We start from the raw sequence: 72,089 nt of genomic DNA, 5'->3' as shown, positions 1-72,089 counted from the left end.
GAAATACAGTAGTCTGCCTTTATTATCACAGCTCGTCATGCCTGCCTGTTCAACCTCTCAGCTGTTTTTGAAATCTCTCTTGTGGATGTCATCTCAGTTATCAAAGGGGGTGATTATTCTTTCTGAGGTTCAGTCAGGCTTCAGAGCTGGCTATGAGCATACCTCAACACCGAAGTTTCCTAAATTCCATCCTATTTGCAATAAATAACAAGCAGTTTTGTGCAGCTGCATTTATTAACCAGATTAAAGGCTTTGAATTTGTCAATATTTTTTCAGAGAATGGCCTAGCCTGGTTAAAAAATTGTTTCTCTGACAATGTACATCATGCAGAAGCTGAGGTTCTGCTACCTAAACCACTGGCCGTGTCAATTGGAGTTCCTCAGGGTTCATTTCTAATACATAATATTGCAATTGGTGATTCCTTTACACACCTTTATGCAGACAACACTATATTGTATGCATCTGCCTCATTGTTAATCTCTCCTTCAATAACATAGCTTCAATAACACACCATTTGTCTTCCTTGATCTCTAACTACTCCTTAATTCCAGTAAAACAAGATGCACTCCCTTCATTCAGAAACTACCCCCTACCTGGATGACCCACAAACCTTCTCACTTTAAATTGATCTGAGTTAGATTATACTGAAATCTACAAGTATCTTGGTATGTGGTTGCATCAATTACTCTTTTTCAGATCCATATAAGCCATCTTATGTCCTTATAGTCAAAACAGTCTTTTATAAAAATGCTACCAGTCCTGGACTTTGGTGACATAATGTATTGGCTTGCCAGTAATAGTCACTTAATGAAAATAGGCAGTTTACCACAGCGCCAACCCTTTGTCCCCAGTTCCCCCGTCAATACAGTACATCACTGTGATCTTTACTCACTGCTAAATTAGTCCTTGCACACGCAATGCTAGACACACTGGAACCACCCTATCTACGAGTCCCTCTTAGGCAAATCCCCTCTTTACCTCAGGTCATTTCTCAATATCTGTCTGCCTTAAAATAACAGCATTCAAGTACCTCACACTTACCATTCCTAAAGTCACCACTTTAGCCGCCATGCTTTTCAGTTCTCTGCTGCCAATGACTGGAATGAATTGCGAAACATCTTTTGTTGCTCCTCACTCCTTAAAGAAACAAATTGTATTAACTGCTACTAGATTAATTTGTTAAAACGTACAACATAAGATGTGATCATGTACCTGGTAAACCTCAAACCTCATCATGTGTTGTTGACAATAATATGAGTGACTTACAGTAGGTGGGGAGTAGTGACCGTGCCATGACTTCACTGATGGTGCCTGCATCGCTACACACTCACTAAAAGGGTCAACATGAAGGTCTAATTAACCCATACACTGTCAATTTCATTCCCTCTGCTTTGGGACACTTAAAAATGGCAGAGGCATGCTGGAATATGCTGATGGAGGGCCAAGGGCAGCTGGGAAAAGGGTACATTTTGGATCTATCAAATATATTGGAAAGAACTGCAAGATGAATGTTCATTTCCTTAATCACATGTTGCTAAGGAGTGTGTATTCCGTGAGAATGTGTAACAGTGTACTGTGTAGAGACTTGTCATCATCCCGATACAAACTGGATTTATTGGCCATGTTACTAGGTATGGAACATTCGTTCCTATTGACATATCACATACCTAATATTCATTCTTATTGACACAGTGACCATGTCAATATGACTTCCTTTTAGAGCACATCTAACTGTCTATGTGGACTAACCTTTCAACTTCTCCCCTCAGCGTCACCTGCCATAAAAACCCGTTTGGACAGCATTCTCAGCCTGGGCCATTGGCCCCTGCGAGGCCTCTGGTGTTAATCAGCTAGGAGGCAAACAGCGGCTAAGAGGAATGGTTGGAGCCGGACCCCTCCGACTTTATAGCATTGATTTAAGACTGGAGCCACTGAGTGCTTTGCTGGAATCTGACTGGGCTTAGCAGCAGGGGCACCATCTCAGTTACTCCTCCTAGCTAACTAGAAAGAGACGGGAAGTGATAAGGGAGAAGATAAATAACGGGCAAAAAACAGGGCAGTATTTAAAAAAATACAACTGCGTTACTACAAAAAACATATCAAAATATGTAGTCATTTTGAAAAGTAAGGTCCAGCATTCCAAATGTCTTCTTTTTCAAGATGGTGGCAAAAGTGAACAAGTGTGAGTCAGATATGTGTGGGTTGTAGATATGTGTGGGTTGTAGATATGCGTGGGTTGTAGATATGTGTGGGTTGTAGATATGTGTGGGTTGTAGATATGTGTGGGTTGTAGATATGTGTGGGTTGTAGATATGTGTGGGTTGTAGATATGTGTGAGTTGTAGATATGTGTGGGTTGTAGATATGTGTGGGTTGTAGATATGCGTGGGTTGTAGATATGCGTGGGTTGTAGATATGTGTGGGTTGTAGATATGTGTGGGTTGTAGATATGCGTGGGTTGTAGATATGTGTGGGTTGTAGATATGGGTGGGTTGTAGATATGTGTGGGTTGTAGATATGCGTGGGTTGTAGATATGCGTGGGTTGTAGATATGCGTGGGTTGTAGATATGGGTGGGTTGTAGATATGTGTGGGTTGTAGATATGCGTGGGTTGTAGATATGCGTGGGTTGTAGATATGCGTGGGTTGTAGATATGGGTGGGTTGTAGCTTTTGATCTATTATTAAGGAGTGAAAGTGACCAAATTAGTTATGACCGGAAATACAAATGCTCAGAATGAACAAAAGAGTGCAAACACTTCTTCCTTCAAGTGCATAAAAATAAACAATAACCGTACTGGGCCAACAATTACAGCTTTTTTGTAACTTGTTTGAGTGAACAGCCTGAGTAATAGTGAACACTTGCTTGGATTACCGTTGTTCTAGTACATTAATAGCTGCATTAAGAAAATCGAATAGTTTGATGATGACTTGACTTGATCTCATAGGAAACGTTTCCTGGCCGCAGCACCTTTGTGGGTTTTTGACATGTTACTCGTATTGGTGCTCTCCCTGTTGTGACATTTAGACACCTGTATTATAGGGAAGAGGGAGACAAGTAATTTATCCCCCGGGTGTTCTTTATTATGACTAATTTCCCGGTACTCGCATGCCAAGTATGGCTGCTGTTGGGTCATACAGCATTGTGCAAGGCACCTGAAAATCAAACTACGGGAGCAGATCAGTGATTCCGTAGCGTTAATTTTACCGTGGCGTCTCACTGTACGAGAAGCATAGACGTCTTCACCGCTTTTGAAAAAACTGTAGTTTTCCCTGTGAGCACCATGAGAAACAGCTGTTGTTCTCCTGGTGCTGAAACAAATGATTTTAGAGTGTACACCACTGTAGAAGGAAGTAGATCATAGTAGGAACACATGTTGAAGGTATCAGTCGTTTGTGTGTTTTACCACATTATTAGCAAACTTTTCAGTTAAAACAAATGATTCTCACCTCATTTAGATGTAGTAATCAATATTGCTGCCACAATTCTATTTCCAGTTATACTGAGAAACACGTAACGCAAAGCAAGTTTTGCTAGTTAACAGTACTATTTTGCCATGCGAGCTAGTTGTTCATCCAAAATTAATTGCAACGGAAATGGATCAGTTTTTTATATGATCTTTCTTTGTTGTGTTTGTTGAAATATTTTCATACGTTGCAGCAAAAGAGCAAGGGGGAACAGGGACAACAGTGTTAGTTAACTTCAGTAAATCTGAATTACATTTTTCTGAACCTAAATTAATTTGGAGAAACTGATTAGTTGCCTACCAGGGCAGAAAGGTGAGGAAAAATATATGGAGATAATGGAAGAGGAATGGAGGAGAGAGGAAGAAAGTAAAGAATAGATGGAGTGGAGGGAACAGGAAGAGGAGTGAATAGAAGGAGGTGGGAATAGGAAGAGGAGAGAATAGAAGGAGGTGGGAATAGTGAGAATAGATGGAGAGGAGGGAATAGGAAGAGGAGCGAATAGAAGGAGGTGGGAATAGTGAGAATAGATGGAGAGGAGGGAATAGGAAGAGGAGCGAATAGAAGGAGGTGGGAATAGGAAAGGAAAGAAGAGGATGGCATCTAGCTACCTGCATGTGCCTCTCCCTCAGTGCCACCCCATCAATGAGCTGAACTATAGGAATATTTTCAAAAAGCCCCCCCACGCTCAACAACATTGCCCCCACTGTAAGAACATTTTCCAGAGGTAACACTGGTGCGCATACATCTACGAGTCACAAAGCCAGCTCCCATTCAATTGAAATGGAAATGCAGCAGGCATTGCAGCAGGCAGCAAAGCAGCACGATTCAGGATCTGGTGCAGTTAATTAGTCTGACAACAACATTTTTACCCTTGCCTATAACCAATCACTGTGGTTTCTGTTGGGTTTCGCTGGAATCTTTTCCCTGTAGGACAACCAAAGTTCGATCCCAAATCATCCTCTGTTGGACAACCAAAGTTGATCCCAATTCACCCTTCACCATTTGCAGGCAAATTAATCTCAATGAATAGATGCCCTAGAAATATATTCACAACAAATTACTATGGAGGGCATTCAACTTGCATAGGGCAGTTGGGATTCACAAAAGCACACTTTAGTTCCATTAATAAACGTTTTGTTTCCCACATTATTTCAGCAAAAATTGAATGGCTGGGGTAAAGATTGCATTTGAAAACTGTACAGAGTTGGCCTGAGTATCAGCAGGTCCTGTAGTTTTGTGGGAACATTCCTGACATTGATGCATTTAATTAACACTTTGACCTCGGTTCAATTTCCCTCTCTGACTTTCCAATTTATGTCTCTCAGAAATATTTATTCACTTGATACTTTTATAGCCAGTGTAAGGAGGTGGACAGAAAGTCTGTAACTATAACTGGACAAATAAAAAGTATAAAAGCATATAAAAAGAACAATTACACATAATGGATAGTGAAAAGGCAACCAAATGAACTGATAAACAAAAGATCCACAAGATGAAAACAGCCGGTAACACGTCAAACCGCAAACCCCGCCCTAACTCCTAAAGTCTGGGGCTTGGCACCAAGTGGCTACTCGGTCACGGCCTAGTGGACGACTGGCACTGGCCCGTCTCAATGGAAACAGAAACATTTCTGGACTTTAGGTAAAACACCAGTGTTTGGCACCAGTGGAAACGAGGCATAAGACTTTTGCATAGTACTGTATGATCCACCCTGCTGCGCATCTGTCACCAAATACATCAGACTGTTGTTCAGGCTGGTGTGAAGGAAAGATGAAATACTCAAAAGTAATTTGGATACAGGGGCAGGTGTGATTCCTGTCTTGGCATCTTTTGCTGCTGAACTACTCAAAGGTCAAGACACCAAAGTTATTCTGTGTACTTCCCTGCTAACGCAAAAAGATTATGTGTTGTGAGAAGATATAATGTAACAATGTGATAACGCCAACATGTTTGTACATTTCTATATGTTTGTTGAGCCTCTCTTGGTGAAAAACCCTCCTCATTATCTGGACCTGGAGAACACAACTTATTGTATCATGTAACACTAGCTAATTTAAAAAGAGCTTCTGTCTATTAATCACATTTCATTACACCCCAATTATGTTATACGTTAAACCGGACTAAATGGTAATTTCCAGTCCATAACTCCTGCCTAATAGGTTTGTGTGACTGTGTGTCACATGCTTCGCAGAGGTGTATAAAGAATCAAAATCAGTGGAAGTAATTGGGGACATGAAGTTCAGCTAGGGTTAACAGAGTTGTCAGGAAGCGATGGTTCTTGTTTACAATGTGTGTGCCTATGGCTGTGATACATTGTGTGCTCCCTTAGGAAGCTTCAGAACCAAAACATATAGTTTCCCATGGGTTGGTATTGTAGACACTGGCACAGGTTTGAGGTCTTCATGCAGAACAATGCAGAACATTTCTTCTAATTAGCCTGTCTGAAATATCTCAAAAGGCCCAGAAGTTTTTCTCTTTCATCCCTTTCCCTGACTCTCTCCCTCTCTCTCACACACACCCCTCCCCCACTGACTTGGCTCGTTGAGTGTGCAGACTTGGAAAGTAGTCGTCGTGATTGGTCGGCTAGTTCTGGCAGAGGGAAGGGGTGGCAGAGTGCTGACTCAGGCACTACTCTATTGTTCTCAGAGTTGTAATCCGACACAGCCCAGGCTCCAGGACGGCAAAACTGCTGCGGCCAAGGGACAGCGGTGCACAACAGTCTTTGTTGAACACAACCCCCATCTCCCTTATTTTCTTGATAATCGTTCAAAGTATAAATCTGAGAATATATTTTAGCTCAAATGTTTACAAGAAACATGTACGTTTCTAAGAAATGTTAGAAGCTTCCAAATAAACCTTTCGGATTTCAAATGTTTACATACTGGTTAAAATGACTCCACATAATCTCTTGGTTAAATGTGTGTTCTCTGGGGGCAGGACAGACTTTTGTTTTGTTATTGGAAAACATTCATGCTTCAGCATGTTGCATGTTCCATGTTTATAGTGCAGTGTTAAATGTGTTTTCATTAAAACTGATATTATAAGTCAAATGACAACTTGAAAAGGATGGGAAAGTGAGTCATGGCAATTGTAACAGGGGTTCTCAAATCTCTTTTTGGGAATCAGCAGCCATTCCATGTTTTGAATGTTTCAAGAGCTAGCACAACTGATTTAATTTGTGATCCAATTATCACTCCCTTATAGGGTGAATCAGATGAGCAAGTTCAGAGCTACACCAAAAACATGTAACGTCTACCCGTCCCTGAGGATAGGTTTAAGAACTGCTGCTTTCTGTCCACTATACGCCATGAATACCCATGTCAGAATATGCATTTATAAACCTGTATTAAATAATCGTCCAAAAAAAATCTTTTACTGTATGCCAAACTTAAAATGTAGTATCTTATTAATGTCAGAATATCATACTTATTTGGACTTTCCATCTTGTAGCAATCACTGTACACTTAAGGGTGAGCACATACAGTATAGGAGCTTGATTTGCTCTCCTTGGTATCCTTTGAACTGTGTCAATGCATTTCCCTCTTCAAATCAAACTACAGGTTTTCAAAGGCATTCAAGCCCAGAGGCTAAATATTTATTTTGAGGTCTTTAAACATTTCTTTGTAGATTTTTTATACTACCATTGGGGTCACTTGGAAGTGTCTTCATTTTTGAAAGAAAAGCACTTATTTTCATTAAAATAAATTGACTGATCAGAACTACAGTGTAGACAATATTAATGTTGTAAATGACAATTATAGCTGGACACGGCAGATTTTTTATAGAATATCTAAATAGGGGTACAAAGGTCCATCAGCAACCATCAGTCCTGTGTCCCTATGGGACATTGTATTTGGTAATCCAAGTATATCATTTTTAAAGACGAATTGATCATTAGAAAACCCTTTTATGTTAGCACCTGAAAGCTATTGTGCTGATTAAAGAAGCAATACAACATGCCTTCTTCAGACTTCAGTGTTTGTGGGTTAGATTACAGGCTCAAAATGGCCAGAAACAAATAACTTTCTTCTGAGATTCATCAGTCTATTCTTGTTCTGAGAAATGAAGACTATTCCATGTGAGAAATTACCATGAAACTGTAGATCTCACACAAAGATATGTAGTACTCCCTTTACAGAACTGGCTCTAACCAGAATAGAAAGAGGCCCCAGTGCACAACTATGCAAGAGGGCAAATACATTAGAGTGTCTAGTTTGAAAAACAAATGCCTCACAGGTCCTCAACTGGCAGCTTCATTAAATAGTACCCGCAAAAAACACCAGTGAACAGCTTCAACAGTGAAGAGGCCACTCCGGGATGCTGGCCTTCTAGGCAGAGTTGCAAAGAAAAAGCAATATCTCAGACTGGGCAATAAAAAGTAAAGAATAAGATGGGCCAAAGAACAAAGACACTGGACAGAGGAAGGCCAGCATCCCAGAGTCACCACTTCACTGTAGACAATGAGACTGGTGTGGCCTAGAAGAAAGTATTTGCAACAAAGCCATAACATTCAATTGCACATCCTTTGGAAAATACAGTAGTTAACAGATTCTTGAAACCATCAGTAAGCCTTCTATTCTCTACTGGCACTCAGCTCTCCAGTGTTTGGTGGGGGGCCTTTGCCAAACAGTTGATTTCAGTTCTCACCATCGGTTGTCTATGGGATTTAAACCTAGACCCAATACTTGCCACTTCAGAACTGTCCATCATCTGTTCTTTAGCCATTCATGAGTGCTTTTTGATGTGTTTGTTTAAGGAGTTCCACAAGTCATTCCACAGAGTGCTGGAAAAGTCAAAATGGTGCAAAATGGTACCTTCAGGTTGATCATGGCTAAAATGTCTTGATAAAATATTAATTGTCTTTCGAATGTTCAAGTGCCTGTAACCAAATTATTTGAATTCTCCAAAAGGGTGCCAATTTTGTCCAGGAAATGTTTGCTTTTAATGCAAAAATTCACAATATAATTTCTGAGACTTTTTGTTTTGTCCTGAATAAATGAATACATCTTTTCTTCCTGGCAACCATTCCAAAGGGCCTATTGACATGGCCTCTAATTGTACATATTGAGAGTTGGTGACCAAACAATATAATCTTTTAGTTAAGCATTTCCAACCCTAGCAAGTTTCTCACATTTGAGATTTTGCATTGTTGAGCCATGAGAACCCTGCCAATATACAATTAATTACTGATGTTCCTGTGTGACGCCATTCCTAGCCTACGTTACAAAATTCCTCCCCAGTCATATGAATATGGAGTAGGGTCTAGTGGTGTGGGGGGGTGGGACAAAGCCTCAGTCCTGTTCCCGTCAGGAAACTGGAGGCTGAGAGACTAGCTCAGGTCTGGTCATTAGTCAGATCCACTGCCCACGGTCTAAACACAAGAGGCCTATTTCACTGTGTGTGTCTGGCCCTTGGGCATAGTCTCTCATGTACCTCCACTTGCACAATAGTGAGGGAGTAACAGTGGATTGTTGTTTTGCATTGTGACCTACCTAAAGGCTACTGAATGTCATATTGAAGTACCAAGTTAATAATTAAAATGTTCTCTCCATCTCTAATGAGCTAGTCTGGCTGCTCAGCAAACAGGAAGTGAAGGGGCCCGTGGTACAACCTTTCAAAATTGTAGTGACGTCCTAACGACTAATTTTTGTTTGTGAGGTGCAATAATTCCTCTGTCTTACTTCAGCATATCACTTGCACATACAAATAGCCAACAAATATACATTGGTCATGAGCATACATTATTCTATAACATAACCTTCAGTTTGTATCAAACTTAAGCAGACACACTTGGTATCTTTTCAGTTCAGGCCCACATTCAGACAACACTACCAAATGGAGAGTTGCGTGACAGCTCCATGAGCACATTTGCCTTACTCGGGTCACAATCAGCTACAGGGCCCCTTTTGCATCCTGTTTCTTCAAAGGTGAAGCTGGGGTACTTTGTTTAAGGCATTAAATATCTTTATTAAAGTGTTGCTCTGCCCCTTTACCCCCACCCCCGTCGGCCCATAACCCCCCTTAACGTGGTTCCTGCTGACTCCTCTCCATAGGGCCATGCAGTGCGACTTCTGTCGGCTGCAATGCTGCATACCCTCACACAAAGTCCCCCGCCAGTACCCACTGTGAACCAGTCGGCTCCACACTCCGCTGCCCCACATCTGACGCCAGCGGCCCAGGCAGGGGGGACAATAAGTGGGGCAAAATGGGTGGAGGTGGTGAGGGAAGTGGAGGTGAGGGCTGATCAGATGCCAGCTGGGACATGCTTTGGTGATGTTCTAAGGCCCGACAAGGATCAGTTGGCTAATTCATGACCCTTGGATTGCCGCACATGCAAAAGCACGTAGCTTTGTGCTTAAACATGGGCAAAGCTAAACATCTGAGAGAGTGAGCAGAGTAGAACAGAGGGGAACCCCAGGGGATTCCCCCAGCCAAGATCAAGGCCCCACCCCATTTCTTCTAAATACTTTTTCTCTTCCTGTTTCTTTCTGTGAAAATAGAGGGCTGGAGAGAAGAGAAATAGTGTAAATGAGGATGCGCCACACTGATCTCTTGACTTTTGCAGTTTGAATAGTAGCAACACCAATAATGATAAAAATAAGTTACTGAATACAGTTTTAGAGCAATGTTATTGTAATAGTTGGTGAACCCCTAACTTAACACCTCTAAATAACAGATAACTATAGCTAGCAATATAACTGAGAAACATAATTAATCACCCTAATCCCATATTGCCAGTGCCAGCATATCAACCATTTGTTAGTTAGCAAGCTAACACCTGCTGTCTACCCCGTAATTTGCTAGCATAACGTATCTAAATTTACAGTGCTTACTCAGCATCTACCAAAGACTGATTTTTAATGAAACTAATTAATTGTGGTTAATTTATTTTGGCAAAACTAACCAGGGCAAAGTGTCTTTTTTGCCTACACACCTTCACCTATAGGGCCAACCTATTTTACATTTATTTCAAATGGCAAAAATCTTCAGTATGCATTGGCAAGTCATCCGTACTGGTACATTACACAATCACTGAGCAATTAAGCAGTAGATGAACAGCTAACAGACATTCCGACCTGGCCATTTCTAACTTTAGTGTGCCAATTTGTGGCTTCAATTTGAGCGGTCTATGCTGTTTCCTCCAACACATACTATAAACATTGCAGAGGGGGTCCAGCCCACTGCTCTTTCAGCAAAAATTCTACCTTCTACCTTTCCCCACTTTCATGTCAAATCAAAGAATAATTTTAATTGTACCTAGAATTTAAGGTTAGAAATGCAGATTCAGTACGAACATGCAAGTGTCTACTAAAGACTCATCTCTACAGCATGGTTTATGATTAAGTGCAGTCTTGCCCAGGGGTGTGAAGGAGACCAGAAAGGCTTGATACTGTCTACTCTTTCCACAGTGTCACTGGACCCCCCTGTCTCAGCCCCAAGGTCTTACGCTGCTATATTATTGTGCCGGGGGAGTAGGGTCAGTACTCCTTCTCCACAATAAATCCTTGAAGATCTAAGGAATGCATTTTCAAAATGTTCCCAGTCTCCTGCCCTGTTTTAAACTTAGGAGGACATGAAGTCTTGGCCCACACCTGTGGAGGCTTGAAAGATTCTTTGCAATCCCTATCTCCTGGTTGTGTTGCAGATCAAGATGATACCCCCGCTTGTTGTCCCTGTACTTGTCCATCTGCTCATGCTTCCGACCTGGACTAGGTTTAAATAGACTCTGGACTCCTTTATTCATTTATTAATTATTACAATTTGTACTCTTAATATGTTCACCCGGCACAACCAGAAGAGGACTGGTCACCACTCTGACCCTGATTTCTCTCTGTTTCTTCCAAAAGTTCGGCCTTCTTAGGGAGTTTTTCCTAGCCACTGAAATTCAAGACTACTGTTGTTTGCTCCTTGGGGATTAAGTCTGGGTGTTTTGTAAAATAACTTTGTGACAACTGCTGATGTAAAAAGGGCTTTATAAATAAATACATTTGATTGATTAATTGAATAAATAAAAATGCCTGGAAAAAATGCACAAAAAGGGTGCCAAACTAATGCATCAAAGTATCTTTTTTTTTTTTTGCATGACAGACAGAGAAAGAATGAAATTGATATGGTATGGTATCATTTGTATTCAAAATATACTATGCTCTTCTGACACTGTATCCTTCCAGTGACTCCTAGTTAATCTGGGTCCCCTTGATAAGCGTTTCTCATAAATTAATTGACTGTAGTCTTTATATTGTAAACACATTCTGTTGTTGAATTACATTGGACATTACTGTTATGACAATTGAAACTTTGTTATTACGCCGCTAGCTAGCAGCGTGTGACAACCCAGAAACACAAAAAAGATTAAAGAAAAGATTAACAGAAAGTACAGGAGGCTGAGTGATAGCAAAGTGAAGGAAACAGCCATGGAATAGGGAAAGTACAAGCGAGTGATATGAAGGTGTGCAAATGTTTGTTTTGAAGCTCCCAGGTTCAAACCACCCCCTAGCCCTATCGACACAGAAAGACAGAGCAGATTACCAGGGCCATTGTCTCCCACAGTAAAAGCCCTTTTAACCCTTTTAAAGATGGTCCAAGATTTTCAGAGTCGCATGTCACTCAATCCATTGTTGACGTGTGCAGAACCCCGGGGACAACAGCCCTTTATCTGGTTCGAGCAAAATGGCAAGCTAGAAGGCACTAAAGATGTGCCCCCCCCCTTTTCTCCTCTCTCCCTCTCATTCTCTTTCTTTCTCTTTCTATCTCCCTTGTATTATGTAGTTTTTCCTTCAGGCCCCTTGAGGCATCTGACAAACACCCATAATGCAACAGGATACTACAGTAGGTACATACAGTAAGAATGCAGCTGTAGGCTTTGGCTGAGCAGACTCAAGGCCCAGCCCCTGAATTTGTCTTGTGTGTTTTTTTCTTTTCTTCATTATCGTAGTTTGCCAAAGCTATAGCAATTCACAGTGAATAAAGGCTTGTTTTACCCTGACAGTTGCTTTGATTGTCCGGCGCAGAGGGCATCATAGTTCTAAACTGTGTGGCTTATGACATCATGTGACGAGCCTGCATGCGTCTTTAGGCCACCTCGGTGTCAAGATTATTCAGTTGAATTTTAAACAAGTGAAGAATGTGTAAGGGATGGAAGAGATATGTATGTGTTTTCTCTGAGAGGCATTGTCCAGTGTATGTGCCCTATCTATCGTAAATGGCAATGGCCTCTGGCCTTTAGAAAATTGAAAAAGCTTGTCTGCTTGCTGTCAGCACACCAGTGTTATCTTTACCCTGGCTGGCGCCGTGAGTGCCATCTATATCTCTGCGTTAACTGCTACACTACCATCCTTATTGCTGCCAACAAACACACTCCCTGGTAAGGAAAAAAAAAAAAAGGACCAGGGGGTAAAGGGGTACTTCTGCCACTTTTCCACTGTATGGGACCACCTTGACTCTACTCGCCTCTACTCGCTTTGGGAGCTTTTTCACTAAATGGTACCAGCTCGACTCGGCTCTACACACCTCGCCTTTTTTCCTTTTCCACTGGCCAAAAGTTAGGATAGTACCTGGTACCAGATATTTTTTAGTACCTGCTCCGTCAAGGTCCCAGCAAGCTGAGGAAATATCAAAAGGTGATGTGAAAACACAGAAGACTTCTGATTGGACAAGATGGACTCAATGCGGGCAGAAAAGCAAAACAAGCAGTTCTGCTGTTAGTAGTCCATTGTCAGAGAATGGTTTTATGAGACAAGAACGGCGTGTCTTTGCAGGTCTGTCCCAGGAGTCCTTGCATTGAAATGGCTTAATTTCAGTGCTAGTGCATAGGACCAGACTCATAATTTAAGCCATCGTATTTTCCCAAAACTCCTCTCGGACCTATGCACTGGCGTTGAAATCCACTCGTTATCCCTGTGAGAGACCCACAAAGACACATTGTTTTTGGAGCCTACAAAAAGACCTCATCTTTTTCCTCCTCTGGGTTTTTCTATAGGCTATCTGGCATATACTGCACCAGTCAAAGTAGTAATGTCAAGCCAAACAGAAGCAGTCTACCAAGCTTTGTAACTATTTTTGCAGTCTGCAATGTATTAAGACAAAAGTTACTGCTGTTGCATGCTTCCTCGCTAGTATAAATGCTGCCTTGTGTACAGTAGGCTACTCTTGAGTCTGTTGGCATGGTATTATAGCTGGCAATTAATAAGGAAATTATTTATAGAACATTGCACTTATGTCATCTATTAAACTGCAGGGCGATAATTCTATTCTACTTTTTCACAGTTTTTTTCACTGACCTTGTTATCCAGATTTGGGTTTATTTTTGATTTGCCACTTTACGTTCAAAGCTTGTCAATTTAAAAGAAAATTTTTGGACTTCATTCAATAGATTTTTCTGTTCACTGCATGGTTTATGTCAGTTGGCAGATGCCGGCTTTTTTTGTTATCAGGTGTACAATATCCTCCATTGTTGTTCGCGTATGTGTCACGTTGGAGGTGGAGTCACCGCAGTTTTCCTGTTTTGTCACTATGGGCAGGTACAGAGTAATATCTTCGGTGGAAAACGAATTGTGGCGAGGCTTGTAGAGCAGTGGAGAAGCTCCCAAAGCGAGTAGAGTCGAGGCAAGTAGAGTTGAGCTGGTACTATGCAGTGGAAAAGCTCTCAAAGCGAGTAGAGTCGAGGCGAGTAGATTTGAGCTGGTACCATGCAGTGGAAAAGCTCCCAAAGCAAGTAGAGTCGAGGCGAGTAGAGTTGAGCTGGTACCATGCAGTGGAAAAGCTCCCAAAGCGAGTAAAGTCGAGGCGAGAAGAGTTGAGCTGGTACCATGCAGTGGAAAAACGCCATAAATATATTGGGCCCTAATGTGGAGAGGGGCCTTCAAAAGTTTTTGAATCTTGAATAAAGAGGGGAGTGGCTATGTACAGGGCCCACAATTTTGTGTTACACACCAGGCCACAGATGCATTTCAACAGGATTTATCATTTGGACCCCTTGTGTTGTCTTCATTGGCCTCTGACTGTAGATCTATTTCTCCGTCCTTCTCTACTGAATTGCTTTGTTTGAGAAAGTTGTAAAACAAAATAGCTTCATGTGGATTTAAAGAGGAGAAAATATTCAGAGCACTTCCTATTTTTGGGCGCTTGACTTTGTTTTAAAAAATAAGTTTAATGACCATTCCACACTTTTTGGACATGGACAAAACCATGCTGTTTCTAAATAGTAATAATCTAGTTCACCCAAGTTATTGTATGTGTTTAGTCAATAATATTACACTCGCACACATAATTATCTTTCTTATATTTCAGTTGGCTTGGACTCCTTGACCTTTAAAAGGGAACACCATTGCTTGATGTTTTCTTAACTGGTGGATGACAATTTCTGTGTGATGTAATTTCTTTTTGTATTATTTATGACACAGACACCAGACATCTCATCCAAATCTCATCCTTTAAATGAGCTGATAACATTGGAAACAGGTTTTCATAAGGTACCCATTCACTGCACTCCCAACTCCACTAAAAGACATTTGCATAGATATGATACCCTAAACACCAGCACCAACATAACTTTGTTAAAAAGATGCACTAGGTAGGATTTATTCTGTAAAAAAACACAAAAGTTAAGTGCCAATGGAATGTAATTTTATCATTTCTGGAGCACGCCGCTACTTCCCAGCCAATCCCCATTCCAGCCAATCGCCTTCTGTGAGGTAGGCTTTCCTCCTTGGCTTATTTTGTGAACTCGCATTTTACCTGGATGATAAGTATACCGTAAGGAGCAAAGATTGCTTACTGTAAGAAACTGTAGTGCCAGCTAGAGACCAGAATGACGAAGAGTCAGTTCCTCCCTTGTCTACTAAAGCATACACAACAAAAACGGTAAAGCAAAAGAAGACCAAGACCAACTCTCTGTAACTAGCTACCAGAAACCCTAAGCTAACGTTAGCATGGCTAAGAAGAACGTCATCGAACACAGAGTTAGCTATTTTTTTGGAACAGGTCATTCCATTTTTCAAATGTTTATTCAGAATGTGATTCTCTATTGGGCATTGGTGCGGAAACGCTTGCTGATGGGTGAGTACTTGCAAAATGCTGTAATAGTTTTTTTTACTGAAAAAACCTACATAGTGCAGCTTTAACCCCCTGAGGACGGACTAGGCGGTATCGCCCACGCCTGGGCCGTATTTGCATAACAATTACACAGTATTACATTTTTTCAAAATGGTTTGTGATAGAGAGATTATGTTTTCTTTGCTGTTTCCATGAGTTTCCGCTTTAAACGCAGATGCTTTGTGTTTACGTGGCACATTTCCTTGTTGTCGTCATCCTGTCGAAATGCAACCAAACCCTTGTACACCTGACCAATGGATGGGCTGTTGGGTGACAGCATCCAATGGAAGGCTGTTGCTATGCAGAATAGTTTATTTTACCCAATCAGCGGAAGGTAACTGTTATGTATTTGATCAAATCATAAGGTTGCTGGGTGGGACATAAGTTTCGTTCTCTTCATTTGCTCAGTCTGACTGTAGAAGAGGTTGTAGCAGTATGTCAGCTTAGCTAGCATGTTAACTTAGCATTAGCGAACGTTTTAGCATTGTGTCCTTGCGTAACGCTAACTTGTCGAAAAGAAAAAGAAAGGATATGTGTTTTCAACAGTTTTATAAGTATTATTATTAGTATAAAATGGCAAAACGTAAAAACACTTTTCCTAAATGTAGCTATAGTCCGTTACTGTTATCAAACACTGGATAGCTGAGTTACCGGACAACAAAGGATGAATGCTAACAACAGGCTAATGCTAACGCAAGAACAGTCTGGTAAGTAACATCTACTATCCTATTTATCATTAAATAATGTAATACAAATGTGATCATTATAGATATTGACTGCGTTGCGTATTTGGAATTCAGACCACATGGCTGTGTGTGGTCTGAATTCAATCATAAATAGAAAAATATTTATGGGTGTCATAATCATATTGTGTATGCACATAAGTGAATTATTTGATTGTTCTGTTCACTTTTATTGTTATAGAATGCATATTTGTGTAAGAAAAAGGGTTTGAAAAGTGTTTTTGGAACGGCAGAACAGTTCCACAAGGCTGTTTGTGGTCTGATTTCAAGGATAAATAGTGACAAAATTATGGCTGTCATAAACATATTGGACTGCTTGCACAAAAGGTGACTAATTTCATTGTTCTGTTCACATTATTGTGATGCAATGCATTTTGTGCAAGAAAAAGGGTTTGAAAAGTGTTGGTGTAATGGCAGAACAGTTCCACAAGGGTTTTTGGGCTGATTTCGATGACATTTTTTGTCAAAAACCTGTTGGACAAAAGGCAAATTATTTCATTTTTTTGTTCACATTCATTGTGAAGCCTTTTCTTACACTAATGTGCACTGTCTTTGCACAGAACATTTGTATTGGGAGTATCACCCTGTATGGGTGTGTTATGGTCAGAATTCAATGATATATAGAAAAAATCTGATTTCGCTATTTAATTTATTGTGCATTTTTCCCTAAAACACTATCTTATAAGAACATTAACATGCATGCTTGTATTAGCTGAGGTACTTTGGAATAATTTGATGCCAAATACACAATGATCAATTTACATTATATATTGTTTATTAGCCCAAATATAAAAGTAGTGAAACACAAAAATGTAAAGCTAATTTAACCAATAAATCTGTCTAACTACAGTACTGTAGCTAACTTGCTAAAACATTTCCAACATGCAACCAAAACTAGGAGCACAGAAATGGAAGGACAAATCAAAAAGAAAAAATATTTTCATGTGTAGCAGTTAAGTAATGGCTGATTGGGACTGAGTAGGTTATGAATTGAAAAGATGTGACATAGTTAGTTCAAAACCCCTTAATGATGAGAAAACATTTTGAGGTCCGTGACGTCGCCCGGTATGGCGCAGCCGGGGCCCCACCCTGGAGCCAGGCCCGGGGTTGGGGCTCGTACGCGAGCGCATGGTGGCTGGGCCTTTCTCCGTGGGGCCCGGCCGGGCTCAGCCCAAAGGAGCGACGTGGGGCGCCTTCCCGTGGGCTCACCACCCACAGGAGGGACCATAAGGGGCCGGTGCGGAGAGGATCGGGCGGCAGTCGAAGGCGGGGGCCTAGACAACCCGATCCCTGGACACGGAAACTAGCTCTAGGGACTTGGAATGTCACCTCACTGGTGGGGAAGGAGCCTGAGATCGTGCGTGAGGTTAAGAGGTTCCGACTAGAGGTAGTCGGGATCACCTCTACGCACGGCTTGGGCTCTGGAACCACACTCCTTGAGAGAGGATGGACTCTTCACCACTCTGGAGTTGCCCATGGTGAGAAGCGGCGGGCTGGTGTAGGTTTGCTTATAGCTCCCCAGCTCTGCCGCCATGTGTTGGAGTTTACCCCGGTTAACAAGATGGTCGTTTCCCTGCGCCTACGGGTCGGGATAGGTCTCTCACTGTTGTTTATGCCTACGGGCCGAACGGCAGTGCAGAGTACCCGACCTTCTTGGAGTCTCTGGGAGGGGTGCTGGAAAGTGCTCCGACTGGGGCCTCTATCGTTCTACTGGGGGACTTCAACGCCCACGTGGGCAATGACAGTGACATGGGGTGTGATGGGGAGGAACGGCCCACCTGATCTTAACCCGAGCGGTGTTCAGTTATTGGACTTCTGTGCTAGTCACAGTTTGTCCATAACGAACACCATGTTCAAGCATAAGGGTGTCCATCAGTGCACGTGGCACCAGGACACCCTAGGCCGCAGGTCGATGAACGACTTTGTTGTCGTTTCATCTGACCCGCGGCCGTATGTCTTGGACACTCGGGTGAAGAGAGGGGCGGAGCTGTCAACTGATAACCACCTGGTGGTGAGTTGGATCCGATGGCGGGGGAGGAAGCTGGACAGACTCAGCAGGCCCAAGCGTACTGTAAGGGTCTGCTGGGAACGTCTGGTCGAGTCTCCTGTCAGAGAGATCTTTAACTCCCACCTCCGGCAGAGCTTCGACTGGATCCCGAGGGAGGCTGGAGATATTGAGTCCGAGTGGACCATGTTCTCCACCGCCATTGTCGAAACGGCCGCTCGGAGCTGTGGCCGTAAGGTCTCCGGTGCCTGTCGAGGCGGCAATCCCCGAACCCGGTGGTGGACACCGGAAGTAAGGGATGCCGTCAAGCTAAAGAAGGAGTCCTATCAGGCTTGGTTGGCTTGTGGGACTCCTGAGGCAGCTGACGTGTACCGGCAGGCCAAGCGGACTGCAGCCCGGGTGGTTGTGGAGGCAAAAACTTGGGCTTGGGAGGAGTTCGGTGAGGCCATGGAGAAGGACTATCAGCTGGCCCCGAAGAGATTCTGGCAAACTGTCCAGCGCCTCAGGAGAGGGAAACAGTGCCCTACCAACGCTGTTTACAGTAGAGGTTGGCAGCTGTTGACCTCAACTGGGGATGTAGTTGGGCGGTGGAAGGAGTACTTTGAGGATCTCCTCAATCCCGCCGTCACGTCTTCCATTGAGGAAGCAGAGGATGAGGGCTCAGAGGTGGACTCGTCCATCACCGGGCTGAAGTCACAGATGTAGTCAAGAAATTCCTCTGTGGCAAGGCACCAGGGGTGGATGAGATCCGCCCTGAGTACCTCAAGTCTCTGGATGTTGTGGGGCTGTCTTGGTTGACACGCCTGTGCAACATTGCGTGGTGGTCAGGGACAGTGCCTCTGGGATGGCAGACCGGGGTGGTGGTCCCTCTTTTTAAGAAGGGGGACCGGAGGGTGTGTTCCAACTATAGGGGGATCACACTTCTCAGCCTCCCCAGGAAAGTCTATGCCAGGGTTCTGGAGAGGAGAATACAGCCGATAGTAGAACCTCGGATTCAGGAGGAACAGTGTGGTTTTCGTCCGGGCCGTGGAACACTGGACCAGCTCTATACCCTCTACAGGTTGTTGGAGGGGTTCATGGGAGTTTGCCCAACCAATCCACATGTGTTTTGTGGATTTGGAAAATGGCATTCGACTGTGTACCTCGTGGCCTTCGTGCTTCGGGAATGTGGGGTCCTGGGTCCTTTGCTAAGGGCTGTCAGGTCCCTGTACGACCGAAGCAGGAGCTTGGTCCGCATTGCCGGCAGTTAGTCAGACTTGTTCCCAGTGCATGTTGGACTCCGGCAGGGCTGCCCTTTGTCACCGGTTCTGTTCGTAATTTTTATGGACAGAATTTCTAGGCGCAGCCAGGGGCCGGAGGGTGTCAGGTTTGGGGACCACACGATTTCATCTCTGCTCTTTGCGGATGATGTTGTCGTGTTGGCCCCTTCAAACCAGGACCTTCAGCATGCACTGGGACGGTTTGCAGCATAGTGTGAAGCAGTGGGGATGAGAATCAGTACCTCCAAATCCGAGGCCATGGTCCTCAGTCGCAAAAGGTTGGCTTGCCCACTTCAGGTTTGTGGAGAGTGCCTGCCTCAAGTGGAGGAGTTTAAGTATCTTGACAGACGGATCGGTGCAGCTTCTGCAGTAAAGCGGTCAATGTATCGGTCTGTCGTGGTGAAGAAAGAGCTGAGCCGCAAGGCGAAGCTCTCGATTCACCGGTCAATCTATGTTCCTACTCTCACCTATGGTCATGAGCTTTGGGTCATGACCGAAAGGACAAGATCCCGTATACAGGCGGCCGAAATGAGCTTTCTCCACAGGGTGGCTGGGCGATCCCTTAGAGATAGGGTGAGAAGCTCGGTCACCCGGAAGGAGCTCAGAGTAGAGCCGCTGCTCCTCCACATCGAGAGGGGTCAGCTGAGGTGGCTTGGGCATCTGTTTCAGATGCCTCCGGAACGCCTTACTGGGAATGTGTTCCGGTCTCGTCCCACCTGGAGGAGACCCCGGGGAAAACCTAGGACACGCTGGAGGGACTATGTCTCTCGGTGTCCCCCCGGAAGAGCTGGAGGAAGTGTCTATGGAGAGGGAAGTCTGGGCATCTCTGCTTAGACTGCTGCCCCCGCGACCCGGCCCCGGATAAGCGGAAGATGATGATGATGATGATAGTTAGTTACCTGTGTTGAAAACAAAGGGATTTGAATGTGGCATAGTTATGAATTAAAACATTAAACAATAAAACGTTTATGAGCTGTTTTTTGGCCCGTGGTTTGGGTCCTAAACGTTAAATTCTGTCCCGGGCCCTGTCACTCCTGTCGGCGTCCCGGTACACAATTGCCATACCCAACTGATGCCTATGCATACATTGTACATTTAATATTAAACATCTGTCACAGGGCGCTACCAAAATGAATTTGTTGAAGAATAAAATATGGTTTTGAAAACCCTGTAATGCCAATTGTATCATATTTGCTACATGAGTTTCTGACACCTCTACGTCAGCAAGCAATCATCTGTAGAAATGTTTCCTGGTGGAAACCAGCGAACTGTGGAATGTTTGCTTGGTTTTAAAAATTTAAACCTGTGTATTAGCACTCATTTATTTACCAAAATTACAGCATCACTGATAATCTTAAATCTGATCATAAAGTCTGATTTACTGCCTGGTCCTGCTCACAATGTTCTAAAGAGTTTAAAGGGGAAAAAGGAACAGATCTTCCTAAGGGTATTCCTGATATTTTTAGGAATAAAACAAAAGTCTGTTCAGTACAATTGCCTTTTGCAGTTAACGAAGGTAACTCCCGTAACCCTGGTTCTATTTACCAAGCATTACTTGAGGTCCCATTTTCAAATCAGACAGCTCCACATCGGGTCACCACCTCTCGTTTTTTTAAACCCTGGCATAGGTGAAGGATTTTATGTGGGATCGTGATTATTTATATGGATTCAGTTTCCCGATCCGTCACTTTTAAGATATAAGCCTACAGAAAGTGCTCCCAATTAAATCGCAACTGTCTAAAAACGTTGGGCCAATCAGAATGTGGATGAGATCAGGACAAACAGCTCCTGTTTGAACCAGGTATAATCAGTGCTAAAATCACACTATTTTGTTATGTCCTCTTAGCCAGCACCTCCCCCCTACTCCCCTGCCCCCCTTGCAGGTTGTAAAGCTATTCAGACTGGGGGCATGAGCAGCACTTTGTGGCTTCTTTAGCCTCTTGAATCAATAGGGTAATGTCAGAGGTCAGGGACAGATAGAAAGAACCGAAGTGACACAGTCAGGAAAAAAAGTGTGGTTGGATGTTAGGATGGGGGAGGGGAAACAGAAAGCCAGTTTTGGCGGGAAAAGAGAGCTGCAAACTTACCTCCTGCACAGAGGTTGTTACTGCTATAGACTCTGGTCCCCCAGTTGAGTCACACAGACAGACACACAAACCCCTCCCACTGAATTTTTTCCCCCCTCCATTTCTCTCCTAACACCCCCCAACACACACACAAGCACACACACACACAAACACTTGTAGATGATGTCATTCCCAATTCCTCTCCCAAGGAGGATTTCAGATAATAGGGCCATTGCTGCTACTCAAGGCTGGAGCATGAGTCATTGTGACTCAGCTAAGATCCAGTAACTGCAGGAAGTTTGAGGCCAAGGTCCTTCTCATCCTAGGACCTATGTCACTTGTTGCTGACTAATCCTCTGACACATTCTTAGGAAATGGAAAGACAGGAGAAAGAAAGGTGTGTATGCATGTCTGGTATTGTGTGTTTACATGCTTGATGATTTGCACATTTTCTCGTACTGTACTTGTCTTTGTTCAACGTCAATAAAGTTGAATCTAATCTACTGTAATTTATAAATTCTGCTCTCTTTCAAGGCCCATTAGTGCCTCTGCTGGATAGCCCATTCAGGAGCTTAACACACACACATCTAAGCACACTTCTCAGTTCATTCATGACGCACCACAGTTTCCGTTTATTAGCACATCCGACACACATCCGCATCCAAACTTAAAATACACCACACACTTCCTTGAAATGATCACCAATGCGTTCCCTTTCGCTTCCATTCCACCCTGATTATTCTGACAGCCGCCAATACAAACATCCAGTTGAAACGTTATGGGAAGTGAAATCATTGCAAAATATATGACATGGCCACATAGACATGAAAGACCCTTTAGAGTGGGTATACGAAGGGGCAAGGGGCGGGCAAGGTGGCGTGGCGCCTGTTCGGATGAGAGAGGACATGAGCTCATTGGATCCTCTGTTCCTGCCAGGGAGTAGCGGGCACAGGCAGTGCCAATGCAGGTGTGATGAGGACAGCATAAGCGCCTGCCACGCGCAATGTCATCATTATAAACCTGTCTTAAGGCTGTGGCTAGGACAATGGGAGTCAACATGCAAATCACTCCCAAACACACACACACACATGCAAACAGATGCATGTACGTATATAAACACTCGTCTCACCCACTACTCACTACATGCAATGCAACCAGTTACCATAAACCACGAAAGGTCCGTAATCGATAGCTCCAGAACCAATCAGGTCAAAGCAGAGGTTGGAGGTCAAGTCAATGACAGCCATATATGTCTGGAGACAGGGTGCAGCTCTAACAAGCTCTGCTGTCTACTTTCACTGGCTCTGTTGACCGCCTCAAAGACACACACATATGCATTCACTGAATTGAATACACTTGCATCTGCATGTGTAAAATGTTATAGTAAAAATAAACCCACACACGCACATACACACACACAGCTATGTCCATACATGTGGACATGTATGAATTTGCACACCCAAGCAAGCAGAGACACACACACGCACACTTGTGGCTAACCTCTATCACTTTCTTTCTTTGCAACCTATTTTCATATTAAGATATAACAGAAAAGGACAGAAATTGAGGACAGAAGACAGAGATGATTCCAATTGTCTGGACAAACAAGCTAAAAAAAGCAGCCAGTCGCCTCCAACGCTCCTCCCTGAATTCACTTAGCATTTTGCCTCCCCTCACCAGGCCATCTTTTTCCCTTTGCTACGATGACTCAAACGACTCACACGTGACACATTCATTCTCTGGAAATGCATGTTTAAATAGGCATAAGCTGATGTTGGCAAAAACATTGTATACAAAATGAATTTATTTTCTATTTTAGGTAAATATATAATAATTTTACTTACTTTCCTGATAATAAATTTTTTATTGCAAACTTGGTTCACAGTTATTATGTGACTTAATACACAATCTATAATTTGTCTCAATTTACTCTAAAATTATGTTTCATGTACAGTTTCAAAGCAATTATGGCTAACTTTATTGGCTGAGGATATTAAAACAGACATTTCCATCTTGTTGACTCAGGAGTTCAATTCAGCAACCACTTGCTGATTATGCAGAGAAAGCAGTTACCAGCTGGTTCACACTTTCTGATGTGATTTGCAGTCGTTCAACGCAAGTAGACACAACATTGTTATAATAGCACTCAATTCTAATTGCTAGATTAATGCCTCTTTCTACCTATACACAACATCCCTGCCCCCCTGTCTAAATGACTGGGATATACTTTTGTTATCTGGACCAATAGAATACCATAACTTATCTCTTCTTGGTTGACCACAGTCAACTTGACTAACACAGTTATTCAGCTCGTTGTCCAGTACCCATGACCAATTAATAATGTTATTTAGCGGGCTGAGAACAGTAGTAAGATTAGTAGGATGATGGTTTATCGACACTGTTGTGAGGTCAGTGTCCATTCCACCCAGTCCTGGTGAATCAGACATGGATCAAGGGGAATATAAGCTGATTCCAGGTCTGTGAAACCAACTTGGTGTAATCCTAAGCAGAAGAGTAAAGGCGGACTCAGGTAGGAGCAACGTCAAGCTGAGTTGTTGCATGGACAAAGAGAAAAGGGGACGCGTGACATACTACATGAAAGTTACCTAAAAGAGCTGAGAGGGCAATATTGAGAGCCACTCTTAATCTTCTCCTTCCCCCACCTCTTGTTCACTTTCCTAGGGAAAGGGAAGCATGTATTGCTTCTGCCCCCTAGAGGGAATAAAGTGCAAATCAATCTGGATAACAAAGGCAGTTGCCTACTCAGCAGCGTTGTAATCAAAAGAGTGCGTGGGTGCACATAGGTGCACGCGTGTTCTTCAGACCAGACATCCGTGTGGTTATTCACACACCCAAACACATGCACAGTACACCCTCTGTCTGGCTCACCTGTTCCCATTCATTTAGTTTAAGCAAACATGGTGTCATACGGTCATTTCTAGGAACCTTTAGAATATGACATGTGTAATCGATCGCAAATAAAACACATTCACACTCGCAAATGCACTGGAGATTACAATTAGCCACATTAACTCGGAGGCAGCCCCAAAAGGATACACAACTACCTCTCCCACAGAGTGGCCATTCACTGACACACACGTACACACACACGTACACACACCAACAAAGAGCTGCTTCTTTCCCCCAGGCTCTGGGAGGTGGGTATGGCTGACCTGAGGTGCTGGCATTCGGTCGTGTAGCTCAAGTGAGGTAGGGGTGAGAAGGTGTATTATGCCTGCTAAGAGTCGTTATGGGGTATCCATTGCGGCATCCATTAACATTTCTATCTCGCCAACATTTCTGTTAGAAAAAAAGAGGAGAATTGTAGTTCTCAGATTTATGTATTTTCCCATTTTGTGTGAATGTTGGATGAAGGTTTTCCAAAATCCCTGAATATCAAAGCATTAAAGATCATATTCAAAGCTGACATTAAGGACAAAACTACTGAAGAGTGTTTGCCCTTGTTACCACAGAGCTATGAGGCAGAAGGTCCAGCGGATGTGAAAACAAATATGAAGCATCCATTTTTTGCACTCCCCTGTGGGGAGAGGAAGCCCAGCCCACACGGAAAAGTCATGCAAAACATATATGCATTTATGTAGAGGATTTCTCAACATATATTTTACATATGTGCCCTGAATATGTTCATGAAATATATAACTTGCACTTCTCACAATAATCAATCATAATCATAATACAATGCATGTCGTATATTTTAACGTAGAATATTATGTGTTAAAATAATGAAATATATGAATATGCAGAATTTTAAGCATTTGTCATCAACACATCATGGAATTAACTTTCAAGTCATTATTTTCCAGAGAATCTCCTTGTTATAGTGAGTTAAACTAATTATCGTTGGCAAAATGGGGAGAAAACCAACATAAACACCAGTCTAGGCTTTATTGCGTTACATTAATTACTATGAAAAGACCATTAATATATTTTACAAACAAGAGACGATGTGTAAATTATAAGTATGTATTTACCATAATTTCTATTAAATACATTGTAAATGCAAGTAAAGAAACAACTGGTTAGAGTCAGTCATCTTAATTTAATAAGGACCTTTATTCACAGTATCATACAACTGCCATTGTGTCACAATATAATGATAAATGTTTTGTAAATACACCAACGTTTTGACTTTAGTCACTGTCAAGCAGCATATAGCACCTTTTTCAATTTCAGTATAATGAACCACTTACATTTAAAAAAGACTCATTATGAAAACAATATGCATACATTTCAACACAGTATCATGAATGCCATTCCTCTCTGTAAAAGTACTTCAAAGAAATGACTAGATAGCGTAATAAACACATGACAGGGTATGATACAAATATGGAAATATATCAGTCAACTCAAATTTTGTCATTGATGTAAATATATTTATGTATTCAAGACATATTAAAACATGTTTAAAAACGGACAAAATCTAATATGTAAATATATGTTTGAAATATATGGCCATAAATTAGTAACACATAAAATACATATATTAGTTTATGTTTAAAAATATATATGCACATACTAAAAATATATGCCAGTATATAATACTTCCTTGTGTGAGGGGCTAGGCAGCCTATGAAACTGGGCTGACACTGCTGATATGTTATTGAACATCTAATTAATAAACAGCAGTTTTCTGTTACCAGAAGCTCACTATTTTTGAACCTGAGAGGAAGCATTTTTAATGATGAAAAAATTAGTTGTTCAGAATGAGTAAGGCACAAATTCAGTTCTATGCAGAAAAATGTGAATACATGCATCAATAAAAGTTTGTGCTTGTCTTTGCCTACCTCCTTCCTAGGTTGTGTGCTATTGTCTTCACTAGGCTCCCACTGGAAATGACAGCTGTGGTCTTTTGGGGTTACTGTACAATGGTAGCTGTACAAACTCTGTTCAACACTGCCTACTGCTGGACAGAGATGACTATGCAGTAAAGTATGAGAGGAGAAGTAATCATCTACTTTAACAAGGAATTCAGGTTTAGCGTCTGTTTAGAGTTACATTTTTAATTCAAATTCAATTATTTTCATATAAAGCATAATTTAAATGTAATTAAATATGAAAATTATAAAGTCAATGATTCAATAAAAAGGTATAAATTGTATATTTATTTGGCACATTTAAAGTGGAAAGTAATGTGTATTTTGACATCTATGTTTACTAGTCCTTAAAATTTTAAATATTTAATTAAAAAACCAATGCCAAACCAATAAATCAGTGGTCTGGAAACAATATAAGATCATGTTGTGGTTTGCTGTGATATCATAATTTCTTTAACTGCCTTGCACAGGGACAGCATGATATTTTCTTCACATTAGCTTAGGGATTTGATCTAGCAACTGTTTGGTTATTGGTAAAATGCTCTAACCACTAGACTACTGTGCTGACCCAGAATGCAATGCTTAATTATCCTCTTTTCTTTAATGCTCCTTGTTAAGGTCTGAGGTTGCGAGGGTAGGCGACAAACCATATGAAAATGTTTTGCATGTTCCCTCAGATCCTCATTATGTTCTACAGCTGCTCCTTTGAGACCACCTTGACAAATTGCATAATTTATGATTTTCAAACAGACATTTTTTTTTACACTAATTGTTCAAACGTTGTTGTTGAAAATAATAATGTGTTCTCAGTCATACTAAAATAAGGGTTGAAAGCATTTTTGTCTTCTTAAGCCACACTCATTTTGGAAAAGAACTGCCAACTGTGAATTATTTGTTCATTTGTCACAATTTACACTACCACAACAAGGAGTTGATTCATCTTTTAAGCAGTACTCACTTTTTTTTATCCTGTCAGACCCAAACATAGATCTATTGTAATAGAATATTCAAAATATTTAAGAGGATTATCTGAAAGGATATCTCTTGAAAAAGAGTGACAGCGATGTCACCAAACAAACATAATACATTAGTCATGTGTCTGACACTTGACAGACTGAGTGGGAAACCTCTCTGTGTGGTATCCTCTAAGTGTGAGTGGTAGTGTGGATAACAGAGGTGTTTTACTCTCCATATTCTCATGATAAGTAAATAGGGTATTATTATATAAGACAGCAATTGCAATTGTTTTAATAGTTAATTATTAAGATCCTTTAATAAGTAACAGAAACATTGTAAAGTACATTGCCCTTCACATTTGAAATTAATTAAAAGTCAAGGTTCTACCTCGCACCTTTTTTCTATATTTTTAGATTTTGTCAAATCAAATTGTCATATTACATTTACAGAACTATGGCCCAGTCTCATCACAGACACTCGCGATGAATTGGGGTTGACTGTCGTGGCAAGTCTTAATTCTCCCGGGGCATTAATGGCAAGTAATTCAGTTTTTTTCTACACTTCTTGTTTAACCAGATAGCCCTGTGGTTCAGTATGTGTTATGATAAGTTCACTCTAACTAACAGTTAGCTTTGCAGGCATCAGAGCTCCCAGAGGAAGTAATTAGAGCACAATGAGACCAGGAAATCCCTGCTGCTGATGCTTTCCCAAAGCAATGCTGGCCAATTTGAATACCCCATAGTGTTTTCCAGTCAGTTGTCTACCAGTGTCACAGTCAAGGCTCGAACCTAGACTGTGGTGGTCAGATTAATGCAATGAAAGAGCCTCAAATTATAGAGTTTCTTTCTTCGCTTGCATGTTAGTCACCAGCCAATTGTGTTAACTAGCTAGACCCACAAATGGTTTAAAAAAGCCTTTGTTGTATCTAGATGACCCCAAATTAATAAATTACTTACACATTTTTCAATTAGTTAGCTAGATTTCACTCCCTCCCAATGTCAGTTGATAAACACATTTTTACTAGCCAGCTTACATTAGCTAAACGGTTAGCATGTCATCACTACCTAGCACTAAATAAAATAGCTATTTTAATACACTGCGCTACCTCTCAGTAGCAGAACAGGGAGCAGCTTCATGGAAAATAATTTACTATAGTTTGTTTGTAACGTGAATAAGAGCAGTAGTGACAAGATAGGTAGCTTGGAAGTAATTTGGGATGTGTGCAGTTCCTGTGTACACTTCCACTGCCACTAGGTTCAGCCCCATATACTACAGTATGTGGCTAATTTAGTAGGTTACAAGGGGGTGGACAGTACTGTGAAATGAATTGTTGCTGCTATCCTTTAGGCTCTCCAAAACTGCTCTGTGATAGGTATCATTTCAACCGATAGAACCCAATTTGTTTTATAATTGGCTCACATCTTCAGTAGGTACTTGGCAGACATTGCCAAATCACACAGTGCTTGCATAAGCAATTCAACTGTGGATAAATAGGTAATACATTGTGTCTGGTATGACCCTGCCTTAATTGAACTTATATTCTATCATTATATTTTATTCTTACTAATAGGCTTTTTGCTTTTCACTGATCCCAGAAATGTGACCCCAGGCTTATACCTGAATATAAGTTGAATAGGATTTTGATCAAATGAGCTCATCATCAACTTTGTCCTTTGTCAGGAAACAGACAACGAGCAAATGGTGATACCCCAAACATAGCAAGGTGGCTATGTAGTGGCTTTATTAATGCAATATGTTGAACTCAATTGCATAATGTGCTAAGACAATATGCTCAACTCAGTTGTAGAATTCAAACATCACAACAGCTTCACAAAGGCAGCATTCAGCTGACACTCTCTGTCATCTATTGTTCACTGATAATCCCTGCTACTAACATGGGCTATTTTCAGACATCACTCTTTGTGAATTAATTAATCAGGTTTAAATTAGCTTAGGGCCATAAAAAATATGACAAATTTTAAATTAACCAATTCTAGGGATCAATAGCAGATTGATGGACACCAGCGATATTTCCATCGGGGCAGATGGCAACTGGGCCACTTGGTCAGCATAACAGTAGATGGATGACAGTATAGATTAATTGATCACGCCTAATTTCCCTCAGCAGATGGACAGATATCCTCTCCACCTACCCCCTCCTCCCTGTCTCCCCTTCCCAAACACTGGCTTCCTGTTTCACAAAACTGAGAAGGATACAGTACGGTAGACGAATTATGTATTAATTAAATTGTGAGTTTAAATTTTAATAAAGGAGGAGCTATTTAGGGTGTGGGCTCTATGTAATTTCTGTTCAACTTTTGGAGCCCTGAATCCCACAAGATGTTGTGCATTAGACCACAATGTTTATGATTTTTGTCATTTCAATTTGTAAATCTTAAATAGTTTTATTGCCTGTCTATTTCTAATGCAAACCAGAAATTAGAAGCTCCCTACAGAAATATATAATTTATTCATTTATTTAAAAAAGAAGATACATTTTAATTACTTGGTACAAGGATTCAAGTATGCATTCAAATATGCTTGTCAAGTATTCTAAGCACACTAGCTAAATATAATATCAAGCAGTTATTTTTGGCAACGATTACACACAGTGCCCAATTCTAAGCTCGTTCCACAATTATGTGGGGACCACAATTCCGCTGAAATTGTAAACCAACAAAAATATATGCAAATCAGATATAGAAAAAACATCTGTTTTAATTTCTTATGGTGGGTTTATATTCTGTATTGCATTTCAATGTAAACATTTATAAATGTTTGCAGTCCTGTTAAACATAACTTTGACATTGCGTCATATTTTGATTTGATGCTTTCTTGTGGCAATTGCCCATACACCATTTATTTTAGGCAAAATTGTTGAGAATAAATGCAGGATGTCATCTTTGGACGTCAGGACCCCCTGGAGTATCAGTCAGAAAAGGTGTCACGCATTACATTGGAAAGTGACTTTACATTGGGGTGAGAGTTTTCATTTTCATCTCTACACCATAAATAAACAAATCTTCAATGCAAATCTGGCATCAAAATAAAACAATCGTTGTGTAAAAACCCTCTTAGAAGATGCTTTGTCTTGACTCTATTTAGGACAGACTTCTTGGGGACAAAGAGCGTTTTGGCCATCTGGCCGAAAACATTTGTGTCCATGTGTTTTGCCTTACGGACCAGTGAGAGTAACTCATTGGTAGTGTGAATCACAATTTGTATTTACATTTTATGTTAATGTTATTTAAATTAAACTGTGTTAACAACAATTGATGTAGTCTAAATTGGCTCTAAATAGGCTCAAAGGTGCTCCGACTTCTACAGTCCCCTCTTCCTTCTCTTTGACCCCCCCCCCCCCCAAACTTCTGCTCATTTAAACTCTGTTGATACCCCCTCCTCTCTCCGTCCCATGCTTGGCCTTTGTTGTCTGCCAGTGTGATTCCAGAGGTCCCGCTGACCATGACTGGTTATGTTGTGAATGTGAAAGCCTCCAGGACTAGGCTGGTGTAAAAGTGCCCCTGTGACCTCTCAGCCTTAGGAAGGACCTCTGGTCTACTCCAGCTTTTTGTCTCGCTTGATTAAATTGTCTTTAATAAAAGCTTCAATACTACCAGATACTTGGTTCTTAAATAGGTATATAAACTCATTCCTAATTGAACAGATTGTATCCCAGCTATGTCACAATATCTAGTCTCTAACCTTCCCTCGCTCTCCCTCGCTCTGCCTCACTTTGTATGTTTCTCTCTCCCTCTCCAGGGTTCTGTCTCCTCAAGCCATGTTGGGGCGCCAAGTGTTCCATAACTTTAGTAATTAGCCAAACTGAGCTCCTTTACCCTAGTTTACAAGGCGCCTTGGCTGGGCCCTCTGCACCCCAAGAGCGTGACATAATGAAAACCTCTCTCCTTGCCATCACCATGGAGAACTGGGGGGAAAAACTGAGAACTGGGATGGGGGGCTATTTCGTTTATGTGTCAGAGAGCAACACATTAAAACACACTATACACATGGTAAAAGATCCCTTTGGACTATAAAGTTTACAACACTTACAACAATAGGGTTGTAGCTTGGATTCCCATGAGAAGGCCAGTGTGAATATGAAAGCATTCACTACTGGAAGACACTGAATTCACTTCAATGTGAATACATTGGACAAAGCAAGGACACTGCTACCAAATGGATATTTACCAGATCGGTCATGATTTGTGTTTTAAATTGAAATGGCTGTTTTTGTATATTTACTTTCACTTTTCGGCTGTTTCAATAAGTTGGCAGCCTCACTAGCAAGATAGAAATAGATGGCGGAGTGACTGTCATTTTGTTAGTATTTTGCAGTGGAACAGTGACATTTATAATCCATCATTGCAATGTTTTTGTGTCTATACTTTATACATGCTGAGTTTATCTGGAATGCTTAAATGCAGGCACATTTTAATGGCTGGTCAACTACTGATTTTTGATCTATTCACCAGGAATGTGTCAATTCCATTTTCATGGTTTTAAACTCTCTTGAGCTAAGGTCGGAGCAACATTTTTTATACAAATATATATATTTTTAACAAATATGAACATGCTGAGCTTGTGTGCAAGTTCAAGTTACATTTTCAAAACCTTCTGGTTCAAGATAGATTCTCAAAACATACGCATACTTCTTTTTGCTTAGTGTTGGTGGCTCAGAAAATCAAACCCATGTCCTGTCAATATTTTCGGAAGTCTCATTTTAGCAACCGAGCAACAAAGGACATAGGATCACATCAAGTGTCTGTCTAACTATTGGGATCATTGTTGTGTTGGTGGTGGGGTTGATGGGGGCCTGTGTACATTCTGAAGATGTGCTATTGTATCCTCAGCCCTAAAAGCTCTCGGCTACCTTACTCCCTGTGTAGTTCACATGAACATGTATGTGTGCCTGAGCGTGCTTACGTCTGTGTGACATGGTTAGAGAGAAAAAGGGGAGGGGGGGCTTCGCCCTGGTGTCTCTCACAGATGATGTCAGTGCCTCGAAGCCCCCAACAACCCACCACCTGTCCCCCTGAAGCTCCCTCTCAGCTGACAAGGGGGAGGAAGGGGGAGGAAGGGGGGGGGGTGCAGCAGAGCAGATGCAAGGCCTTTCTGAGTCTCTAGGGCTGGGGTCTTTCCCAGCCAGCCCACAGCCGGACGGCCACAGGCACCAGCTGTCCTGCTCACAGGAACCATTGGATCGACGTGGGGTGTCGGGGCGGGGTCATGCCGTTGAACATTGTGTGGAGCAGCTGACGTTTTACCTAGGCGAAACATACACTCAGGTCTGCGAATGAACTGTTTCGTCTGTGACCCCAATTCCACTGGCTACGTATGGCAGCCAAATAGTTTTACATCAAACTACGTCAATGACAGTGAGCTGTGTTTGTATTACTGATTTAGGTAGGCGTTGAGATCAACAACACTGAATACCCCTCAGTCAAATCACCTCAGCATAACTAGGATCTATTAAAAAGAAGGCAAAACCAGCAGGCATTCTGCAGTAGCTCCTACGTCACACGCCGACAAACTAGTTTGAGATGAAAGAACGCTCAAGAACAATGAAAACAAAGGGTTTAAACCTAACTCTTTTCCTTCAATTAAATATTCAGTTTTGGCCTGTGAGCTTAGTCAAATATTCTACATTCAATAATTAATAGAGATTTGAGATATTTGTTTTTACAAATATTATTATTTAACTCTGCATAATTCTAAATCTTGCTATATATCTGTGATACCAAGCCTGCGACCACAGCCTGCACTTTCCCACCCAGTAACAGCATCACCGTGCATATAACCTGCATATTTCCACTTTCCATTGGTCTGCTGAGCCCGACTGCCTGAAATTAAGAGTTTGTTTCAAGTCTTCTCGGCGGACTATTTAAGAGAGGTCAATGTGCCAAAAAAAAAGGATATTACCACTTCTATGCAGATTAGGCTATGTTAGAATTCTGTCAGACTAAGAATACAAGCAGTCTGACCATTGTCTAAGACTGCAAGACATAGTTTAATAAGACCCATAATACATCGTATTAGTTCTTAAAAAAATATATCCTTTCATTGTTAAAATGTCATCATTATCCTCATATATAGTTCTGGTGCTGGATGTAATAGTCTGACCCTAGGACAATGGATGGAATTTCCTTTAACCGTGTATAGTGGATAACGTCCAGGATTGGCTCCTGCCCCCTTTTATGATTATTTTTAACTTGACAGGTGGACCTTAGTGCCAAACCTCTACTCTACCAGGGGAGGAAAATAAATATGCAATACAACTTCTGTCCATGTTCACTGACCATCGTAGCTCACCTTCAACCCCATGCACCCAAAACCACAAGTCATAACTGAAGAAACAAGACATAACCCAAGTATGGGCACTCCCTCACCACCATGTGTCTCTTTGGACCCTGCCTTCAAATTGTCCCTGGTATGTGACAAAGAAATGCCACATGGCCTACAACACCAATCCTGGCTAGAAACAGACCCTTTATGCTCAATAATCACAACTGGGTAAACACTGGTAAAGACAGAAGAATTACTAATAATAAAAGGAGGAGATATCAGTGATATCCCATCTGCATATTTGACCAGCAGATATTGGGTCTTTAAGTCAACAATAATTCCCTTCAAGAAGAAGAAAATAAAGGAAAACGAGACAAAGGAGAAGAAGAAGGGAAACACAAAGAAGGTTGGTACTACAGGGCCAGCCACATCCCTGGAACAGTTTCCAGAGGTTAACTGCTATGCTTAAAGGCCCCAGAACAGGAATTTATTTATAGGATATTGATGAAAACAGCCTTGAATGCCTCCTCACTTCCCAACAATTTTTTTTTACAGATCTAGGCCTGGAACCCAGCAGTCTTTCCAAAGTTGAGTATTTAATTTTTTCAGACCTTCTGAATATTTCAGATGTTCCCACCTTTCAAGTGTTAATGACTAAACAATGTTTGAGGGGTGGCGGTGCGGAAACTCTCTCCACTGCTCATTTCAGGCATGGGTTAGGAGGGTCCCAGATGGAGAATGGTTGGGAAGGGAAGGGGCTGCTGCTGTTGCTTGGACCTAAGGTGCTGGGAAAAGTAATTGGTTCTGCCTGTGCGCCTGTACACCCAGCTGCTTAGAAACATTGTCCCAACAACAGAGTTGTTTTAAGGTTACCGTTTGTGGCAAAATCCTGCTTCAGGATCACAACAAAATTGATTTTTGATTGACTACAAAAAGTGAAGTGACACCAACCATCTATATTCAACAAGGTTGTGCCCGATGCCACCGGTACATCAAAAACACAAAAAGGAGGTGACATACACACAGCTCTAAACAACTGCCTATATTAGTGGTTAGGAAAACAGAAAGTAAAAGAGAAAGATTTTTCCTCCTTTGTTGTTTTGGTTTTGTAGGACAATGGAAGACAGTCACTACACACCAGACTTGACCAGGTACAATGTATCCTTCCAGTAAAAAGGCTTTTCTGTTGAGCTTGTCTGTTACAGAGCCCTGGGTCTTGGCACTTGGGCCTGGGGCTCCTGACGAAGCACTGGAAAGGTGATCTGGCTCCACTCTGTCACCTGTTGTCATCACACACCCCACCCCTTTTGCCACTACCCCTTCCTCTACTGTGGCCAGCACGACAGCTGGCTAAGTGGAAAGGACCCCTGTGGGAGATAGGAGTGCTGGTGGTGTGTTTTTATGTGTTTAGGGGTCTTAGGATCTTCTGTGTCCATTCCGCAATATTCTGTGTATCTAGAGTTAGGTTTGGAGATGAAATAGCCCTAAATAAGCCCATAAGGGAAGATGTTAGGCAGCTATTTAGAAAAAAATGAAGGACTGTATTTTGACAAACTGAAGTTATCTTTTCCCCAGATTAATCTACAAATCTTATTTAGGTGTCTGAAGCAGAAATGTAATTTTGCATAACTAGACATTTAATTAGGGTTGTGCCAATCTTGTCATACTCATATACCAACCTGATCTAAGGGGACTATGTAGACTATTTTACATAATTCCATGGCACCAAATTTCGTATGATATATTACAATAAGTTAGGTTGCATTACAAAGTGCTACCAAAAAAAAGAATACATAACGAATTGGCTAAAACGTGACATATGTTTGCTTTTAAAAGCATATCGTATGCTTTTAAAGCGTATAATATGTTAAAAAAAGGCTATGAAAACGTATAATATGTTACACGCTCTATGAAAATATGTCATGAACGCCAGACAAACGTATCTTATGTTTTACAAACGGTAGGAAAACGTATCATATGTTATGAATTTGCAGAAAACTTCCAAGCCGTGTTTTGGAGCAGCAACGGTGGTCTCGACAGGCACCCTCCTCCCTTACCCAGTGTTCCACACCAGAATCAGGATGGATGGAGGGATGAGTAATGACCTTACCAAGGTCACTACAATATGTAATAAATGCATTTTAAATATTCCAGTTAGGTTTACGTTAGGTATCACAGCACTGGGGTTAAGGTTAGGGTTTAGGTTAAGTACCACAATCATTTAAATATCCACATTAATCATATTCTTTTTAAATTGTATTTATTATGTACAGTAGGTAATAATGAAAGGACTAGTTCTCTTGAAACAGGGAGAACAAATTAAGAGCCTACATCGCTATGCACAAATGCTTACTATATGTTGTATCACCATTTCTACATGTAGAACCACCACATGTAGAACCAGTAAAAAAAAACTTTCTAATACCAATATACTGTTCAAATGTGGTAACCAGATTACCACTCTCTTCGCAATAAGGATACATGTTGGAATGTATAAGCACTTGTATAGCTTCATTATCATTACATTGTGAGTATTGTTTTGTTCAACCAATAAATCTCAACTTTCATTCATCTGTTTCATTGACTCATCATTGATACCCACTTTTTTAATTTGAATAGGACTAAATATTGATCCTCAGAGGATCAGCCCTCTTTTCAACTGATCAAATATTTTATATTGATTGATGCTAATGATTGAACAGACGGTGTAATCAACAATGCATTGATCAATAAAGCATTGCCTGGTCTCTAATCACAGTTGAGTACCTTGAGTAGCTGATTTGGTCCTCAGTGCCAAGATTGCATAGGCTGATAGCTACACTGTTTTATTTATTTGGGAAGCTCTACACAGCTGCTAGTATCACCTCCTAATAGGACCCAGCATGTTCTGTCACCTAGAGGCTGTCAGCAGGTCCCTGTTCTTGTGAAATCACAAGTCCCTGTTGGATCAGCACGCTTCTGTTTCAGAACCCACATTAACTTCCTGCCACTGTTGCCTTTTTTGCAGGGTGAAAAAATAAACGCTGCTTTCTCCCATATTGATAGGTGTTGTGAATATAGTTCACTCAGTCAGCCAGAGTGAAGAGATGGCTAAGTGCTAGCTCGTTAAGATTTCATCATGTAAGGGATGTGAGAGAAGTTCACACTGGCAAAGATAGTACATTAGGTGAGAGTACAGGAAATCCACAAAGTGGACTCGTATAGAAGGGATATTATTAACCCACTTAGCAGGAGGACACTGGACAAAGTTTCATTACGACTTGTCACCAAGACAAATGCTCTCCAACACCAGGCCTAGCTGTTGTCACCCGGGTGTGAAAGGAGAGGGAGCTACCTTCCTTTCTTGACCTGGTGATAGTGTAATTATCTGTTCTCAGCAGCAAACTGAAATCTTCTAGGGGGGAAAATGAAAAAGAAAAAACTTACAATACAAAATCTACAATACAAAAAATACAAAGCCTTACAATTGTGGCTCTATGAAGCCACAATTCTTAAATTAAGAACAACTCACATGAAAAAGGGCCTCATTAAAATAGGAAAAGGTTGTAGATCACATATTTTGTTAGTCACAGGTCTTCTTGTGTGACAATGACAACGTTATGTACTTTTTTTGGATGCTCTTTTGCATTCCCAAACAGTCTGGCAACAATGTGTTTTGGGCTCATATGGAGGCAGTGCAGGACAATGTGGCTGGGCACTATCTGGCTTTGTTGGGACAACAGCTGGGAGCAACAATGAAGGAAGTCGCTCAACTTCATTAAAGACCCAGCAGGGTAGTAGCACTCTCTCACTGCTCTCCTCCCTCTACTTTCCTCCCTCTCTCCTCTCCTCTCACACAATTTTGATCTAACCAGCCCTGCTTGTTAGATCATTGGAAACGTAAGTTGAACAATGAGTAGTTACTATTCGCTGCGTGTGTTTATGTGTGAAATAATTCAAAGAGATCCCACTACAGATTCTCAAAGTTATAAAACGTAAGATAAATTCATTTTAAGGGCCTGTTGAAATGTATAAATTCCAAACAAACATGAAAGCTTCTCCCACTTACAGAATCTTAATCTGGCCAAACTGACAGTGGAACAATGTTATGAGGCAAAGGTTTTATACTGATGATCTGATTATCACTGATTATCTGTTGCTTTGAAGACGGCAGCTTCTAAGTGTTTATTCAGGAAGCCTTGTGTGTGGTACGTGTGTGTTCTTTGGCAGAACATGGTCAGAGTGCGACTTCATGGTGGGAGGTAATGGGGGTAGATAGGCCATCAACCAGTGTGTAAACTCACAGCTCTTGCCAACTTGGCTCTACTGTTTTCTCCGTCTGTCCCTATCCAGGACAGCTGTGTGGCGATGCTAAGATGCTAAGTGCTTGTCTCCTGGAGCACTATAAACTTATAAACCCACACAGACAGGAACACTCGCTCAAACACTGACCTGCTGCGCGCAGGGATACCCACACCCACCATCACAGACATAGAGTCTCTCTTTCTCTCTCTCTCACACACACATACACACACACCCACAAACACTATTACCCTCCATTCATGCTTCCCAGACCCCTGCCCCCACCACCTCACCCTCCCCTCTTACAAACAGCCTATCACTTCATGATTTTGGCGTTCAATACCCGATGGATAGATCCCCCTCAGTGGCACAAAAGAGGACACCTGTCAGAGGCCGGCTAATCCTGCTGCCCCTGCTCCCTTTTCCAGGAGGCCCCCTCTAATATGCACAGGGGCCCCACAACCAATGTCTGCACAGATTAACCCCCCAACCCCACACCCAGACACACACCGACACACACACTGTTGCTGCTGTGTCCCCGTAACGAGCATGCAGAATGAGGCCTAATCCTCCACAGTGTACTTAGAGCACAGTCACACTTCGTAGCCTAGCTCTCTCTCCCTCTCTCTCTCTCCTTCTACCTCTCCCTCTCTCCCTCTCCATCTCTCCTTCTCCCTCTCCCCCCTCTCTCTCTCTCCCCCTCTCTCTCCCCCTCTCCCTTTCTCTCTCCCTCTGTCTCTCTCTCTCCCTGGTACTAACCTAATCTCGACGCATTCCCTGTTCACCCGGTCACTCGCATGCTGGCCTTTTTTGCTCACTTATCCCTCCATCCCCTTTCTCTGCTTGGCCTGTACTCAAGCCCATTGATCTGCTGATTTCTCTGCTTTTGTCTGGGGCATCCCCCAGCAGACTGTCCCTGACGCAAAGCAAGTGTCTAATTGGTTGGGTACTAGAACTGCTGCTCTGGGCATCTGCTAGTTGAACAGTCTTTCCTCTCTCAGCTGAGAGACCCCCAGGTTACTCCCGACTAAAAATGTGTGGTGACATTTGGTTTGGACACAACAGCCATACACATAATCACCACACACGCATGCACACATGCACACACACACACATATATACATACAAACAATGGCCCACCGCACTCCACAAGGCAGTTGACTGTTTCCATTCCACTCATTCCTAATTACAGGATTTGTTTGTCCCAGACCGTTTCCTCATGCTATTTGTCTAGTGATCCAAAACACCATTTGGTCTGCACTGATGTCAGGGTTAAATGCTCAAGCTTTGAGGCAGAGAAGAAACATTTCGGTTAAACTTTACTGTTTGTTTTGAAACCCAGGTTTATTAACCCCTTATAGTGGATTATGTACTGTGTATAAAAATCACAAATAGTGTAGTGCAGTACTACAATATATAATAAAATTGTATTCATTTTTACCTGGTTGAATATATAAACAGTTGGTCTTTCTGATGCTCCCCTACTCATTTTATTTCTGTTAATGTGTCGCCATCTTGTGGTTAAAGTGCATATGTACGATGAGATCAACAGCATGAGATCAACCAAATTATAAATAACTATATTTAATAATGCTTTCGACATTGAAGTAAAAAGATTTGAGAGTATTATGTATAACGGTACTGACATATATTATCTAACTTTCTGTAATTATGTCATACCTTGGGATCATTTTAGTTTAGTTTGTCTAAAGCTAGAGAATCCATACTTGGTTTTCTAAATATTCTCAACCCTCTTTATTTCTGGTATTAGGTTTGGACATTCTAATGTTTTTCACATTATCATGATGACTGCATTTGTATGATATTAGCATAGACAAAATAATTTGGTTTTTCAACCAAATTGTATTGCAAAAGTATTTTCATTGAAAATGCAGTTTATGTTGAGTAGAGTAGCAATACTCGGTTACATTCTATAAATAAAGCAATGATGAATGACATTTTTTAAACATTTTGACTGAAGAGCTAACTGTTGCTCTAGATCAAAAATTAACAATTCATGGATTTATGTTTTGTCACAATACTATTTCATTTATTTTTGAGCCAGTGTCTAATAGACCATTCTACTTGATGCATCATTACTGGGAGCTGAGGAAGATTTGGTCTGATGTGAATTATAAAGACTTGAAAACAAAACACCATCTAGAATGAAGGCAAATAATTAGTAGTTAAACTATTTGTCATGAGATTATCAGTGTTATTCACTTCATCTGTCAGTGATCATAATGGTATGGCTGATCAGTGTATTTATACATTAAGAGACCACTGCACATTTTTCTTTCCTTCCCCAAAAAATTGAAAAGGAAAGTTTTGAGCGAGGAACAGACGTGTTGAATTTCCAGTGGTCTCTTAATTTTTTCTAGAGCTGTATATAAATATCAAATATATATGTTAAGCATTTTCCATGACAAATTGGAATTGCTTAGCAGCCATTCCAAGTACAGTGGGAAGAACAAGTATTTGGCAGATGAGGTTGCAGGCATGAAATGAAGGATCTTTGGTAGTGAAAAAAAATAATCAAGTGAAGAGTGGACAGGAAACCAGGATATTTAACAGCAAACTGATGAGGAGATGAAACGCAGGTGTGGAGACTTGAGGAGGTGTAGTGAAAACCAGGAACTGGATCGCAAGAGCCTGGAGCCGGGCCCAAACACACACAGACACAAACAGGAGAGAGGGAGGGCCTGGCACAGACTTCGATGAGGTGGATGTGGAGGGCGTAACAAAGTTATTCTCCCCATTTAGTCAATATTTGGTAGAGTCACAACAACAATAATAGCCATTGATCAATTTGGATAAATCTCTACCGGTTTGGACATCTTTGCAAATTTGCTCAAGCTGCATCAAATTGGATGGAGACCTTTGGTGAACAATAATTTTCAACTTGTTCCAAATATTCTCAATTGCATTAAGGCAGAGGTGTCAAACCGGTTCCACGGAGGGCCGAGTGTCTGCAGGTTTTTGCTCTCTCCTTGTACTTGATTGGTTAATTAGGTCACTGATTGGTTAGTTTCTACCCTCACCTGGTTGTGTAGGTATGAACTAGGAACCAATTTATAGGAAAAACCAAAAACCTGCAGACACTCGGCCCTTTGTGGAACCGGTTTGACACCTGTGCATTAAGGTCTGTAGTTTAACTGGGCCACTTCAGGACAGTGACGTTTTAAACAAATCTTCTCCCAAGTCTTTTGCAGACTTCTGCAGATTTTCTTCCAGGATTGTCAGATGGGATAAGCACTTTGTGTTGTATCCTATAATCAAAAACCTTGGTTTAAGTACTATAAAAAAAAGGACCCTTTTTTCTTATTCTACAGAGCAAAACATTCAGAAACCTCCAGGCTTTTCTACAGTCAATGCCGTCTGACAGGCCAGCATTCATGCCACAGCCAACTACTAATTTGAATGCAAGAGTCTCAGAATTTCCACCTGGTGGGCATGGTGACAGCCCAAAATATGTTGGGTGGAATCTGTAACATCTGCCAACCAGAAGACGCAGTTGTAAGATGGAAATACTGTTTGCCATTGGAGTGGTTTTGTTCTACATGTGACTAGAGCATGGAAAACAGCCTCTCCACTACCAGGAGATCATAAAAAAGGTTTCTATAAACCTTATCCATGCAGGACATAGGTGTTAAAAGAGGATGCCATTCACTACAATACGTGTGAGCAAGTGAGGTAAATACAGTGGGGAGAACAAGTATTTGATACACTGCCGATTTTGCAGGTTTTCCTACTTACAAAGCATGTAGAGGTCTGTAATTTTTATCATAGGTACACTTCAACTGTGAGAGGTCAAATCTAAAACAAAAATCCGGAAAATCACATTGTATGATTTTTTCATAATTAATTTGCATTTTATTGCATGACATAAGTATTTGATCACCTACCAACCAGTAAGAATTCCGGCTCTCACAGACCTGTTAGTTTTTCTTTAAGAAGCCGTCCTGTTCTCCACTCATTACCTGTATTAACTGCACCTGTTTGAACTCATTACCTGTATAAAAGACACCTGTCCAGAGACTCAATCAAACAGACTCCAAACTCTCCGCAATGGCCAAGACCAGAGAGCTGTGTAAGGACATCAGGGATAAAATTGTAGACCTGCACAAGGCTGGGATAGGCTTCAGGACAATAGGCAAGCAGCTTGGTGTGAAGGCAACAACTGTTGGCCCAATTATTAGAAAATGGAAGAAGTTCAAGATGACTATCAATCTCCCTCGCTCTGGGGCTCCATGCAAGATCTCACCTCGTAGGGCATCAATGATCATGAGGAAGGTAAGGGATCAGCTCAGAACTACACGGCAGGACCTGGTCAATGACCTGAAGTGAGCTGGGACCACAGTCTCAAAGAAATCCATTAGTAACACACTACGCCATCATGGATTAAAATCATGCAGCGCACGCAAGGTCCCCCTGCTCAAGCCAGTGCATGTCCAGGCCCGTCTGAAGTTTGTGAATGACCATCTGGATGATCCAGAGGAGGAATGGGTGAAGGTCATGTGGTCTGATGAGACAAAAATAGAGCTTTTTGGTCTAAAATCCACTCACCGTGTTTGGAGGAAGAAGGATGAGTACAACCCCAAGAACACCATCCCAACCGTGAAGCATGGAGGTGGGAGGCCTAGCCAGTCTCCAGACCTGAACCCAATAGAAAATCTTTGGAGGGAGCTGAAAGTCCGTATTGCCCAGCGACAGCCACAAAACCTGAAGGATCTGGTGAAAGTCTGTATGGAGGAGTGGGCCAAAATCCTTGCTGTAGTGTGTGCAAACCTGGTCAAGAACTACAGGAAACGTATGATCTCTGTAATTGCAAACAACGGTTTGTACCAAATATTAAGTTCTGCTTTTCTGATACTTATGTCATGCAATAAAACGCAAATTAATCACTTAAAAATCATACGATGAGATTTTCTGTATTTCTTTTTAATTTTGTCACTCACAGTTGAAGAGTACCTATGATAAAAATTACAGACTTCTACATGCTTTGTAAGAAGGAAAACCTGCTAAATCAGCAGTGTTTCAGATACTTGTTCTCCCACTGTATGTGTATTTTCAAACACTATCAGATTTCATGTTGACTATTTAATTGTCAGGTTATTTACTCAGATGTAATGTGTGCTGGTCTTACTAGCATGCCCACCCACCACCGACGCTACCATCTGTTTGGGGGGGGATAAGTACTGTGAATATTCGGGAGGGAAGACAACCTTCAGCACGGCTTCATGCCATACGGGCTGGCCAACGCACCGGCAGTATTCAAGTCTTTCCTCAAAGAGGTGTTCCAGGATATGTTCGGGGGGTTTGCGTTGGTATACATTGACGACATCAAGGTCTAATTCCCGACACACCAACATGTAGCCGACGTCCGTGCTGTCCTCCGACGTCTGCTTGACCACCAGCTCTATGTTAAAGGTGAGAAGTGCTACTTCTACCAATCCACCGTCTCCTTCCTGGCACCGCATTGTTCTGTAGGGTGTGCAAATGGAGGAACTGAAGCTGGAGGCAGTGAGGTAATGGCCAGAACCGAAGACCATCAAGGAACTGCAGAGCTTCATCGGGTTTGTCAACCTTTACCGCTAGTTAATCTGAGGATTTAGCGCCATCACCGCGCTGCTCATCTCATTGTTGAAAGGCCAACTGCAGCGTCTTTGCTGGACCCCGGAAGCAGAGAAGGTGTGATGGCAATTTTATCGATCAGAACTCTTAAAGGAGTAAGAAACAGAGACAAAGTTCTCTTGGCACAATTTCACGTTTATTAAATCATTTGCAAATGAGAGAGACGCGTCAAACGCTTACATACATAATCATCCGAGGACTCTCTAACTCCATACATGAACAATCCGTATTTATTACATAGAAAAAGGGGTGTGGTAAGTTGTTGCCCATCGGTCTCATGTCAATCAAACACATGCCCTTTGTTCTATCACATGTCCTGGGCTTAACACAAGGGACATGTTGTCTTCCACCATCTGGTTAACTTTCTCATCCCTTGAGAGAAACTTAAAGCATCTAGACAACCTACAGGTCGGCAGATGATTAACCCTACAGCCTACTGGTGCCGGTCAGAGAATGCCCCCCTAGGACAAATACCCGATCCCCCTGTTAGCATCTCTAACTAGTAACTCATTCATTCTCACATCCAAACAATGGGACTCATTCCTTTAACAGTAAGAATGCATCAGGTTTTAAGAATGCATCAGGTTTTCTCCATCCCTGTGCCTACATCTCAAAGAAACTGTCTGCTGCGGAGAGGAACTATGATGTGGGTGACCATGAGATACTGGTGGTGAAGGGGGCCCTGGAGGAGTGGAGACACTGGCTAGAGGGCGCCCGGGAGCCATTCACAGTCTTGACTGACCACTGGAACTTGGAACATGTCAGGGCTGCACAGCGCCTCAACTCGCTGGACCCTGTTCTTCAAGAGCTTCCAGTTCATCCTGACGTACTGACTAGGAATGAAGAACATCAAGGCGGACGTGCGCGCACATCTGCACAACTGGGTGGCAGAACTCTCGAGGGACACAACTATCCTGCCCGCCTCCTACATCGTGGGTCCCATCTCCTGGGACATCTGACGAGCTGGGAGACGGGACCCTGCTCCAGCAACGTGCCCCCTGGGGAAGACCTACATGCACAGGAGAGTGCAGGGCTGTTTGGTGACCTGGGTGCATACCACACCAGCGATCGGAACACCCAGCCAACACCCGGACCCTGGAAGCATTCCAGGAGAAATATTGGTGGACTGGCATGGGACGGACTGTGCGACATGACTTCCTTTCATGCAACGTATGAGAGCAGATGAAAGAGACGCAGATGGGTCCTTCTCCATGCCCTCACAGTACCTCAGCAACCCTGGTCCCACATCTCAGTGGACTTCCTAACGGACCTACCACCATCAGAGGGGAATGCTACTATTGCTGTGGTAGTGGATCTGGTTCGTCCCACTACCCGGCCTCCGCTCTGTACTCCAGTTTGCTGAGGTGCTGTTTCATCAGGTTTTCTGGCTGCATGGACTTCCGGCCCACAGTTTATATCCCGGGAGTGGAAGGCCTTCATGTCCAAGCTGTGGGTTGCGGTCAGCCTCACGTCCGGGTACAATCCCCATGCTAGTGGGCGGGTGGAGCATTTCATTCAAGAGCTGGGAGGTTCCCCCGTTTTCTCCCCTGGGCAGAGTAGGCCCAGAATTCCCTGCCGTCATTCCTCCACAGGACTAACCCCCTTCCAGGTGGTCTTCGGGGGTTACAGCCTTCCGCTGTGCCCCTGGGTGTGGGTCTTCAGCAACAGTGACAGTGCCTAAGGAGTGGAGGACCGAGGTGGTGGTTCCCCTGTTCAAAAAGGGGGACCAGATGGTGTGTGCCAATTACAGGGATATCACACTTCTCAGCCTCCCTGGGAAAGTCTACTCAAAGGTACTGGAAAGGAGGGTTCGGCAGATAGTCAAACCTCAGATTGAAGAGGAACAATGCGGATTCCGTCCTGGTCACGGAAACAACCGAACAGCTCTTTACTCTTGCAAGGATCCTGGAGGGGGCCTGGGAATATGGCCATCCTGTCTACATGTGTTTTGTGGATCTGGAGAAGGCATATGACCGGGTCCCCCGGGAGATACTGTGGGAGTATGGGGTGAGGGGGTCCCTTTTGAGGGCTATCCAATCCCTGTACGTCCAAAGTGAGAACTGTGTTCGGGTTCTCGGTAGTAAGTCGTTCCAGGTGGGGGCCTCCGCCAGGGCTGTGCTTTGTCACCAATCCTGTTTGTAACTTTTATGGACAGGATATCGAGGCGTAGTCGGGGTGGGGAGGGGTTGTAGTTCGGTGTCCTGGGGATCTCATCGCTGCTTTTGCGGATGATGTGGTCCTGATGGCATCAACGGTCTGTGACCTTCAGCACTCACTGGACCAGTTCGCAGCCGATTGCGAAGCGGTTGGGATGAGGATTAGCACCTCTAAATCTGAGGCCATGGTTCTCAGCAGGAAACCAATGGAGTGCCTTCTCCGGGTAGGGAACGAGGCGTTACCCCAAGTACAGGAGTTCAAGTATCTCGGGGTGTTGTTCGCGAGTGAGGGGACAATGGAGCGGGAGATTGGCCAGAGAATCGGAGCAGCAGGGGCGGTATTGCATTTGTTTTACCGCACCGTTGTGATGAAAAGAGAGCTGAGCCGGAAGGCAAATTTTCCTTCCTACCCTCACCTATGGTCAAGAAGGCTGGGTCATGACCGAAAGAACAAGATTGCGAGTACAAGCGGCTGAAATGGGTTTTCTCAGAAGCATGGCTGGCTTCTCCCTTAGTGATAGGGTGAGAAGCTCAGGCATCCGTGAGGAACTCGGAATAGAGCCGTTGCTCCTTTGCGTCGAAAGGAGCCAGTTGAGGTGGTTTGGGCATCTGGTAAGGATGCCCCCAGGACGTCTCCCTAGGGAGGTGTTCCAGGCATGTCCAGCTGGGAGGAGACCTCAGGGTAGGCCCAGGACGAGGTGGAGAGATAATATTTCGACACTGGCCTGGGAACGCCTCAGGATCCCCCAGTCAGAGCTGGCAAATGTGGCTCGGGAAAGGGAAGCTTGGGGTCCCCTGCTGGAGCTGCTGCCCCCGCGACCAGATACGGATAAGCGGATGAAGATGAGAAGAGACATAAAAAAAAATCGACATATTTTGGCCTCAACAGACCAGAATAGGGTATCTTCATCCACATTGCAAACTTTAGCTGACGTTTTGATATAAATAGTTGGGCTCTTTTGTGAAGCACCCAGGTAAATGTTGGAGTATGCATTGTCTCCCAGCTGAGTTGTGGGAGAGTGTAACTCCTTTAGAGTTGCCATGGGCCACTTGGCGGCCTCCTACACTATTGCGCTTCTCACCCAGATACTCACATTTTGAGGAAGGCCAGTTTACAAATTCACAGTGCCATAATCTCTCCATTTCTTGTTCTCCAGGGCATATTCAATGCGTTATTCCGGATTTACTTAAGATGTTCCTTTATCTTCATGATTATGTTTTTGTTATGAATTGTACTAACCAACTGTGGGGCTTCCCAGAGGTATAATAATCTGAAATTATGTGAAACACCTTAATTGCACACTGATGGACTCCATTTCAGTACTTAAGAGACTTGTAAAAACAATTGGTTACTCCAGATATCATTTAGATGTGTCATAGCAAAGGGGGAAAATTCTTGGGCACTCAATTAAGCATATTGCATACTCAGAAAAAATGCAACCAACTGTGGGTTCAGTGTGTTCACCAAACACAAATTCCATAAGTTGCACAGAATTATCACAAAATATGTTACATTAAATTTGTTAAGTGCCAAGCACAAGCAGATTACTCTGGAATCTCTTTATCAGGCACTGTCATAAAATCATCAGAAGAACTTCTCCCTCAAATAAAACCTAGCCTGGTATCGAATTCCAAGGCAAAGAAAAACAAACAAGAAAACACAGGTTTGGTTCCTCGAGTGTCTCTAGGCGAGCAGGACACAATACATCCATCCATCTTCTTCCGCTTATCCGGGGCCAGGTTGCAGGGGCAGCAGTCTAAGCAGGGATGCCCAGACTTCCCTCTCCCTAGACACTTCCTCCAGCTCTTCCAGGGGGACACCGAGGCATTCCCAGGCCAGCCGGGAGACATAGTCCCTCCAGCGTGTCCTAGGTCTTCCCCGGGGTCTCCTCCCGGTGGGACGGGACCAGAACACATTCCCAGGAAGGCGTTCCGGAGGCATCTGAAACAGATGCCCAAGCCACCTCAGCTGACCCCTCTTGATGTGGAGGAGCAGCGGCTCTACTCTGAGCTCATCCCGGGTGACCGAGCTTCTCACCCTATCTCTAAGGGATCGCCCAGCCACCCTGCGGAGAAAGCTCATTTCGGCCGCCTGTATCCGGGATCTTGTCCTTTCGGTCATGACCCAAAGCTCATGACCATAGGTGAGAGTAGGAACGTAGATTGACCGGTAAATCAAAAGCTTCGCCTTGCGGCTCAGCTCTTTCTTCACCACGACAGACTGATACATCGACCGCTTTACTGCAGAAGCTGCACCGATCCGTCTGTCAAGATACTTAAACTCCTCCACTTGAGGCAGGCACTCTCCACAAACCTGAAGTGGGCAAGCCAACCTTTTGCGACTGAGGACCATGGCCTCGGATTTGGAGGTACTGATTCTCATCCCCACTGCTTCACACTCGGCTGCAAACCGTCCCAGTGCATGCTGAAGGTCCTGGTTTGAAGGGGCCAACACGACAACATCATCCGCAAATAGCAGAGATGAAATCGTGTGGTCCCCAAACCTGACACCCTCCGGCCCCTGGCTGCGCCTAGAAATTCTGTCCATAAAAATTACGAACAAAACCGGTGACAAAGGGCAGCCCTGCCGGAGTCCAACATGCACTGGGAACAAGTCTGACTTACTGCCGGCAATGCGGACCAAGCTCCTGCTTCGGTCGTACAGGGACCTGACAGCCCTTAGCAAAGGACCAAGGACCCCATATTCCCGAAGCACTCTCCACCGGAGGCCACGAGGGACACAGTCGAATGCCTTTTCCAAATCCACAAAACACATGTGGATTGGTTGGGCAAACTCCCAAGAATCCTCCAACACCCTGTTGAGGCTATAGAGCTGGTCCAGTGTTCCACGGCCCGGACGAAAACCACACTGTTCCTCCTGAATCCGAGGTTCTACTATCGGCTGTATTCTCCTCTCCAGAACCCTGGCATAGACTTTCCCGGGGAGGCTGAGAAGTGTGACCCCCCTGTAGTTGGAACACAATACAGAGCTGAAGTAATGTCAGTGGATAAAGTTCACAGAAATCACAATAATCTCTCAGAATACCACTTCTAACTTTTTAAAATTATATAAAACAAGACAGCAAGTTGCTTATAGATTCTTAATCTTTATTCTTATAATTGTATTATACTAAATTGCATAAAAATTGTTATACAAAATAAAATGTATTAATTGTTCTATCTCAAATATATATAATATATATAAACATATTCAATTATTTGATTAGTTGAGATGTACAGTAATGGTAGAGAACATCCTGCTTTTTTACTACAAAGATTTGATTTTAAATTTGAGCTGGACAATGAGGTGAAACAAAAAAGGAGGGGCAACTGGTTGCTGGTAAAAAGTTGACAAGGCACTTGATTGGACTAATCAGAGATGATACTGTCACATTCCAACAGTGGGCTGACACCAATTTGTCTTGCAAAATCATTCTGAAATAAGAAAAAAAAAAATAAGGCCATCAGAAGTGTGGTCAGCTAAACGTAAACACATCTACTGTTTGGAAGTTGCACGCAATAAAGCATCCTATGTATCTCTCATAATATTGTGTAGTGGCACAGAAGTGTTTTTTCTTGGATTTTTCAACATGAAACATTTAGGGTACCAGAAGAATTGCATTTTATAAATATATTTTAGAAAATGTTATGTAATCATAGGTGTCACGGTTTAGGAGGCAGGATACAGGCACATCCTTTTAATGTTCTTCTTTATAAACATTGAACAGAAAACAACAAAAGAAGCCGCAAACCACAAACAGAAGCACATAACGCAAACAATGATCCACAACTGAACACAAAACAAGGGCAACCTAAATAGGAGCGTAGCTGCCTAATTTGGCAAAACCAAAACTGTAGCACAGAGATGCCTAGAGGCATCTCTGCAGTCAGGCCCTGACTGTGGCCCCAAGGCGCATAGAGGTGCCTAGGGGCCCCCGCCAGGACCTGACAGTAGTTATTAGCAGATTTTGTAAACAAAGCCTTGTGGAATAAAGTTGGTCAATAAAAATGAACATTTCTTGAATCCAACTACAACCCCATTTCCAGAAAAGTTGGGATGCTGTGTAAAATGAAGTGAAAGACAGAATGCATTGATGTGCAAATCATTTAAACCATATATTCAATAGAAAATATTACAAAGACAACATATCAAATGTTGAAACTGAGAAATGTTATTATTTCTTGAAAAATATATGCCCACTTTGAATTTCCAAAAAGCTGGACAGGGGCAACAAAAGTCTGTAAAAGTTGTGTAATGCAAAAAAAAAGCTACTGGAATATCTCACAACAAATAAGGTTGATTGGTAACAGGTTAGTAAATGACTGGGTATAAAAAGAACATCCCAGAGAGGAAGAGTCTTTCAGAGGTAAAGATGGGGAGGGGTTTACCACTCTGTAAAAGACGCAGAAGGCAAATAGTGCAACAATTTATGAATAACGTTTCTCAACGTAAAGTTGCAAAGAGTTTGGGCATTATGAAACAAAAAATATGACAAAGGAGACCTGAACGGTTGAGCAGCTGAAATGCTACATCAAGAATGGGAATACATTTCACTTTCAAAACTACAGCAATTGGTCTCCTCAGTTCAGAAACACTTAGGTGATGCAACACAGTGGTAAATATGCCCCTGTCCCAAAATGTGTTACTGGCATTAAATTCAAAATGGGCATGTATTTTTCCAGAAACTGTAACATTTCTTAACATTGATATGTTGTCTTTGTACTATTTGCAATTAAATATAGGAATAAATCATCATCATCATCATCATTTTCTTCCGCTTATCCGGGGCCGGGTCACGGGGCAGCAGTCTAAGCAGAGATGCCCAGACTTCCCTCTCCCTAGACACTTCCTCCAGCTCTTCCGGGGGGACACCGAGGCGTTCCCAGGCCAGCCGGGAGACAGGCGTTCCGGAGGCGTCCGAAACAGATGCCCCAGCCACCTCAGCTGACCCTTCTCGATGTGGAGGAGCAGCGGCTCTACTCTGAGCTCCTCCCGGGTGACCGAGCTTCTCACCTTATCTCTAAGGGATCGCCCAGCCACCCTGCGGAGAAAGCTCATTTCGGCCGCCTGTATCCGGAATCTTGTCATTTCGGTCATGACCCAAAGCTCATGATCATAGGTGAGAGTAGGAACGTAGATTGACCGGTAAATCGAGAGCTTCGCCTTGCAGCTCAGCTCTTTCTTCACCACGACAGACCGATACATCGACCGCATTACTGCAGAAGCTGCACCGATCCGTCTGTCAATCTTCCGTTCCATCCTTCCCTCACTCATGAACAAGACCCCTAGATACTTAAACTCCTCCACTTGAGGCAGGCACTCTCCACCAACCTGAAGTGGGCAAGCCAACCTTTTCCGACTGAGGACCATGGCCTCGGATTTGGAGGTACTGATTCTCATCCCCACCGCTTCACACGCGGCTGCAAACCGTCCCAGTGCATGCTGAAGGTCCTGGTTAGAAGGGGCCAACACGACAACATCATCCGCAAAGAGCAGAGACGAAATCGTGTGGTCCCCAAACCTGACACCCTCCGGCCCCTGGCTGCGCCTAGAAATTCTGTCCATAAAAATTAATAAATGATTTGCACATAATTGCATTCTGTTTGCATTTTACGCATTGTCACAACTTTTTTGGAAAATAAGTTATATTATTCTAGGCCAATAAGAAGGAAATTGTTGGCTAGTCTACATGTTTTGCCTTTGTCTAATTATATGTAGCTATCTAGCTGACTTATGTTAATGTTTGGAAGAAAACACAGCACATTTTGACTGAGTTAGCTGCCAGTTCTGCATCTTTTGGGAACATGCTTTGAACAGTTACCTGAAGTGTGAGAGGAATAGGTGTTACAGCAATAATGAGGCATAAGGCTCTTCGTGAGGACAACTAGCTATTATTCTGAACTTAATGTTGTGAGCTTCCTATCACAAAGATCTGCCCAGGCATCACTCATGTTGTTGCTACACAGAAAATAAACATACAATCAGGGTATTTACCAAACTTCCCATTTAAAAAGCCATCCACAGACACGATCACCATTATACACTCACCTAAAGGATTATTAGGAACACCATACTAATACTGTGTTTGACCTCCTTTCGCCTTCAGAACTGCCTTAATTCTACGTGGCATTGATTCAACAAGGTGCTGAAAGCATTCTTTAGAAATTCTGGCCCATATTGATAGGATAGCATCTTGCAGTTGATGGAGATTTGTGGGATGCACATCCAGGGCACAAAGCTCCCGTTCCACCACATCCCAAAGATGCTCTATTGGGTTGAGATCTGGTGACTGTGGGGGCCATTTCAGTACAGTGAACATATTGTCATGTTCAAGAAACCAATTTGAAATGATTCGAGCTTTGTGACATGGTGCATTATCCTGCTGGAAGTAGCCATCAGAGGATGGGTACATGGTGGTCATAAAGGGATGGACATGGTCAGAAACAATGCTCAGGTAGGCCGTGGCATTTAAACGATTCCCAATTGGCACTAAGAGGCCTAAAGTGTGCCAAGAAAACATCCCCCACACCATTACACCACCACCAGCAGCCTGCACAGTGGTAACAAGGCATGATGGATCCATGTTCTCATTCTGTTTACGCCAAATTCTGACTCTACCATCTGAATGTCTCAACAGAAATCGAGGCTCATCAGACCAGGCAACATTCTTCCAGTCTTCAACTGTCCAATTTTGGTGAGCTCGTGCAAATTGTAGCCTCTTTTTCCTATTTATAGTGGAGATGAGTGGTACCCAGTGGGGTCTTCTGCTGTTGTGCGTGTTGTGGCTTCACAAATGCTTTGCTGCATACCTCGGTTGTAACGAGTGGTTATTTCAGTCAAAGTTGCTCTTCTATCAGCTTGAATCAGTCGGCCCAAACTGTTATTAAGAATAGTCCGGTAATAATGGGGAAGTGGAGAACCTGACTTGAGTTGTGTGTGTTTTGTCCAGGCTGCGCTTCCTGGCCCAACTCCCTCTGTTTAACACCTTGCATCTATGTATTTTATCAGCAACTAAAAAACATTGCAACGGTGAATTCTATATTTTTTAGGACGTTTTCAAATGGCTGTAAGAAATAACTTTTTAAGGCTTATGCCTACTATTGAGCTATAGAATGGTGCCGGCAGCCTGGCACAACCAAGACACACACACGTCTCCAGTCCTCCACCTGATCACGTGCTTGCCACAATAAAAGTTACTGAAAACTGGCCACATGCTAACAAAATATATGATCAAATAGTTTTCAAGGCGACCCAATTATGTGTCCATGACAGACAAGGAAACATTGAAACTCGTTCATGTGCTACTTGATTGACCGCACTCATCTGATAGTTTGTTCTCAAGTGTCCAATCACAGTGTTCGAAGCATAAAACATGCAGTCCAATGTGGACACCTCTATCAAATGGGTGAGGTCCTGCCCCACTGCATTTGGATGACGCTCAACTTCACACCATCCAAATGAAATGTCTAATCATAAGTGTACACAATGCAAATGCAATATTTATTTATATATTGAGGTATTTACTTATTTATATATTTATTTATTAATTCATTTATTTATTTCATATTAGGGCACATTTTGTTCTCCATACACTACTGCATAATAGTTAGGGGAGAACAAAATAATCCCTTTCTTCAAGAATGTTTAATAAATTCAGTTTTTTAGCTGATTCGATATTTTATTAGATATTGTTGTAGGCGGAATTCTCATAATTCTCTCCGAAGGAGCCAGGAGAGACCTGCCTCTTGTTTGGATCAAAGGTCCGGCTTGCCCCCACCCAATTTAACTCCTACCAGGTAATCTCTAATAAATAAAAAAGCTTCAGACAAAGGTTTACAATGAGAAACTCACCATAACTTTAACCACACTGAGGTGGTAAGGAATACCTCCTAGATTCTGACACTTGATGATTTGTATTCTTTCAGGATCCCCAGGGGTAAGGACAGCACAGCTTGGCTCAGCCTGAAAAAAACTAAATGTTACATTTTTGTTACCAGGTTCCCCTCTGTAGAGTGGCCTATTTTGTTTGCCTCGGGGTGAAAACTCTTTATACCCATGGCATTAGGCAAACTAAAATGTATGTATCTACAAATATATCCATGATACTATGGACCTCATTTCATAGAACTACAGCTAGGATAAGAGCTTTGAGATAGGGGCTGTCACTTACTGGCTCTAGTCCTCTGTGTAGAGACAGGATATCAGACATTCTGTCATTGAAACCAGGTGCAAAGTTAGCTGGATTTACCGCCACAAAACACTGACCCTGGTAATGCAACAAGAAATATCTCAAATGGCAATTAATTAATGAATTACATTATGATACAATGGAAAAAGGTGAGGGAATATTTCTCACACACAAATTAATTAATGTAGCAGCATGATATTTTACTGAAAGTCATTTACTAAAACAAGGTTTAGCGCCCCTGCAATCAATATTTAATGAAGCCTCCCCTGGAGTGGATAACTCCAGGGAGTTAGAAGTGAGACAAGGTTGGAGACAAGGTTGGCGCACATTTTTCTATGCAGCACATTTGAAGATCCTTGTCTTAGGATAGTGTAACGTCTGCGCCGCATGGCACAGTGGCTCCCCTTCCTCTCTGGCTCCCCACCTCACCGGTGTACTAATCAGAGGCAGGAGAGTAATGGCAGTAGCACATCCCATGGAAGCACCTGTTTAGTTGTGTTTACATTCTGTTGTTCACCCACTGCACCTCACATATTATTGTTTGTCTGTTGTGACCGTGATGGTGTGCTTGTTAAAACTTTAAAAAGGCATATTAAAGACTTGATTGTTATTGTCTGTTTAGTTTCTTTTCCCTTTGTGCCTCACCTTTACAGACCACAAGTTTTCAATAGTATTTAAATCCGGAGAGATGGCCATTGCAAAAAAGTATTTTATGTTTCTGCAACCATTTCAGTTTTGATTGTGATGTATGTTTGGAGTTGTTGTCTTAATGATATGTCCATCCACAGCCAAGTGTCATGGCAGAGACAACCAGGCTTTTGGCAAAAATATTCGGATACTTCATTAATATTAATTCATTACACCAAATTTATGCAAATTTCAGGTATGACAATATGTGGGTTAGGCTCAAGTAAGGACTTTTGCTCAATCCTTCCAAAGAGCTTTTTGACATGAAAGTGACATCTAACAGTTGATTTTAAGACTTGATAACCACAAGATTTAACTAAACTGTGCAGTTTTCAAAGTGTGATCCTGTGATAGTTTTTGCCTCCCTCACCATCTTACTCATCGTTTGTGGAGGCAATATGCACATGTACTCTTCTTGGCAAATTTGAAATGGTTACGAACGTCTGAACATTTGATTATTTCCTCTTTTGAAATAAAACTACACGACTCCCCCTTATGTTGGTGCCCAAAATATGGATGTGGTTGAAAATGTTTCTGTCAGAAATGCATAATAGTGCAGTACGTAATGTCACAATTAGGCTATAGGTTATCGCGTTACTGTACAAATGTAATTGAACCAAAATATTATCTTTGGTGATGGATACAGTTTATCCCGAACAAACTTGTAACCAATACAATTTAGGCCAAAACTATTTTAGAATTAAATTCAAATGTACTCAACGCTCTAATGGTCAGGTGCTTCCAGTAAGTATTAAGACAGGCACTCTGGGCTGGCTCTATACAACAGTTAGCCATGGAACTACAGGTTGTTGCTTGACAGCCCCACTTTAACAACCATGGCCATAAATCCTGGAATGCATCTTTAACACTCTGCGTAAGCGGAGCCGGCTAAGAAGAGCGAATGTCTCTTATTGAGTGAGTGAATGAGTGACTGTCTGACTGACGGACTGCCCCTTGTTGAATAGCATAGTGGTTAGAGTCATGGGCCCTTAAACAACAGGTCCCTCCCATTTGCCTCCCGTAATGCATTATGCCTGAGGTTCAGTACAGACAAAAACACACTGATTACAAACTTAAGTAGCTACTTAATAGGAAGCCTAAATTAAAACAGTTCTGGTGGATATTAGGAGAGACAAACACTTTGCTTGCATCACGATTCTAATAATATCACTTGACAAAAAAGTCAGTTATCGTTAGTGATGGCCATTACCGCCATCATTGAACTATATAAGTGAATATAGTTAACAATCCTGTCTGTACATTTTATGTTTAATGTCCGTTCCAATGTTATTCTTGTCTCTTCTTTTTCACAGACTAGATTGTTAACTAAATTGCCTAATACATTTTAATAATGGCTTTTATTGTGATAAAGAAAATCTGAGTGCTGCCAGCATAATATCCTGCTGCAAAAATAACGCTAATGAAGCCTCGAATGGTCATCACTAGTTATCGTCACCTGTATTGATAGATACTGTATCTTTGTCATTCACAAATGGCTAATTAGCTGTTAAAATAGCCAGTGGCAAAAGAGGATTTGTTCAGGATAGACAAAAACCTTGCTAGCTACAACCTTGAGTAGCTACCTTATGGGAAGCCTAAAATGAACCAGTTTACTGTTATATTGCGACTATTTCTGGTGGATTTTCTAATTATGTCTAAGGATCTGTCCAGGATAGATAAACACTTTGCTGGCTACACGATTCTCTCATCTTTTCACTTGACGAAAAAGTCTGTTATCATCACCTACAATATATTGATACAGTAGTTATTGTATCAATGTCCTTCATGAATTGCTAATAAGCTGTTAAAACTGCCAGTGGCAAAAGCCATAAAGTTCATAGATGCTATTTGTGGAGGTAAACTTAATAAGAAACATTACTCAGTTTAACACAATATAATGGTGTCTAGCAACATATTACTTGCTAATAAGCTTTTAAAACAGCCAATGGCAAAGGTCATACAGTTCATAGATTCTATTTGGTGGAGGTAAATCTAATAAGAAACTTTACTCAGTTTAACGCTAGTTGAGGGTGTCTAACAAAATATTCCAACTTGGCGTGATGTTAATGAGAGAAAATAATATAATGTGAAAAGGCTATACCAATGCCCGGGATGTGTGCAGAGGGCAGCCATTCTCGAGAGGGCAGCCACGATTAATGCATTTTATTGCCGACTTGCCTGGTTTCTTGTTTTAAAGTGGATATATGTACACACCAAGTTTGCTGCTCTGTCGGTGACCTTCCATGTGCGGATGTTTTGGGAGTAGTGGGAGCCGGCCAGCATGCCACAAAAGACTTCCACCATCATGCCGAGGCCAAAACCCTTGTACCCACCTGAGCGGGGTGGGGACAGACCACCAGCATTAGCCCAGGTTATTATTTATTATTATTTTTTACAGTAAATGCTCTTACACGATACACATAATAAAACAACATATTAAAGGATAAGAGTTATAATAAAATGCTAAAACTACCTGTGGCCTCACAGCCGCCAATAGGCACAAGTCCCCCTCCGTTGAGCACCTTTCTGGGGTCTGTGCTGAGTCTACCCTGAGAGTCGCAGCCCCAGCCCTCTGGGATAATGTCCCCACGTCGCTCATGGAGCTCAATCTACACATAACGTCAAACGCACGCACGCAAACATGCTTTGTCAGCAATGGTGCCAGAATATACATATTAAAGTCTACTTTCTTGTCAAAAAACACACATTCACAATCTGTGAAAGAGAGCATCTATATCTTTAAACTCTATTTTGGCTCAACCAATAATAAGTGACAGATTGAATTTCATCGGCCAGTCAGCATGTTCCAGCTTACCTTACCCAGAGCCACTGAAGACGTGGCCATGTCCAATACAAAGCTGTCCCCATTGTTGGCTGGCGCGGCCACACTGATGGGATTGGTGCCCAGCGTGCACTGAATACACAACAGTGGTCACACAGTTTCTGGAGTGGATGTTAGGCAAGGGAATGCAAATGATTGTGGTACAGCACTCACAAGTAATTATAGTGTTTGCGTAACCTCACCTCTTTAGCTCGTGTGGGGACAACAAGTGGAGAGGTGTTTGTGTATGACATCCCCTATAGGGAACATTATTATTATTGGATTATTGGACTTTTTATCATTCAATTAAATGTAATAATTTTATCAACTTACAATAATATACTATCAACTGAACGTAGTTTCATAAGTCTAATGGAGATAGATGTTACTGCATTTTTTTTGTTGAACTGTGTCTGATTTGTGCCATCGCTGGTACAGTAAAAAACTATTGCCACAAAAAAAACATTTTATGCATGCAGTGCATACAGTTACCACTTGGAGGAGACAAAACAAAAGTATGTAAAACTAAAAGCAGGTTTACAATCATGTTGGCATCCAGGGCTTGCATTGAGTAATATCCAGCGATGCCATAATGGTTGGAGCCTAGACAAAAAAGTTACAGAGCATAAATATAATCATTTAAAAACTGTTAAATTCTTCAACTAAAACCGGATTATAATAACAGTATGCTGTTAAAACCTCAGAAAAGATCTCAGATTCGAACATGGGGAGAGCGTTATGATCATCTACAAGTGTGATTAACGGAACTGTCGCAACTCTTCAAAATGAGTGTAGATGTCACTGCAGATAAATCGGATAAAGCTGTAGACGCTGGAACACGCTGCACCTGTCCTTATTTACATATGACACATATGTAAATAAGGACAGCAACCTATGAATTGACAGATTTCAGCATAATTTATAGCCTGAAACGACTAATAAACCAATTGTCATTCTCCATGATGAAATCAGCGCAGTTACGTAACTCTTTTGCCTCTCAGCCCTGAGCCAAAGTCCATTAGAAGGACAAGCTCTGCCATCATTAGGGTAACTGCTTGACCCAGAACCACTGGTTTATTTATCCTTTCACTAGTCAATTTAAGACGTGTTAGCTAATCAAGATGCCACCCACTGAAATTCTAATGACTATTTACGATCTCTAAGTATGTTGGTACAAGGTGACTGAGTGATTGTAGTACACAAGCAAGACTATAGTAAGCAAGGCAAAGCAATTTTATTTGTCCAGGGTTTTTCCTGCATTCACAAATCAAAGGCGACCACCTTCCCAAAATCTCGTCACGCCTCTGTGTGTCGGCATGGTAAAACATAATTTTGCGCTCATGCCAGCGAAATACTGAATCAAATGTGACCATAGGAAAAACTTTTTCTGTACTGGCAGTGATGCCAGATGTGGAGATTTCCCCACAAATTGGGCTATTTTGAATGGGCATGGGTGGGTCAATTTACAGAGTAGTAGGCTATAGAAAGTGTAGTTTGAGCATTTTGTGTTGTGTGGAGTCCATGGTAGATTTGGCAATTAATTAACAATACAATCTGGCAACACTGCGACAATGGGACCAGATCGGTCCTGACGTTGCAGAAATTAGTAATGTTGGAAAAACAAGTGGATCCTACTTTCCTTTTACACCCAAGCATGTCAAAATATTTAAATGCAACATCAATTACATCCAAAGTTTTTTAACATTTCAAATAACTTCTAGTAGCCTAGAATTACTGATTTGGCAGAGATTTTGCGAGACAAACGAAGATTACTGGTGAAAAGACGATCAGATTAGGCTTGTGACCATTCCTCTTCCTCTTTTCAATGGGGGTTCAGGTATGGAGATTGGGCTGGCAGGGTCTTGATCTGGTTGTCCTCCATCCACACCTTTGATTGACCTGGCTGTGTGGCATGGAGACAAATCTGCCGGATTCCAGCCTTGCTGAAGCATCCCCAGATCATCACCGATCCTCCACCAAATTTCACAGTGGGTGCGAGACATTGTGGCTTGTAGGCCTCTCCAGGTCTCCATCTAACCATTAGACGACCAGGTGTTGGGCACAGCTGAACATTTGACTCGTCAGAGAAGATGACCTTACTCCATTCCTCTACGGTCCAATCCTTATGGTCTTTTGCAAACTTCAGCCTGGCTCTTCTGTACTTCTCATTGATGAAGGGCTTTTTTTCTAGCTTTGCACGACTTCAGCCCTGCCCCTAGGAGCCTGTTTCGAACCGTCCTTGCCGTGCATTTCACCCCAGCTGCTGTTTGCCATTCTTTTTGGAGGTAACTTAATGTCATCCTACGGTTGTTGAGTGACATTCGAATGAGTTGTCGTCACCTCGGTGAGTGGAGAGTCGTTTTCACCCTTTGCCAGTCTGTAGCTTTGTTCTCCCCAATGTCTGTTGCTTGACCTTGTTTTTATGAACCGCCGTCTTTGACATTTTCAGGATGGAAGCAACCTGACACTCATTGTGCCAGTAAAGCCAAAATGTAACCCTTCTTTTCCTCACTCAAAGCTTTTCTTTTCAACTCTTTTGTCATGCTGAATAGTTTTTTTTGTCGGAACGCATAAGCAGAGCCTGACAGACCTACTTTGTTAAATATTGTAGTGGTTAGAGAAGCGGACCTGCAAGTTCTGTGATTGAATCTCCTCACCGTCAAAACAAAGTATGAATTTAGATTTGTTCTGGATAGACAGAAACATTGGCTATAAACTTCAGTATCTACATTACAGTGAGCCTAAAATAAAACTGTTTATGGTTTTATTGCAACGCATATGTGCATGCCTTTGGGGGTAATAATATAGGCTTTATCAAAACCCCTTGGGTAGTAAAACAGTTAGGGTTTCCACGTTTCTCTCATCTTTTCACTTGACGAGAAAGTCAGTTATCCACACATATAGTAATTGTATCAATGTCATTCACAAATTTTTTTGTGCCATGAAATGGGAAAAAGTCTTCAGTCTCGCTAGCAATTGCTCAATTCTTATGACTCTTCCAAGAAAGTTAGTAGATACTAGTAAGCTTATTACTGGCTAATAAGCTGTTAAAATAGCCAGTGGCAAAAGCCATAGTTCATAGACACTATTTGTGGTGCAGGTAAACTTAATAAAAAACATGAGTCTGTTTAACACAATGCTGAATGGTGTCTAGTGACTGGCAAAACATGTAGTGCCTGGGTGTAGTGGTTAAAGACATTGCCACTCACATGGGAGACCGGAGTTTGAATCCAGTGAGGACGGCAATATTTATAAATTTTAATTGCGGGCCGCAATAAAACTTTTTACGGTTATAAGAAATGTTACTCAGTTTAACACAATGGTTAATGGTGTCTAAAGAAATATTCAAATTTGAAGTAATGTTAATGTGTGACAGAATTATATAATGTCAAGAGGCTATACCGACACTTGGAAGCTGTATAGCTTGGTGGCGTAGTGGTTAAAGACACAGCCTTTTACTTGTACTTGTACTTGTACTATTAGGGAAGACATTGTAGCGTGCATTAGCAGTTCCATTGGACATTGTCAACAGGGCAGATTTAACACTAATAGTTGTCTTTTTTCAAGTGTGTAGCCATATATTATATAAAGTATATCACAAAGGGGTGACCGATGGAGCGTGGGGTAGCGGGGGTTAGGGTACCACCTTTGTCTAATTTTGAGAAAGGAAAACCCCTGTTGTCTTGCACATTACATACACAAAAGCAATTCAAACCTTACAAATGAATGAACAACAGTAATAAGATATAGAAAATCCAGAAGAAAAATATATAAATAAATAATACATTAATATTGTAGTGATATTAAATTATATTAAATATTGTGGTATATTTGTATGTGTTATATTCTTCATCATCTTATTTTATATTACATATTATTGTTATTATAATTGTGGTTGTTGTTATTGATTGTTATTGTTGTTTTTCGTGATAATGATGGTCTTATTGTGAATCAAGCATTATCTTATTTTTTGACACTTGTTTACATGGTCTCCGACCAGATGTGAGTTTGATTGTAAGGACACGACAAAGATAATAGTGATGAATACCAGCATTTAAGATCACATTTTTGAATTAGGGCCATTGTCTTTTCAAAAAACAACCTGGCCACTTCTTGATTGCTTAGCAAGAATAAATAAAGCCAACTTTCCGTGGGCCACCACCCAGCCGATGCCCACATTCTGAGCCTTCCTGATGGCCAGATCCATGCAGAAGTTGCCCACAACAGGACCCAGCAAGTTCTTGCCATCCACCAAAGCCGTAGCCACAGTCTCCTTCTCCACCGCCGGCTCCCCATCCTTGGCACAGACTCCATGCTGGATGTCCTTCACGTACATGTCTACATGGGAAAGAAATGGAACATGGCACAACATTCACAAAAGGTGAAATATACACATCCACTCAGAATAAAATTAAGATGTAATGGTTGTTAATGAAAATACTTGTGTAGTATACAGTTGAAGCTATTGAAAATATGAGAATGGCCTAATATTTTATAACACAGTTAATGCTATAAATTTCATGGTATATGTAATTGACAATCGCTGAGGCAAATTATGCAAAATGAAAACAACCGAGCTGGACCTTGGAATATCTATGCATACAACCCCTGTGCTGTTTGTTATTGCAGCAGTGAAGTGGGCATATTGCAGACATTTTGTGTTGTGGGTCATAACTGTGTGGCATACTGACCCATCCTGTTGAGCCCATGGCTGTAATGTCCCCTTCGGTCGCCCTCCACTAATACCTCTGCTAGACTCCTGGCATGATTGGGCTTGGTACCTACAGCCAGCATACACCTCTCTATGAAGGACAGCACCTGCCTCTGGTCTATCAGACACCTAGATGGTTTATAATAATGGCATTGTTATAAATATAAATCTTTATTTAACTAGGTGAGTCAGTAAAAAACAAGTTCATATTTACAATGTCAACCTAGTTATAGCCAATAGTCATATGTAAAGAAGAAAGTGCCTATAGATGCCATATCCTAATATCTAGTAAAGGTGGATTATTATAAAGGGGCATATCTTGCAATGGGATTACATTGGGGTCATTTTCCCTTGTATTTTTTTTCTCCTTTTTTATTGATAAATGTTTCTATAGAAATATTAGGTTATTCAAAGAAATAAGACCCGTAAGACTTTTTCCAAAAACTGGAAAGTAAAATGGGAAAATAACCCAAAACTGAGGGATAACAAGGGGTCAAGCTCAAGACAGATCAATTAAACAAACAGCATGGTGGACATGCCAGGTACACAGAGTTCATTCACAGCCAATCACAGCCAGTCAAACAAAAAACATCTACCACAGGGGAGTAAACTACCTTGATGCAGTCAATGAACTATCATATCCAGTGGAAATAGATGCGTAGGCATAATACTTATTAAATACAGCTCAGGTTTGCTAATGCTGGCACTTCCAAGGAATTTACTCCAAGGTGTATTGGGGCTTCTCAATCTGTTCAAGGCCTGTTTTGCTGTAACCCAACAGTAATGTCTGATTCTCCTAGCCAACAAACACCTTAAGTGCAATGGCCTTTTGCAAAGGCCTCACCCATTGGACTGTTTTCAGAGGAATAGCACAGAATTAGTTGGCAAAGTGCTCTATTTGCCTTCAAATTGGTTAGTCCCAGCAAATAAAGAAAGCAGGATATACGTTTTTGTTTATAACGTTCAGTAATCAAAGAGGGCACTGGTTTCAATCACATTTATTTGAAATGTGTCACTGTGCCCATAGGCATGTCACTTAATTGCTCGGGATACGAGCACTTGCTGAATCACTAAAATGTAAGAGAAGCAAAACGTGGTGGATATTTGACATAAGTACCTAGACAACAACAACAACAAAATAATGCAGCATGAAAAATGGCAACATAAAGTATAACCAGAAGAACAATGACCAGTTACAAATTACAGTGTAATCCATTAGTATTGGTATCCTTAGAAAATTTGATCAAAACGGGCTTTGAAAAAATGTCTTTGTTGTTTATCCTCTTGATTTATCAGTCAAAATGAGTTCCAGAATTTTTGGCACCCCTAGAAATTCTTATAGTTGTGCTAAAAGTTTGCATATCCTTGGAGAACTGGTAATATATGTACCATTTGTAAAGAAAACATAAGTGAGCAGGCAAAACACATGTCATTTATATCTTATGGGATTCACATTCAACTGTAGGTCATAACCAAATGGCACAATCATAAAACAAAACATGGCAACAAAGAAAAAATGAACGGACCCCTGTACAAAAGTCTGCATACCCTTAGTTCTTAATACTGTGCATTGCCCCCTTTAGCATCAATGACAGCGTGCAGTCTTTTGTAATAGTTGTATATGAGGCCCCAAATTCTTGCTGGTGGTATAGCTGCCCATTCATCTTAGCAAAATGCCTCCAGGTCATGCAAAGTCTTTGGTTGTATTGCATGAACCATACGTTTGAGATCTCCCCAGAGTGGCTTGATGATATTAAGGTCAGGAGATTATGATGGCCACTCCAGAACCTTCACCTTTTTCAGCTGTAACCATTTGAGGGTATATTGTGCTCCTTGAAATAACCAATCATTTTCCAGAGCAGCCTATTTCTGCTGAGTTACCTTTCAGTTTTTCTTTGTATCCCGAACAATTCGTCTGGCAGTTCTGGCAGAAATCTTTCTTGGTCTACCTGACCTTGGCTTGGTATCAACAGATCCCAGAATTTTCTACTTCTTAATAAGTGATTTAACAGTCCTGCTCGCTAGGCTTTGGATATCTTTTTATATCCTTTTCCATCTTCATAAAGTTCCATTACCTTGTTACGCAGGTCTTTAGACAGTTCTTTTCTGCTACCCATGGCTCAGTATCTAGCCTGCTCAGTGCATCCACGTGAGAGTTAACAAACTCATTGACTATTTATGCACGGACACTAATTGTAATTTAAAAAGCCACAGGTGTGGGAAATTCACCTTTAATTGCCATTTTCTCCTGTTTGTGTCACACATTCAAGGGTATGTAAACTTTTGATCAGGGCCATTTGAGTGATTTCTGTTATAATTATGATTTAATAAGGAGCCAAACAACTATGTGATAATAAATGGCTTCATATGATCACTATCCTTAAATAAAAGTTTAAAAGACAGTTTTTTGCACGATCAGTCATATTTAACAGTAAAATTTCACAATTTCAGCCAGGGTGTGATAACTTATGAGCTCAACTGTATTAGGAAAATATATATGTTTTTAGAATTCACCTGAGTAATTAGGAACACTTAAGTGGTAAGCCACGACTTCCTGGTTCACTGGAGTATAAACTTTAATTAAAGGTTAGATATTTGTTAATATTTTGAATGAAAGATCAAGACGATAAACAATAAAGACTGTTTCACAGATCATTTTGGTCATTTTTACCTAGGGTGCCCATAATAGTAGAGGACACTGTGTTTGGATTGTAGACAGAAAGGCAGACTTGTGAGTTATTCAGTAAATGAGCGAAAGCCCAAAAGACTGGAGACTGTAGACTAGAGCCCGAATTGATGTGTCTGTCTGGGACAAGGAATTGATTGGGGAGACAGCAATTAATATCCAATCGTGGTAGCAGGCTCAACCTATATCCTACCCATCTTAACAGATTAGTTTATAACAAACTGCAAGTATCTGACTTTTTTTCTCTTACCAAAGAAAATTACAAAAAATAATTGTCTACTTGATTCATTTAAAAATGTAGTGAACCTATCACCGCATAAACTGTGGGTTATGACAAAGCCTCTTTATCAATAGCATGGAAAACTGCTCGTACCATACGACTACAACATGTATAATCAACTCTAGCTCTGAGATTGCAATATAGTATCTAATGGATATAAAAATGATATGAACCACTGCGTTGACACAGAGAGACAATGGAAGGGTGTGTGGAGGGAAGAGGCATGTCTTCAGTATTCAGACAGTCGTTAGTATCTACTTAGGAGGCTGCATTTACACTTGCAACATGGCTGCAATTTTTTCATAAATTATTTGCAAAAGATTGTGGAATCAAATGACTTGAGATAAAATCTTTTGTAAACACAGCTATTTATTCAGTCGCATGATTAGTTGGTAAATATAATTACAGTGGTCTTAGTGCTAGACTATGCATCCCCGTGGAATGCCAGGACTGTGTGTTTGTGGGGATGGCATTAAGCAAGGCCCTACAAAGACATGTTGCCATACATGTTGTCACAATTAAATTAAGATTTGTAAGGAACCATTTATCATTACTTTACTATTTAAGTTGACTGAGAACACATTCCCTTTTACAGCAACAAAATAGGAGTTAATTTAGGTTAACTGCCTTGATTAGAAACAGATGGATGGAGGAACTCATCCAGGAATTTGAAAATCTCTATGGGCTTCTATACAATTTGCCTTGACTGTGTTAGTTCCATAAGCTCACCAGTAATATGAATGCTTTCAGAAAGGCATAGTTATTACTCCATTCAGGAAACATGTATGGTGACATTGCTTAAGTACGATTGTATGGTAAATGATTGACACTCCAATTTTTCTGTTTAGAATGTGCCAAACAAATGTCTCAAACATGTCAGAATGCTGGACTACCTTAGGCAACACAACAAATGTCTAAGGCAAAAAAAAATTCCACTGTTTTTCAGCTAATATCAAAACCACATTGACTTGGAAGAATTTGAAAACATTGATAAAGAATGACTGTTTGTGCCATCGCTCTCATACTATTTTATTCAGAGGAAATTGTTTAAAGTTGTTATTGATGTAGGATATTAATTTGTACCCTGTTGTAAAATAAATTGTAGGAAATGTTATAGTTGTGTTGTATTTGTATTTAAAAACAGTGACTGAAGATGATTTCCACGTTGACATTTCAGAACTGATTTTCCTTTAGGAAATATCACCTCATACAAAATGTCCATTCATTACACATTTTGTAGTAGTACTATTTATTTATTTTTGTTTTTTTTAATTCAAGATTAGTTTATGCTTTAGCAAACTGTCTCAATCTAAAATCCCACATCTGTAAACTGAAAGGTTTGTTTACAAAAGCCTTGGTTTTAAACTCATCAGCTTACTGCAGAATTGCCCACAGCTACTGATGTCCACAGCTCCAAAACCAGTTTGATAAAGTTCCTTCCGTTGTTAATAGTTGTCTTTCTGATGTTTCTTGAATTTTTTTCTTAAATATACAACATAAGGAAATAAATGTAGGCTATTGCCCTATCCAATTTCACTGCAAAAGTAGGCAAGTACAGGTAGGCCACACATGTTTTATGAAATTCACAATTCATAATAACCTAACATATGCTACAGGCCTATAACTACTCGTACCATACCTGAGCGTTTGACCACGACCTTACCTGCTCATATTTATGCGTTCTCGCGTGCTTTCATTATATCGGTGTTTTACGGTCCTAGGTGAACCGCCTTGAAAAGCTTGTACACGAAATTGCCTCGCTCATGGAAACACCGAGTTATTTCAAGACCGTCAGGTATCCGGTCTATTTATAGGCTTTCATAAAGAGAGCCCAGTGTAGCGGTCTCTGCGCACCATCGGTATTTTCCGGAATGGAATGGTCACGAGGACATGGTATTAGATAAAAGTTGTTTTGCTGCACCGATATTTGACATGTAGCCTGTAAGCTAATGAATTGGTACGCTTCACAGGTAATGATGGTGAATATATGCAATTAGACAATATTGTATTGCCCAACGGTAACATACTTTGCCGGTTTTCGTTGGGTTCAAAATTAATGTTGGTATTTCCACTTCACATGAGTCTACGATTTGGCCACACTATATCCCCCTTATTTGACAGATACTCTTTAAAAATAACAGACAAGCAGACGTATTTAAGACAATTACTGAAGCAATTATGGGAACATTGCCACTAGTTAATTATTTTACTGGCTAGTGAAATGTTTGGGATGGTTTGCCCCAATCTGTTTACCCTTCAAACATATTCAGATTACAATGCATCCCTGATCTGGAGATCTGGAGGTCTTTTTTTGTCTTGACCTGTCTATGAATGCGGGCACAATCATAATTTGGCAAAAAGCAGAACACAGACTGCCGTTATATTAAAAAAAACTGTGCTGCTAAGTAGTGGAGGGATTAGATTTTACATTAAAATAAATACATACAGAACATGATTTATGCATAGCATGCACATAAATGATAGTTACTGTCTTAACTCTGTGAGTTCTGTGAGTGGAGCAGCCCATAGGGGCTTTGCTCCTATTGGTTGAACACCCCTCTGCCACTCAGCAGGCACTTAAATTTAAATATGCAAATTTCACCTCACTGGCAGCTATATCACAGAGTCTTGCACCCCGCTCAGCTTCCCAAATAACCTTTCTTCACGAGAAAAGCATTCAGAGACCGGTCAGGGCATGAACCATATGGGCGACGCTCCACTCATAGAACTGGAGTTACAAAAGTGACTATCATTCTATTTCGTGAATCGTTGTCATAGGGGCTTCACTCCGATTGGTATAGGGCAAAACAAGCAAGCCCAAAATGTACTCCCTGCCGGTCACCAACACAGAGACAGGCGCCACACAGGACAGATCACACATGGGAACACAATTCCCGTCCTCGACCTACTTCCATTCAGCTCAGCCGAAGGTAAAAACGTTTGCACACTGAGACATCAGGCACGTAACGAATAGACACATGGCACCAACCCACCCGACAGAAAAACTGAATCGGAGTGCTCAGGGCCAGAGAGCAATGGACCCAGTGCACGCCAGACATACACTTTTACCACACAACCACCGCTACATACAAGCATGGAACACACAGGCCCAAAGGAACACACCTCGTATGATCCTCAGGCGGGATCCCAGCGCCCTCACACGTTAAAAGGCACTGAGACGCTGCTCAGCATCACACCGTGCATGGAAAATGCCCACGCAGGAAAATACCCCAAGGAGCCGTCGCGGGCGTGCTGCGGTCCCACACATGCACAGCAGAGAACATGCGCGTGGACCACAGCATCCAACTCGCTACACCAGCATGCTAACTGGAGGGCAAGTCAAGCAGCCAGGGCGCCGGGCTACTCAAAGCCGCAGCAGCCGGAATAGGTGAAGCCACCTTGGCTCATCCATGTTCACCGTAGATTGCATAATCTAAATTAAAACGGGAGGCTGAGCGGGGTATGTGCCTCTCTAATATAGCTGTCAGCCAGATGACAGCAAGTTTGCATATTGATATTTTCAGTGCTTTTCGATTGGCAGAGAGGTTAAACCAATAGGAGCGAAAAGAAGAGAAAAGTAGAGAAAAGAAAGGACTGCAGCAATAGCCAGTGAAGATTAAGTCCTTCAGTATAGTATTCCTTGAAAAAGAATACGCTGCAGTATATTAAGTCCTTTCATACAGAAACTTTTGTGAATTTCTCTGATATTCAGCTGGTACATCTTACAACCTGGTATAGGAACAATGTCCTGATATAAACAATTTACCTTTGTCACATTTATCTGAAATTACACAAAATCAAACGGAAGCTGGATGGTAGCCCCAACGATCAACAGTATGGTGTCATTCAGAGAAGAATGACAAGTACTTATTTTAGCAAATAATGAATAAGTATGCTACTTGAGTAGCACACGTTCTGGTTGATAGATGGATCTTGCTGTTAGATTTGCTTGAGACAGTGGATGATGTTCTTAATTATATACAGCTAGTTTAGATATAGTATACTCAGAATCACTTGAATGTTTTTGGCATACTTCAGATCATGCTTCAGTTATTTTAGCTACCATACCATACAGGCCAGATTTGTGAAGTGCTTGGAATATTGTTGTAGACAATATCTTGTTGCAGACACCAGTCCTGGCACTAACTGTAGCTCTGAACCTGTAACTCTGTCGAAGTTGGCTTGTGCCTTTTATTTGTCTCTCTGAAAACTTAAAAAACGTGCTCAATCATCCAGTTTAGAAATAAATGTAGGCGTAATCTATTCTTACACCTGAGTTAATTTAGGATTGCTATTCATAAGAGTGGTGGACACTTTTAATTTTTTTCTTTTTTGCTCGACCGGGTAAGCAGAGCCAGCCAAAAAGTGTTAATGTCTCTTACCGAGTGAGTGACTGAGTGATTAACAGGCCATTGTTAAATAGCGTAGTGGAGATGGGTAGAGATGGGTACTTCCATGCCGCTGATCGTGCATCAATCCTTGCCATGGACCAAAAACGTTTCAGTAGCTACATTACATTAAGTAAAGTAAAACAGTTTACGGTTATATTGAGATGGACGAACTGCACCGACAAGGACCATGATTGGAGTCGTTTTCATTATAGTACCTGTATAGCTATTAGCTAGCCATCTACAGTAGCTGTTTCTAATTTAACATGTTGAATTTAGTGTTGCAATCCTGTTATACCTGCTGTTGTTTTGGATGTTAATAGGTAATGTAGAGAACTAGTTTTGGGAACCACCGAGTTTCAACTAATTGGTTTGACAATGCAGGAAGTAAACAGACACCAATTCTCTGCACACACAACGTGCAACAGCACTCGCCGTTTAAATAGCGTAGAGGTTAAAGACACAGTCTATCACAGCGGTTCCCAACCAGGGGTACTAGGACCTCTGGGGGTACTTGGCCTTTCCACAGGGGGTACTTGAAAACATTCATGACACCATAGACTTACTAGTGAAATGAACATGAGGGGGTACTTCAGGGGTACTCCAAGCAGTGCAAATTCTTTTTGGGGGTACAGTAACTAAAAAAGGTTGGGAGCCAGTGGTCTATCACATAGGACACTGCGGATCGAATCCAGCCAGGGCAACAATTTCATTCCTTCTAATCGTGGGCTGACTGTTTTTTGTTTTATTTATTCTGATCTCAGTTCATCAGTGTTATGCATATCTTTGAAAATCTCTAATATGATACCTTATTTCCTCATATTTATGGTTTCATCATAGTTTCAGACATAGAAAAGAAAATGCAAATGCATAAAAAGGTCACTTGTTTAAATTGTAAATGGCACTGGTTTACACTGTCCCATGCAATGCAAGGCCGATTGGCCACATGGTGGTGCAAAATGCTGGGAAATTGATTTTCCAACCTTTTTGAATTTGTAAAAACTTCCTCTGCTGCCCAAAGCAGTATTTCTAGGGCCCTGATTAAGGGTAGGTGTGCCTCATCCAAGGGTGGCAACCGAGTTGCAAACAGAGGTGGCAGCTGGGCTTGCTTTCAAGAGCCCCATTTTGCATAATTTGGCAGGTGGGTCTCCCTGGGGCATTGGCTGGATAATGATGCAGGAGAGGCCGTTCGCTTCAGATTACATCAAATGTATGTACTCTCTGTATATGATGCATAACACAGGATTTTGCTTTGCGAGTGCTGATTGTTAAACAGATCGTCAACTTACATGTTCCTAATAGGAGATATTGAGAATGTTACCATTACCCCCGTTACAACCACTGCCAGTCTATTTTATAAAAATAAATTACTGGAATATTTAAAGCGAGGTTATTCAAATAAAAGACACATTCTCAACCAAGGTTGCTAGCTTTTAGAATTGTATTCTTTCTAAAACTAACTTGTAAATAAGTAGTTTCCTTTTACAGTTTCATATTTTAATATCAGATAACATAGCTGGTCATGAGTCATATGGAAGATAGTATATTTGAAAATGTGGTCGTTACTGACTATCTGAAATCACTTTAATATTTTAAATGGCACTTCAGTTACAGAAATAGGGTTTACTATTAACTTGACCCAAATGTTCCTTGTTTATGGAACGGAGCTACCATATGTTTCAGCTGGTTGCCGACTTTGCAGAGGCGTCATTGCCACCACTCAAATGGTAGTGATGTTGATTTAGGTCAGCTTTGTCTTGACAGAATAATGTCAAACCACTCAAGCCAGTAGGGGCACACAAATTCACAGGAGTCTGATAGGTTTGGGTCAGTAAACTGGATTTACCGGGCAAAGTTGTTAACTCTCCATCTCAAATCTAGGCACAATGTTTGAGGACTACATGTCTGTTGATCATTTCAATCTATGGCTTTGTGCCAGTCATGTCTTGGGCCTTATACTGCCATACTTTATTTTAGGTGCTTGGAATTCATTTCTGAACCAAAGATGTGAAAATGTCAGTTATGTGATTGGTTTATACAGAGAATCTACCCACGGGAGATTAGCTTGGAATAATATATTGCTGTTTGTCTTTATTAAACGCTTGTCATGTGACCGGTGGTCTGTGTATGTGCATGTGGTGTGTATTTCCTTGCTCTCTGTTCTCCAGACACAGACTACATACCAGCTAGCTAGCCTATTCCTCTGCTGACCAGAACACCAGCATATATCCCAGAAGGGAACAGCCACTCCCTCCCTGTTTTTAAGGCGTGGAGTCTGTTCTAGCCTTTAATTCTCTGAGAGACACATCTGCAACCACTTCGGGCTCTGGGAGAAAATAGAAAGTTGGCAGCAAGGCCTGTGATTTGGATATATATAAATATCTGAGCCAGTACTGGAAAGGCCACTAATATAACAGAACAGCTAAAGGATGGGAGGTCGGGAGGAGCTGTTGGATGGATGGTAGATCAAAGAGGAAAGAGCAAAACTTGAGTGTATATGCTGTACTTGTGTTTTATTTCAGCAACATGTTGAATCCTTACTGATTGTGGG

At 41.8% G+C, this 72,089-nt stretch overlaps 1 protein-coding gene across 3 annotated transcripts; it reads right to left on the bottom strand.

The window, feature by feature from the left end:
- Positions 1 to 43,976: 43,976 nt before the first annotated feature.
- On the bottom strand, positions 43,977 to 66,942 carry LOC105026603 (uncharacterized oxidoreductase YjmC). 3 transcript variants are annotated; one of them, XM_020056568.3, is made up of 11 exons: positions 66,814 to 66,941; positions 62,165 to 62,313; positions 61,623 to 61,811; positions 58,015 to 58,076; positions 57,677 to 57,730; positions 57,468 to 57,566; positions 57,126 to 57,261; positions 56,867 to 56,985; positions 53,948 to 54,043; positions 53,629 to 53,739; positions 43,977 to 45,329 (listed from the first exon to the last, which is right to left on the bottom strand). In XM_020056568.3, the coding sequence occupies exons 1-11, from the start codon at positions 66,819 to 66,821 to the stop codon at positions 45,279 to 45,281; spliced, it is 1,074 nt and encodes a 357-aa protein (XP_019912127.1). In that variant the 5' UTR covers positions 66,822 to 66,941; the 3' UTR covers positions 43,977 to 45,278. The 3 variants fall into 3 exon arrangements, with proteins under 3 accessions (XP_019912127.1, XP_010896463.1, XP_010896464.1); XM_010898161.2 differs by lacking the exon at positions 43,977 to 45,329 and adding an exon at positions 48,957 to 49,211; XM_010898162.2 differs by lacking the exons at positions 43,977 to 45,329; positions 53,948 to 54,043 and adding an exon at positions 48,957 to 49,211 and having other exon boundaries at positions 66,814 to 66,942.
- Between the last annotated feature and the right edge of the window lie 5,147 nt (positions 66,943 to 72,089).

Source organism: Esox lucius, chromosome 19, assembly GCF_011004845.1.
Source record: "Esox lucius isolate fEsoLuc1 chromosome 19, fEsoLuc1.pri, whole genome shotgun sequence".
NCBI lineage: Eukaryota > Metazoa > Chordata > Actinopteri > Esociformes > Esocidae > Esox > Esox lucius.
Note: the sequence above shows the minus strand (reverse complement) of the source record. Positions and strands in the feature narration are given on the sequence as shown.

Bases quoted from the DNA above. Each gene is read 5' to 3' on its own strand.
- LOC105026603 (XM_010898161.2), bottom strand. The intron at 57,262-57,467 runs GTAAGCTGGAAC...CGTTATGTGTAG, and splicing joins CTTCAGTGGCTCTGGGTAAG to ATTGAGCTCCATGAGCGACG. The intron at 49,212-53,628 runs GTGAGTTTCTCA...TTCTTATTTCAG, and splicing joins TCAGTGTGGTTAAAGTTATG to AATGATTTTGCAAGACAAAT.